The sequence below is a fragment of the Erpetoichthys calabaricus genome, chromosome 14 (genome assembly GCF_900747795.2).
Source record: "Erpetoichthys calabaricus chromosome 14, fErpCal1.3, whole genome shotgun sequence".
Taxonomy (NCBI): Eukaryota; Metazoa; Chordata; class Cladistia; order Polypteriformes; family Polypteridae; genus Erpetoichthys; species Erpetoichthys calabaricus.
Genome location: NC_041407.2, coordinates 49,779,531 through 49,851,619, shown reverse-complemented (window position 1 = coordinate 49,851,619; position 72,089 = coordinate 49,779,531).

Here is a 72,089-nt window from a genome sequence, read left to right as displayed (position 1 = left end):
GCAGATAGTAATGTCGCTTTCTAATCTATTCACTGTAGTATTCTGAGTTTGTCTGTTGGCTTTATATTGCTTGAAAATTTTGTGAAGATCCAAAAAAGAAGTAAGCTGTCACACTTACAAAATGGTTTACTGAAATTTTAATTGTTCACTTGCCCAACAAATGAAATTTTAGAATATTGATCCCTACACAAATGACTGAAGATACATAAAAACAGCAACATTTCTCAAGGGTGAGCTTTGTTACAGGACTGAATGCCTTTTAAAGGAGACACTTGTTATCTGCTTTAAATTGTATTTAAATATATCAGGAATGTTAAGGGTTTATATAAATCTTTAAATAAAAATAATTGCATGGGACAAAATGTAAGCTAAAACATTACCTTCCTGAAATGCTTAGATTACAACCTCGAGCTGTAACAAGGACAAATATATTCTTTATGGTAGGTCCCTGTAGTGTCTGATTAAGAGATGTCATCTTAAATATTACTGACCTTTTAGGATCATTCGGGTGTTGCTCTCATCTTGAACTGTAAGAAGACTCTTCTGTATGGAGTATCATGACAAGGTGACATTTTAAAGAGTATTTTGAGTCTTGACTTTAACAAAAATGACAATATAAAGATAATGTGTGTCCTGTTAAAGGCATTAACTTCCCATTTTATTTATTTTTATTAATACCGCTATGCATTATGTACCTCACGGCATCTGGAACACTTGAGAATCTAATACAAAGCCTAGAAAGGAACTTGAGATCGATGAACTGTTTGTTTCTGGCTTGTTTTCCCATCTCTCCTGGGCACTATCCTGACATTGTAGAGTGAGAATTTTCTTTTTTCTTGATTACATCGTCTGATTAAAGCCAGTGCACAGTGTGTCAACACTAAGCTATTAGTTTCACAGTTATTTCTCTCTGATTAATGTGCTAATTAAATGTCCCTTTCAGTGAGAGTCTGTGTAATTTATGCCCTTGTCAGATGGAGAGATTATCTTTCCATGTTCTCTGTTCAATTTTACACAGGATCACACAGCGTTTGAAGGTTCATACTAAGGTAGCTTATGCTTAACAGTGGAAGTGAAGGCCAACAGGAATAAGTACACTTTTACAAATTATATTTGCTGGGAACAAAACATAAACAACATTTCTGACATCCCCTTTTGCAAACAATTCCTAAAAAGAATATACACAATTATATGCAGTAAATAATTGGTTACATGTGTGTTTCTGTTAATGTGACAGTTCTGGCCCGATAAACGGTCAAGGCCTCAACAGATGTAGGCTTTTTTTGGGATTTAAATTGCAGAAGGCAAATGCATTTCTGTAAGCCTGGACACCCTTGGTGGAAATTCCAAAGGTGTTTCTCAAAGCTAAGCTCTGCAAAAAATTAAAAAGGGTTTTTTCATTAGTAAACACTAGAAATATTATATCATATAAGCTATATGAATGGAATGGATGTATATTAACAAATGAATGTTGACCAGATGAAACATGAAATATCTTGGGTTCATACTGCCTGCAATGAAATAAAAGACAAAGTAAATTTAAGAATCACCCCATTTTTTTATTATTATTATTTTTTTTATTTGCATTTTCCATTACGTCCCAACTTTTTTTTGATTTGGGGTTGTACATGTTTTATTATTATTCACAGTACCCTAACAACAATTAGCTGTTACTTTTTGTATTTGCTGTAGCACTCATTGTTAAATCATGATGTTTCCATATATACTGCTCAAAAAACACTTTTTAATCAGAGTCAGTGAACTTTCTGAGATATTGATCTGGTCAGTTGAGTAGCAGAAGGGGTTGTTAATCAGTTTCATCTGCTTTGGTGTTAATGAAATTAAGAACAGGTGCACTAGAAGGGCAACAATGAGATGACCCCCAGAACAGGAATGGTTTAACAGGTGGAGGCCACTGACATTTTTCCCTCCTCATCTTTTCTGACTATTTTTTCACTAGTTTTGCATTTGGCTACAGTCAGTGTCACTACTGGTAGCATGAGGCGATACCTGGACCCTACAGAGGTTGCACAGGTAGTCCAACTTCTCCAGGATGGCACATCAATATGTGCCATTGTCAGAAGGTTTGTTGTGTCTCCCAGCACAGTCTCAAGGGCATGGAGGAGATTCCAGGAGACAGGCAGTTACTCCAGGAGAGCTGGACAGGGCCGTAGAAGGTTCTTAACCCATCAGGAGAACTGGTATTTGCTCCTTTGAGCAAGAAGGAGCAGGATGAACACTGGTAGAGCCCTACAAAATGACCTCTAGCAGGCCACTGGTGTGAATGTCTCTGACCAAACAATCAGAAACAGACTTCATGAGGGTGGCCTGAGGGCCCAACATCCTCTAGTGGGCCCTGTGCTCAATGCCCAGCACTGTGGAGCTCGATTGGCATTTGCCATAGAATACCAGAATTGGCAGGTCCACCACTGATGCCTTGTGCTTTTCACAGATGAGAGCAGGTTCAGCCTGAACACATGTGACAGATGTTAAAGGGTCTGGAGAAGCTGTGGAGAACATTATGCTGCCTGTTTGGTGGTAGGTCAGTGATGGTCTGGGGAGGTATATCCATGGAGGGACGCACAGACCTCTACAGTCTAGACAACGGCACCTTGACTGCCATTAGGTATCGGGATGAAATCCTTGGATCCATTGTCAGACCCTATGCTGGTGCAGTGGGTCGTGGGTTCCTCCTGGTGCATGACATTGCCCAGCCTCATGTGGCGAGAGTATGCAGGCAGTTCCTGGAGGATGAAGGAATTGATACCATTGACTGGCCCCCATGCTCACTTGACCTAAATCCAATAGAACACCTCTGGGACATTACTGTATGTTTTGGTCCATCCGATGCTGCCAGGTTGCAACTCAGACTGTCAAGGAGCTCAGTGATGCTCTGGTACAGATCTGGGAGAAGATCCCCCAGGACCCCATCCGTTGTCTCATTAGGAGCATGCCCCGACATCATCAGGCATGGATACAAACACGGGGGGCCATACAAACTACTGAGTACGATTTGGAGTTACTGCAATGAAATTTCGGCAAAATGGACTAGCCAGCCACACGATTTTTTCACTTTGATTTTCTTGGTGTCTTTGAATTCAGGCCTCTGTAGGTTGATAATTTTCATTTCCATCAAACAATGTGGCATCCTTTCACTCCTAACGCATTACCCACTCCATATCAGTATACATATCCAGCAGGGTTTTGCCCATTCAGATCTGATGTGTTTTCAAAGTGTTCCTTTACTTTTTTTAGCAGTTTATATTCAGTGAGCAGTCTGTGAGGGTGCTTAGCTGAGTGTGCTTATGCTGCCTGTAATGTTGCAGCCATCAATGTGGCAAATACATGGCAGGGGACTTTGCAGGACACCTTTTACATAAATGAATCATCCAAGTATTCAATTAAAAATTACATTTAAAACAAGCTTATGACTTGTGTTAGCTAAGGGTAACAACTGTAGTTAGTGTAGGGACCTTTGTGCAATTTAGTTTGTCATTTTAGCCATGACAGTCAAAGTCAGTACTTGACAGTTGGTTTTATTTAAATGTTGCTGTGTTTGTTGAATTTAGGGTGCAGCTGAATTTTGGATGGTTAACAGTCTGAGGATTGGGGTTTTGGTTGTGAAGCAGCAGCTATGTCCCCAGATGAAGTTTTTGATTTACCAATTGGGCTGTCTCCTTGCTTTGTTCTGTGGCCATGAGGAATGATAAGAACTGTATATGAAGGATGGGGATTCTATTCAGACATAGCCAAATTTAGGCTCCTATTTAGAATTGCTGGGTTAAAATTCTAGGACAGGTTGAGGAGTTCAGTGATATGGAAAACCTTGGAATAGATCTGCTGCTTCCATTGGATCAAAAAACATTCACAGTTTGGATGCCCCATTGGGCCCATCTGTAGCAGAACCAGGATGTACTGGACAGATTATATTTCACATGGAATTTCCCAAGAGGTGCTGCAGACTGCTTCTGGAGATAAAGGTTTAATCTATTAGGTTTGATGGTTTGCCACTGCAGCCCCCACAAGGATGAATGGATGGAAAGTGAAATGAAATAACTAAAAAAAGTAGTATATCTCTACAACTAAAATGTTACTAAAGAGTGGCTAGATTAATATTTAAGCACAATATTGAAGCGGGATATCTAGGCAAACAAGTTAAAAAACATAAATAAAAAACTTTTAAATGAGCAATTAAATGTAAAGAAACAGTAAGTCCTAACAGAGCAGATGTCCTGCCATTAGGTGATCAGCAGTATTCCTTTACCTATTAATGATGTAGCTTAGATGTGCTTTAGAAATAATAAACATTTACAGTGGTCAAATGACAATGAAAAAAGGGCATAGCAAGCAATGAAGAAACAGCAAATTTAATCTTCAAAACTTGGTAAACACTTGGAATGCCATGCTGGTTTCATTTCTGCAAGATGAAACAGTAGAGGGAAGAAAGGTTAATCTGTCCAGAATGTTAGCACGTCAAAGCTCCACTTTTTACATTTTGATAGCCAGAGATTATAGCTCCTGGGTCTAAAGCTAAGTTATTGATGTGCTGCAATGCCTGCAGGTTTTTGATCTGTCCAATTTCTTAATTAGAAATCAATTCATGTTGTTAAGGGGCCAGTTCAAGTGTCTGTTGCAGCTTCCTATTTAATATGTCAATGTATAAGATTTTCATCCTTTTACATTAACAAGCTACTAATTTACAATAACATACAAATATCAAGGTAGCATAAACTAGAGTTGTTAATTTCATGTCATTTCCACCTGTGTGTACTCACCATAAAATACAGTAGCTATTAGAATAAAATGTTAAAAAAAAAATAATAGCAGAGGAAAACACCCAGGGATTCACAGATATTAATTCACTCCAGTCCAATAAACATTTTGTTAATTTTCTCACACAAAATGCACATTTATGGGAATTTCACAGGGCACTATGAAAAAGGAGACAAGTCAAATTATTAAATGATGTTTTCATTAGCAGCAAGACCTGGCCTCTAATTACAGTGTTTTCCAATTGGTTAAACACTTAGCTTTTAACTTATAAAACTACAAACTCAAACCCCATTAACAATACTTTTCCACGCACACCCAGATCTGTCAAAACTGAATACTGTTGTTAAAATATTGTCTAGAACCCCTAAATTATCATTTGTATCCAAATTATACACACTTTAACAGAGTAAGTAGACTCCTCTGAGCTTTAGTACAATAAATACATGAATTTAAAACACAGCAATTTATATACTGGATATACTGTAAGATATGACAGGAATGTAATAAGAAGTAATATTTAGGTAGACTACTATAAGCATTTTATGTGTACTTTAAGGAAACGTATAAAATAATACAGCACTGTAAAACACAAAAAAATATTTTTTTCTATGTGATTTATGAAATCAATAAACAGTCACAATAAACAGAATTACATTACAACAAAATAATCTACAAGCCACCTGTGAACGGAATAGATCTCATTGAATCAAATCTTCGATTCCACGGGCTATCAGACCAGTCCTTCTCATCAGTGTCACAGGCTACATTACCCTGGTTTAGCAAAAAGAGGAATATTTCTTAAGCACAATGTGTCCCAATCCAAGTTTGACAGAACTCAGTCTTATTTTTATGCAATAACATGCTCTGTCCCAAAAGCTGTTATTTACAGATTGTTTTAATATTCCTGTTCCTCTAAGCTCATGGGACTCAGAGAAGATGAGTAGTTGGGTTTTATTATGAGAATCAAAAATAGCCTGTTGACGAGAGACCCCAAGGTTACTTATAAGAACATTTATAATGATATGATTTTCAACTTGTTCTTAAAAGAGTGATTGTTGAGAAAGTATCTACACATTCAGTTCAAGATTACTTAATAAGAACCTAGTATCACAATTACCTGAAGAATTCAGAAACCCAGACCCTAAGATGTATGTTAAGCATTTCTGAAAATATAATAGTGATTGCAGAAGACGTTCACATGCATATATTAAGGGTTAGGTCCCATTTCCACAGTGTCTAATTGTTAAGATGCATTACCTCCCATCATTATTATATTCTGTTAGGACAGACTGCGTTTCTTGTCACATGCTTATTGTGCCCATTTGAACTAGAAATGGATGATTGAGATGGATTTCAACTCTGAGGGGAGAAATTAAGAAAAGTTAAAAAAAAAAAAAAAGTAAAAAGTCAAAGCAAGAATTGAAACACAAAAAATCCTAGAGTGGCAAACTGTTTCAAAGGGCAGAAAAAAAACTTGAAGTTATAAATATAAATAGGTCAACACCAAAAAATTATTCTGTAAAGATTTTTTGTGTGTGTGCTTTCAAAGAGATTTTGTGATCTAAGTCTTTCCTTTATTACAAACAAAGTTTTTAACTAACCAATCCGCAGTCTGGGCTTATATATCCAAACTCCATTGTAGCGTGTGGCTTGGGCTCTTGCCTGGCTGGGACACCTCCACGCTGGGAGGACTGAGGGAGCAAGCGTGGCGAGAGCGTTACCTCCCCCGGGACGCTAGATGGCAACCCCCCTGGGCTGCAGCGGTGCCTCAAACTCCCGCAGGGCTTCATGGGAGTTGGAGTGTGGTGCAGCCCTGTTGGGATCCGAAGGCGGGAAAGGCTGAGCCCTTATGGGCAGTTCTTCCACCACACCCAGAAGTGCTGCCGGTAATGAGTAATCAAGCACCTGGAGCACGTTATAAAAGGAGCCAGCAGCCACTACTCGGGCAGCCAGAGTCAGGAGGAGGAACAACGAAGCTTGACCCGAGGACTGAAGGAGGAGAAGGAAAAGAGTAAAAGAAGGGATTCATTGTTTGTGCTGTGCTTGTGCTTGGACAGTGTTATACTTGTGAGGAACGGGGAAGGCATTTTCCACAAGGGAGAAAGAAAAAAATAAAACTTGTGTACCGTGAACTTGTGTCCCACGCGTGTCTGTGTCGGGTTCAGCTGGTGCTGCCAGCCTGGTGGGCCACACTATGTTATGCTTTAGAGTTTGTGTGCCTTACATTTCTAGCATTAAGCAGTATCAAAATAACAATAGAATGTAATTACAGCTCACAATGCCTTTGAGGTCAGTCAGATAATGCCCCAACATCACTCAACGCTCACAACGTCCATCATAAAATGCCATTGAGTGGGCAAAATATTTTGTCATCATTTAACTCAGTTGGAATCACCATTAGTTTTGCTGAATCAGCCCACAATATATGCATCATCTTTGACTCTAGCATGTCATTTAAAACGCACATTATAAATTTGTTCATTGGGAAAATAAAGTGTTTTCAAAATATGTGCGGTACTGAGAAATTAATTCATGCTTTATTTTCTAGTAGGATTGACTACTGCAATGTGGTGTTCACTGGATTTCCCAATTGTTCTTTATACAGCTTTCAGTTAATTTAAAATGCTGCTGCAAGAACTATTACAAGAACAATGAAAATATGAATACATAACTCCAGTTCTTAAATCCTTAAACTGGGCTCCCAGTTAAGTTTAGGGCAGATTTCAAAATCCTACTTTTAATAACATATAAACCCTTAAATGACCAAGGTCTGGCTTACTTATCTGAACTTATCTTCACTTACAAACCAGACTTCGCAATAAGATCTCACAATGCCAGTCTGCTCATGATTCCAAGGATTAATGAAATAACAGTGGGAGGTTGTGCTTTTAGTTACAGGGTCCCTAAACTGTGGAATGGTCTGCCTACTACTATAAGAGATGCATCTTCAGTCTCAGCTTTCAAATCCTGGCAGAAGACTCCCTACTTCAGCTTAGCATACCCAAACTAGAGCTGCTGATTAGCTGTGGATATTGCATCTCTGTTGTTAGTCAATGGAACAAAAATATAAGTAATATGATAGTTATAGTTTGTTACTAACACTCACCCATTCTGTTTCTCTTCTCAGTACTCAAATGTGGCACTTGGTGCCACGGCCCACCTGCCAAGTTGTTTGCCTGCCTATGGAAAAATCATCTCTGATAAAGGATCACTGGAATCATCGGATAGAAGGGTCCTTTCATCAGATTGGCTGGCTTAGCACTGACTCAGCTGTGGAATGGCCAGTGGGGGGGAGGCAGCTCATTGGCAGAGGTCTCCAGACTCTGAACAAATCAGAATCCTATTATGTGATACAATCTACTCTTGCATTTTGTTCTGTACTTGTACTTTTGGATTTGTACTATTTTATTCTATTGACGATTACTTGTGTTCTGTTCTGCGTTTTTTTTGGGGGGAGTTTATTCTTGTCTTCTTAGAGAGTCAAAGCTGGGGGACTGTTAAAAAACAAGGTCTGTTAAAGCCCATTGCAGCACTCCTTGTGTAATATTGGGCAATACAAAAATAAATTGTATTGTTTTGTATTGTATTGAATGCCGGGTACACTATGGTTAAGATTAGGGTTTTGGAAAGGTTATCTGACTCAGGGGGCATTGTAGGCATTCCATCCTCTACATTATATTTATTGTGGGATTCAGTCTGACCCATCACCATAGTAACAAAATGTTGAGGACAAAGCTGGAAAATGTCTGAAAACAAAGAAGCAAAAAAAAAAAAAAGTTATGTCTTAAATCCTGATAGAGGCACTTTACTTTGGAAAGTATATTCCCAGTGTAAATGACAAAGTAATTTGGAAGCATGCACATCTTTTTCTGGTATCCAGGAATATTCTTCTGGTCCATAACCCTTTCAAACAATGGACATAAGTACAATGGCAACGAGAATCAATAAACTTGTGTATCTCATATTTCAGTTCACTGTTAACAACAATCTGGGATGGAGTCACAGGGAATGGAGTATCATGTGGAATAGTGTGTGTAATAGTGGTTCCGCAGCTAAGCAGCACAGAGTCCATTTTAAATAAATAAATAACTAAATAACCAGCTTGATCTTCATGGGTGTGTGTGCTCACACAGCTGCAGGAGTTTGGTGAGGTAGCTGAGACACAACACATCTGCATTTGAAGGTTTGCTCTGTCTGGATTGCTCCATTGGCTTTCTGAGCTTCGCAGTTGAGGAGCTGTGCCCATGGAAGCATCAAAGGGGGCGTGGGCATGGCAGAAGAAGAAGCAAAGAAAACAAAAAGAAAGAAAGGAGGTTAAAAGACATGAGAGAGAGAGAGAAAGAAAGAGTGAAAGAAAGGCAGGCAGGCAGGCAGGAGGAGAGTCCTTGGGAAAGTGTGTAAGCCAATGCTTGGGGCTCAAGAGAGTCACTCCTACTGAGTGTTGTTGTGGTGTTGGGATTGACATGTGGCTGGCTTCCACAGGAGTCGGGGAGGCTCAGATGGGGAACCCGAGCCTCGGTAAGAAGAGGTTCAGATGAGGCACTCGAACCAAGAGAAGGATGGCTATATCTGTCAGCAGGCGTCTCCCCTGTTGCAAGATCCTTTTTAGGGTTAGCAGAAGAGACGTGAATTTTAAAAGGATATATGTGTCCTCATCTGCCTGGCTCATCTTGGTTATGGTATCGATGGTGGCGGGTTCAAGAGTCTCTCAAACAAGAGAGGGAGCATAGAGCAACCCGCACCAAATCAATGTGACCTGCCTACACTTAAGTTAAATGAATACCATTCTTTCTCCCAAAGTCTGCAACTGTGTTCTAGAATGTGGTAGTTGTTACCTTTATTACAATATGTCTCAAAGACAAAATGTGTGGCAAATCAGAGATGCAGTGCTAGTGAACCCCACAGAGAAATGTTCAGGAAATGTTTGGGAACTCTGCTGAACTCCCCCCCAAAATGTATTTCAGTCAATGGGGAAGGAGGGACTGAACAAGTTTTGAGTGCAATTTAATGGTGTAATGGTCTTTTAAGTGTCTCTTAGGGTTAGAGAAGTGCCTGACAACTATGCTGGGCATATTATTGTAGACTAAATGTCAGAAATATAAACTCAATCAATTCAGCATGATGCCACTTGGGAGAATGATTAACAACAATGTAGGTGTGCGATACATAACGGTATATTCAATAACTACACCCTACATCTGTGCCACTGACCAATTCTGGGTATTTTTGGGACCCCCAATGTCTATGAATGATACCTTACATCATAACTATTTAATTTTTAAAATTTAAGTAGATTACCATTGTGTTTGTCCCAATTCAGAGTTGTTTTTAATATATGAGCAGATCAAGTGTTGGTAGCTGATAGGAAAGGTATTTTATTCACCTCGTTTGTTTTCATCAGCAGTATAAAAGGACCCCATTCTCAGTGAGAATCACCTTTGTTCTTGTATTTTAGCCCTTTTTGTCTTTGTTGAGGTAGTGCATTTAAATTCTTTGGTACTTTTTACTTTATGGGATAAAATACACCCTGTGTATTACCTTTATGGGATGCCTGTTTGTTTATTGATAGACTTGTTTTTGTGCTTTATTTATTGGTTGCTGTTTTGTGATGACTGGAATTCACATGGGTGGTGCAGTGGTAGCGCTGCTGCCTCGCAGTGAGGAGACCCGGGTTCGCGTCCCGGGTCCTCCCTGCATGGAGTTTGCATGTTCTCCCCGTGTCTGCGCTGCACGTTAGGTGGATTGGTGATTCTAAATTGACCCTAGTGTGTGCTTGGTGTGTGTCCTGCGGTGGGTTGGTACCCTACCCAGGATTGGTCCCTGCCTTATGCCCTGTGATGGCTGGGATTGGCTCCCGCAGACCCCCGTGACCCTGTGTTGGGATATAGCGGGTTGGAGAATGATTGACTGACTGGAATTCACACTATGTGATGTAACACCTCTAATAATTAACATACTTTATGTGTGTACTTTGGTTTATTGTGTTGTTTCGTATTTTTTAGAACCAGTTTCGTAGGTTTACCACTTGTTGTGATTTGCTTTAACAAACATTACTGCATTCCCATTTTGCTTATGTGACATATTTAAATTCCTTAGTGGATGCTGGTTTTGAACTTCTAAAAATGTACAGTTTTTCTTCCAACAAAGCTTAAGTGTCAGGTTTCATTTTCGAGTTTTGAATTTCTTTCCGTCTATAACTTCTGATTCTCATTTTGCCTTTATAATTTGGTAGGTCATTCATATGACTTTATGTGTCTTGCTTTGTTTAACCCTCACCACAATTCTTGTCTTTTCATCTCCTAGTTATTATTTCTTCTTACAAAAATCTTTGGTACCCTGCATGTCATGACAGCACCCATAATAGTATAAAGGGCAGTGTCTCGCATTATATGTCATCCAACTTAGCACATAGGACTTTGCAGTTTAGATTTTTTGTGATGCGCATTGCACTGGGGTGTTTTGAACATTTTACATCTAGCGCCTTTTCTCACTAGTGTGCAGATTAGTGCGTTTAATTAATTGTCTCAGGTATTTGTTCAAGTATTTTAGCTAGCTTTCCTTGCTGAACAAGGAGGTGTATCCAGAGAAGGGTTGGCAAAGTGCAATAATGTCTGTTCTTCTTCATCTACAGTTCCTCGGAAAAGAAGACTTCCTGAAACCTCGCTTACAGTTCCTTCCACGTCATTTCTGGTTCCACCATCGCCCTCATTCCCAGTTCCTATAGAAGATCCCCCCATTAACTGGTCTGCCTGATGTCATTTCCACCCATCGGTTCTGTCTCTTCCTGTCTGAGCCCTAACATAAACACCATGTATCTAAATACCAGCAGTCAATTTTAGGCTCAGTCTTACTCTCTTACTCTCTGTATTTTGCAATTTGTCAGTTTCAGCATCTTGTTTTGTTTTTTTTTTTCCCCCTTTTTGATGACAGTATACAAGGTGCCCCCTCCTTTGTTGTGGTCTTGCCTCTTCATTTACTACATATATATATATATATATATATGTTTCACTTTAGAAAAATTACAAAATGGGAGTCTGTAGAACCCAACACTGTCGATAGTTATGCCCAAGCTGAGCTGACAAATGGGGACAAATCTCAAATGAAGCATGGGGATGGTGGAAAAAGTGCTCAGGTGCTTTTATTAAAAAAGAATACCAAAAACTGTCCACAGTGCAGTGTTCTAAAAAAAAAAGTACATAAATAAATCCATAAAACCTTTCATGGGGAGATAAAAACTGTAGTAAATCCATTAAAATCAGGCTAAACTCCTCCCGATCTCAGCACACCTTCTCTTTCTCCCCAGCTCACCCATTACTCGCTTAGCTGGCAGGGACTCAGCTGCCACGAACTCCTTTCTGCCGACCCTCGTCTTGGCTGCCTCTAAACTCCAGCCAGACATTCCGAGGTAGGTTCTCCTACTGTCTTTTTTCGCGCTCACTCAGTCGCGCGTTGGATGCCTATGGAGGTCATCTGCCTTGCTCGCCCCACTCCACTCACAGCTAACGCTCCTTTGCAGGGCCCCAGCTCATATTGCCTTCTCCTTCCAGGTGGCCATAAGTCCTCGCAAGACTGCGTTTCACCTCCTTCTCTTTCTTTCGATCTTTTGTTTTTTCTTATTTCCTCCCAATTCCCCTGTGCCGGCCTGTACTTATACGGCTCTGTGGACACAGCATCTTAATCACATGCCGCAGGAAGCCGATGAAGCAAGTGAGAACAATCACACCCGCACATGCAGGTGCAACTTGCCCCAATTACCTCATTAACTCCCCACGGTTATGCAATCACACCCACAGAGACTGACATGACTGTCTGGATTTAAAACTGGCATGTGGACCCACTATACCACAAATGTAAATATAACACAGCTGTGTCTTTTTGAACAGACAATAAGAAAAGAAAAAATACCAGCTAATTAAATTAGATCAATTGCATGTAAAATGATCCACTGATTGAGAAACTGATTGGAGCAAAAACCAATAGGCACATGGAGTTCCAGGGACTGAGTCTGAGAACCATTTTTTCATAGAATTGTGAATATTGAATGTGTATTCTTGTAGAATGTACACAAGTGTTGAGGTAAAATGGCTTGAATTTTACAATCCTGCATCACAGTTCAGATGATAGTGATATGCAGGGCATTGCCAGTCACTGCTATAAATTCCTAGTTTTTTAATGTTATCATTGGTAACTTGGCAGTCTCGCTGATGACCTTTCTCCATGCCTGTTTGACAGTTTTGAAAGAATGTCCTGATATTTTCAATGTGCCTCATAAATAATAGTATTTATAACAATATTCCATGAAAATTGTAATTTTTAAGACATTTTTTCTATCTCTCCTGATCATATCACTTCATAAATAAAACCCCTTAGCTCCATTTTTAGCTCCTTGCAGACCATGGTTATCTCTGTTCTAAAGAATCAAAAGAACCAACAGGGAAGTCCTGCAGGAGCAGCTGATTTTATTTATAGCTAATCAGAATAACCTCGGCTGACATCAGATGAAAGCAAATTACCACAGTACATGACTTGGAAAGTGATTGGTTAAATCTAGAAAAAGTTACTGAGCCCATCAAAGGATGTACATGAATATGTAACCATGCCATTGACTGTTTTTACATTTTTAATCATTTTCCCTAAAAAGATCTATGTTTTTCACTTAAATATTATTAAGTACAATAAGTTGTCAAAATGTGAAACTCATACTATGTATACAATTTAATATATCTCTAAATTCTTTGTGGGAATTTTTAGTGAATAAGAACTTTTACAATGCAAATTGCAAGATATTGGCACATCATTTATATATAAGATGAAATCACTTTCACCCCATGTAAACATATTTTCAATCATATAATATGTATCCTTAAGTTATTTCCTACCTGTGTTTTTTGTGTTTTTTTTTGGTTTTTTTTTGAGATGTGTGTGAATATTTGTGTGCATCTTGGAGTTTTTCAAGCAAAAAGTGGGTCTGGCTTGGATGACTGCAAGCTGACAGGATACTGTTTCTTTCTGTATTTTCAGCTCAGACATCATATTTCTTGCATATTTTATGACAGGTTGCAGGCATGCTGCCACGCTTTTACAAAAAAAAAAAAAAACAGTGTGGATCCATACACTATTTTTATTACTGAAATAGTAATGTTTGAACAATTAAACAGAAAGTTGTGTACATTTTAAATGTATATAGAATAAACATAAATATGAACTTATGTAACAAAATGTGTAAATTGTTTAAAGATAAGTTTATTAGATCAACATTTATTGATTAAATTCATTTAACAGGCACATAAAGAAGGTCAATTGAAAAATAGAAAAAATATATACCTCAAATGGCACCCAGTAGCCCTCATAATTTAGTCATTATTAAGCCAAGACAGAGCAGTTCACATTGGTGAGAGGTAAGAGAAAGCTTTGAAAGGTCCAAGAGTAGAGTTTGAGGAAGAGGTAGGATTAATGACAAAAAGGAAGCAAGAAACTGGTTTATCTGTATCCAGAAAGAAAACAAGAGGGCAATGTCAGAAAATAATTTATGGAGGAAAGTGACAGGTAAAACGAGAACACAAATAACAAAGTGAACCAGAAGAGAGACCCATGAGAAAATATCAACTGTTGAGTTTAGTGAATTGGTAGTTAGGGTTTCTAAAACAGAATCTGATATTCTTAAAAATATTTTCCAAACAAAAAAGAGAAGCCAGTTTAGCAAGATCTTAGAACGAGTGTTAGTTTAAAGGAAGATAAGGTAAAAAACAGAGTGAAGGCAGACTTGTTTAAGGGAGCAAAACAAAGAAAAAAGTGCCTGCAAGGAATCCGGTGATATAAAGAGATGCTCTGAACATTGATCAAAGTTGCAAAAAAAAAAAAGGATGAACTAGGAAGACGAAAATGAGAGTAAAGAGACTGGGATGTCATAAGGCCAGTAACTGTCAAACAGATCACCCAAAAGGCTGACTCCTTGGTGCTAAGAAAATTGCATGCCTTGCCACCAATTGATAGGGCAGGGTTGTGAAAGATGGGAGTACTGCTGTGCCATTTAAAGGAAGGGCCTAAAAGTTTCTCGGCACAATGTCTTAAATCAATAGTATAAGACAACACTGTCCCTAAAGAAACCTTGACATTTTGGGCTTTAAGAAGACTGACTGTACATTTTGCATTGACTGAGGTGCACCCAAATTAGATTCCATAAGGAGCCATGAAGGTAGATGAGAAGAAGGACATGGGTAGAACCAGACAAGGTGCAGAGTGAATGCCAAATGATAGAACTAAGGGTCAGGAAGTGGCACTCCAGTGCTCTGCCTGCATCTTATTAAACTGGAATGTTTAAGGGATGGTCTTTTGCCATTCCATAAGAAGTTAGAAAGCAGTGATTTTTCTTCTAACCAGTATCTGGTGGGGGATGGTAGAGTAACATGGAGCTGATGTAGTTAAAACAAAGGACAATATTCATTTTAACCCTTATATACGTGGAACTTTCAATAAACATTATTACATACTTAGGGTATTTAGAGATCAGGGATATATTCATATTTGAATCAAGTCTCAAATTACTGTAAGTGCCCAGACTTTTATTGAAACCTCTTCCCTGATTGGTTTACGTCTTTTTAAACTCATTGTTAATACCTAATTTACTTTTAATTTTTAATATTTACATATTTATATATAATTACACAATCATAGTCTACTATTCAGCAGAATAATTCCCAGACAACAGTTACATTTTGATCATTGCAATGTGGCTTCTGGCACATTCTGCAGCGATCAGCTGCTTTGCAGTCCAGTAATACTAAGCAAATGTGGCACCTTCTGTATTTCTGTATGAAGCTGTTTCAGGTGACATGACCTATGCTGTTTCACTCTGCACAGCTGCCTGTCCCTTTCACTTTCAAACTCATTCTCCTCTGAAATCTGCCACTCTACAATTCCCTGCCCAGAAGCTTCATGATCTGATGGCATCAGAAGTGTTACTCTGCATTGTCTCTGTCTGTTGTTCATCATTTGTCTTAATGCTGCGTACCTCTGAGTCTCACTCTGACTTGTCATATGCTGTAAATAACAGGGACTTTTTGCAGTGCTACCTATATAATAAGCAATGTGCTAGAAATACAGCTTTAATTTAAATTCCTATATAATGAGCAATGGGATAGAACTCTGCCCCTCTACCATTTCCTGCTCACAACATTCCTGATCTGATGTCATTAGAAATATCCTTTTGCATTGTGACTCTCTCTGACTCCTTGCTGTGCATTTCTTATCTCTTACTTCTCAAAACTTGTAAATCCCTACATAAAATGTTCAAGATATAAATGCAGCTGCAATAAAAATAAAGAGATACAAAGAAATCCTGAAAAAAGCATGTTTTGTTCAAATGCTATATTTTAAAAATAGCATTTAAAAAAACTAACACTTTACCACATTCAGGGTCATTAGTGACCCTCTGTATTTTACGTGAATAAATGATCATAATGAAATAATATTAAACTATTTTTGCATATTTTTGGTAGTAATTTTTTGTGGATTAAACGAATGAGGCATACCTGGGGAGCTGCATCCACAATGTATTATATGACCCTGTGGAAGGTGTAAACATGACTTTACAAGTCAATAGTGACCCAAGGTATGTATACAAGGGTTAATGGTTAAGGGTTAAGATATGTAGATATCTTATAAGTGGTTTGAAGATACCTGAACATATGAAAAGAACAATGTGGAGATATCAATAAATCATTATGAAGATATCCAAAAATGATTTGAATATTAATTGAATTTGGTGACATTTCTAAATTATTTAGTTATAAATTATGTACTATATACATTACAATTTTGCTCAGCCTATGTGAGTGTGTGTTAATAAACACTGTTATGGTCTAATTATACCAAATTCTAAATCTTTGCTCTAATGACATTAATGTAGAAAGGATTCATCATAACATGAAATTTATGTGCTAGCACGTTATTTTACATAGACTTGCTACCACATGGTACTTGAGTCAGGATTAGTTTTCACATTGGAAAACTTTATGTGCAAAGTGTACTTTTTGTCATGTTCATGTCATTTACCTCTGGAATTCAAGTGTTCTTCAATGGTCTAGAAATCAAGCTATGATTCCTGGTTTAAAACTGATGCTAACAGGAAACAGCTAACAGGAAGATCCTCTAAACACTGTACTACAGAAATGTGGTTCATAAAATATTTTATAATTTAGAAAACATTATAAAAGTAGCAAGTGAATGTTATTATTACTGACTGTTTTAAGGTGAATGTTCAATCTTATGCTGACTTGCTTACTTTTCAAGAAATCAATACAAAAACCTTTGCTGTTAAAGTTAGGAGCGATTGTACCTGACAGTTCTATTTTCTTATTTGTCAGATTGTCTGTTTTTTAAAAAATAAGACACAAGGGTTGTTTCCTTTTTCATCAGTTAATTTGGAAAAGTGCTTGTGTAAGTGGTTTCAGAGAATAAACAGATGGATTAAGTTTTCAAGGGTGCTGTGTATTATTAAAATTTGTTAGAAAAATATTGCATTATTCTGTCTACTTAAGTATGCATGCATTTATTGCACACAGTGAAACAGTTAACCAGTGTTGTATAATGCTGTTAAAATATTTCAGTTGACACATTTTCTATGTATTGTAACATAAATACTGGATGTGTGCATTCTGGAGTAGGGTGCAGTTACAAATGTTTAAATCAGACTGCCAAATTTAAACATCATTTAAGTTAAAGTGCTTAATATAGCTTGTAAGACATTATATGGAGAGACATGATTGCTTGCACTACAATGATAAACTATGAATTGGCAGTCATCCCAGGAAATTGATGATTGGATGTTACTGCAAGTAAGTATGACTGCTCCATGTAAAATAAAGATAAATCAGTAAATTTTAGCGTTGTACTTTAAGCAGCTTTTGTAGCAGCTCAAATTAAACTTTTCATGGAAAAAACTTTTTCTGTCTTCAAAGAAGGCAGTTACAGAGTCCCAAGGAGAATACAGAACAATTCTTTATTTGTACAGAGTTCTGCACAATTAAATAATTCATCTCCCTTTTTAAAATTTTCTAATTACTATCACCCTATCTAATACATTGCATCATCTGACTCTTAATATAGGTCAAATCCCCTTATAGCGAATATCAAAGTAACAAAATTGTTGGAATAATTAATACTTTTCATTGGCCAGGACAAACATTCATACAACATCATGTTTAATGGATTTAGTTTTACCAAAATGTACATTTCAGTATAACAATGGTTTTTTCAACCAAAAATGGCCACCGAAGATAATGCGATGCAAAAAATACTTAATACCGTGCATATTCTTTCACTGAGTTTCAGGAACATTGCAGAATGCAGTCTCATTCTTGTTAGGCCAAAAGAATGTGACAGTCTTGCAAAATTTCTGATTTTGGGCAGTCCTTGCAAAGCTTGGCATCATAAAGGTGTTGCCAAATTCTGAGTCAGTGCTATACCGAGCGTCTGAACGGGTAGTTGTGTTGTATGCGGATACTGTACTGTTCAAGTTTCATAGTGCTTCTCAAAGTTTTCTTTGTAATGAACAAAAAAAGTGAGAAACTGCATCAGTTTACACTTATAAAAAAAATTACCTTTAACATCTCATTTTCATTCTGTATTCATACCTGTATTTCTCTATAAAAAAAGTTACATCTAATATCTCATTTTCAAAAAAAAGTTCTTTTTGCAGTTTAAGATGTGCCGTTTTATTATATAGGTATTGTCAAGCTTGGGTCATAGAGTTGCACGGGAGACAGGAAGGTGAGTCAAAGTTTCTAAGAAAAATGCAGGTACATTATTACTGTATAAAGAAGGTGGTACATTCTGAAGACTTCATTCAGAATAGGAGCTGTTAATTCAGTACTCAAGCACACAAGATAGGAACTGCGACACAGGCAATTGCCCTGCTTTAGCTAACATCTTCAGATTAGAAGAACACCAGCAGCTCAGAATCACTGCAGTGACATACCAGGGGCCTCATGCATAATGCTGTGCGTAGAATTCACAGTAAAACATGGCATACGGACAAAATCAGAAATGTTCATACGCACAACAAAATCCAGATGCATAAATCTGTGTGTTCGCCAACTTCCACGTTCTTCCGCTACATAAATCTCGGTCAATGTGTAAAGTAATGAATGTGCACGCACCTGTTGCCACTCCCCAACTCCTCCCAGAATTACAACTCTTTGAATATGCAAATCAATATAAATAGCTCTTAAGCTAAGCGTTCTATGAAAAGGCAATGGCAAAAGCACGGGGGAAAATAGTAGAATTTCAGCAAATACCAAGTGGAGGCAAGGAAAAATGCACTATTTGTTGGTTTAAACAGTGGTATAAACAACAAAAAGAAGTTGATTGAGTGACATACAGTGTCGGAGAAACTCGAAAGTTAAAGTTTACAAAGTCACACAGTGCCCGAAATAAAAAAGAAGTTGTCAGATATCAAAGTCGCCGTGAAAAGGCGAGTCGTAGCCCACCGTCTGAGTGTCATATGAAAGCTTATTAGGGTGCAGAGAAAAGAAAAAAAAATAGGGACACAGTGGGAAAAAAGCTCGAAATGTCAACTTTAATCTCGAAATTTCCACTTTAATTATGTAGTTTATTTTGTCATTTAAGTAGAACATCATAAACTTCATCTTAAAATCGTTTAATTTACTAATTTCTCAAATACCATCGTAACTAAAGTAGCACGTTAAATGCTTTGTTTTGTATGTGTTCTTCTATGTGCTCTATGTGTGTGAATCACTACGTGCTTCTTAAATGGGCTTTCTCTTCCTCCGACAGGACACAGGATCCATTACATTCATGATATTACAGCTCTCTGAATAATTTAAATACTGAGATGTATACTTGATATCATTTTCATGATAATAGGAATTAAAGCACGTATTAAACATGGGAACATGGTGGCACAGTGATAGTGATGAGCTGGCACCTTGTCCAGAGATTGTTAATGGCTCCCGCAAGAAGCTTGCTGCTCCTGTGTGCGACCTACAATGAAATAATTTATTGCAGCAGTACTGTCTCTTTCAAATGTACTAACCCCCAATTCCTGTCCTTCCTTTTCTTTCCCCAAGTACCCAATCGCCACACAATCAGCTCTGTAATAGACATTAAGCCATCTGTAAGCTTAGAACTCCCGATTCTTCAAAACTTTTAAGGAACATTGAAATATTTTGGTAGTATATGTTTAATTATTCTATCCATCTAACCTTCCAGTGTCGCGCCAGCCCCAGCAAGAATACAGCGCGAGGCAGGAACAATCACTGAACGGGCGGCAGCTCCTTGCTAACACTGCGACACCATGTCCTCACATGTTTAATTATTAAAAATATAGATTATTTAAATGATGTTAACATTTTATCTGTATAATGTAATAAACATATTTATCTTAAAAATGATATCGTCTTCATATGTAATATATATGCTTTATAAAGTGGCACAAGTTGTGCAATATTACAACTGTATCGCAAGTTTACAGTGAGGTAATTGTACTTATAAGTACCAACAGTTCTACAAGGAGCACTTGATGGACTGATGGATTGCATTTATAGTTCTTGGGATGAAATTGTTTTTGAACCGCATGGTCAGTACAGGAAAGGCTCTGAAGCATTTGCCGTATGAGAGCAGTTCAAATAGGCAGCATGGCTGAGGCAGCGTGTGCTTGATGCTGTATACCGATAATTCTCTTTTTGATCAGCTGCTGTAGAGCTGTGATTTCACACTCGAATACAGTAATTTAAACACTCCGAGTGGTGCAGTGAGAGTAACGGGAGCAGCTGAAAGAAGAAGAAGAAGAAGGTGCAGTTAGAGTAACAACGCTAAAGCAGCTATGGTATTTGGAATAGTTTGGCCATTCCGTGGACCATTATATTGTTTCAGGTTAATTACAATCAGATGCCTTAAACTAATAAACAATATGCGGTTAATTTATGTGTATTTGATAAAGCCACATCAGGGATGTGGATCTAAAAAAGAAAGGGAAACCACACTGGAACAAAAGCACTGCTTTGACGCTGGGTGCTGCCAGTTTGCAAAACTGAGCAGAGAACTTGCGTACAGAAGGGATTGAGCTAGCGTGAAAATGTGCATGGCTTTTCGCCAAGTTTAGTTTTTATACATCATAATGTAAGCATGGAAATTGCTGTACACAACATTTTTGTGCATACACACCATTTATACATGAGGCCCCTGGTCTCTGAGACACCCTCCATGCTCTTGGGATATTTGCATCTGGAGGAATCTACTCAGACTTCCTTGTTGCTGCGACTCTTTCTGTCTTGCTTGTGCTCCTGCCTGTTACACTGTTAAGTACCTCTAATTTTGCCAATGTGTCCTGTCCCCTTAGGTTTGGTTGCCAGGTTATTTTTTTCACTCTGTTTTGACCTCTGCCAGTTCCTGACTACATGTTTTGCTTCATTGTCTCCTAGTGTTTCATGCTCCACACAAATAATCTTTAGAAACTTTAGTGTCACATGATAATGCAAATGTTATACTGCTGGTATCCCTGTGTAGTGTCACTGAAAAACAAAAGGACAAGCAAGATCTACATGGATCACACATTAATATATCAACTTTCTTTGCTATGCCTCACAGCTTCAGAGTCCTGGCTTTAATCTCATTGCATTCTTCTTAGAAATATAGCAGGTTCTGTGACTGATCTACTTGCACAAGAAAATCCATAGAGATTTAGGTAAAATACCACCCCACTCTCCTCCATCACTCTTTCTCTTCCCTCACCATTGCCTTGTCAGTCGACCCTTTGTCCCACTTCATTTTTTGACTTTTAAGTTCAATGGGCACTCTGTGGGTAATTTGAGATCAATCTCTAGACCTAGTTCACGTTCAGGAATGTTCTTTACAAGTTATGGAGCCATCTTACCAGAGCACACTCTAGTGACTCACCACCACCTGGTTGCTGGATGGGCTGGGGGCAGCCGGTCACCATAGGATTCCTGAAGGGCATACTGGGAGTTGGAGTTTGATGCAGCCCTGCTGGGTTCCGTAGGGGTCGCAAGGGGGAGCTGTAGAGATTGCAGAGCTCTGCTATATTGGGTTTCCCTCACACCTGGGAGTAATTACAGTTAACCTTGATGAGCCACTTGGGGTACCCCCAGGTGTAACATGAAAGCAGCCGTCTCACTCCATTCGGAGGGCCTGAGTCTGGAGGTGGAGGATAAAGCTTGCTGGAGGAGGAGTGGAGGCAGACAAGTGACAGGAGTGAGAGAAACAGAGAAAGTGCTTTTCCGCTGTAATTACTTTGCTGGGTGTACTGTGCAGCTGTGCGGAGTGAGGGAAAAGCGCTTTCCCAAGTTGAATAAACATGTTGTGCTGTACTGAACTGATGCCTGGTGTCTGTTATATTTGGGTGTCTGGGGATCTGTGCGCCTTCTGCTGTCCACAATATATATAAATATATACTGTGTATTTTAGTGTAACAAGGTGTTTGTATATCATTTATAACTGTAAATCAAATTGTAATGAATAAATTAATCATGACTTGCATTGAATCAGGCTCTCCTACACACTCCTGTGTATGCTTGTGGATTCCCCTTTTAGAACACAAATCCATACAATGTTATGGTTATATTTTATATTTTGTGCTTTAATGAATAGGTACACTGGAGAATGAAAAATAATTCATGTAAAAGTCATCAGGGGGATACATTATAGTTAAGCAGGGGTTTTGTCACTCCATTGGAAAAGCACAAGACACACTTTTGGGACATTTTACGTTTCCCTGGAGACTGCAGAAACTAGTACCGTATTTTTCGCACCATAAGACGCACTTTTTTTTCCCCAAAAGAAGGTTGGAAATGTCTGTGCGTCTTATGGTGCGAATATTGCGTCACAGACCATGATGTGTAGTACCTGACAAAAGTAGACATCCAGGGGTAGAGGGCGACAAAACTCACTTTTACGTTACAGGCATTCCCTCTGTGCTTGGAGGAATGTTAGACTCATTGACTCGGCATCTAATCCTTGCGTGTGCGTGAGTTGCGAAATGTAAACAAAAGCAAGATGGCATCTACATCTCATGAGGGAGCGAAGCGAGTGCAGAAAAAAAAAAAGCAGAGATTGTTTTGCGCATTATCACTGAGTCGGACTCTGGACTCCACAGATTACCAGCCGCTGGACTACTTCAGGCTGTTCTTTCCTGAAGCTGCCTTTCAGCTACTGTCAAACGAGACAAACAGGTATGCAGAGCAATTTTTTGAATTGAGGGCTGTGCTTGCACCGCATTCTCATTTTTCAAACTGGAAATCCACAACAAAACATGAGATGAAGGGCTTTGTGGTATTACAAATATAGATGGGACTAGACTGGCGATATAAGTTCAAGGAGCATTGGTCCAAACGTGCTTTGTCCCCTGGTGGCTTTGGACAGGTTATGTCGCGTGATGATAGGTACGTGATGCTGCAAAGTGATTGTGAGCAACTGAGCTTAATAAATTCTGACACTAGCGATGAGGAGTTCTTGGGGTTTCCATAAAACTAGAAGAGTGCTTGAAACTTAAAGTCTCTCCTTATTTGTTAATGACAGTGATGATGTTTCTTAATACCGCTGTTGAATTTACATGGTTGAAATATTATTCTGCTATATTTTATTAAACATATTAGTGCACCATTTGGTTCAGAATATTTTTTTTCTTGTTTTCATCCTCTAAACCTAGGTGCGTCTAATGGTCAGGTGCGTCTTATGGTGCAAAAAATACGGTAAGTAAGAAATGTAATAAGCCGGAAGTTCAAATAACAGAGAGATTGATTACACCAAAAACTTACAACACTTGGCTTAGACACTATAGCTTGCAAAACAGTGTGAACATTTCTTGATTTTTTATTTCTCTTTTAAGCCACATTAAATTATTGTGCACAGCCAAATAATTCTAACCTGTAAAAATTCCTTAGCATGTAAAGGATATATTTTGTTAATCAATAAGCTAATAATGTTAGTTAATATAGAATCAATTAATAGCAGTTTGAAATGATAGTTACTTTTAAGTAGAATTATTAAAACAGTTACTATTCCAGTCATGGAAAAGAATAGGTATTTTTAATTTTTAGCAATGGGCCAAAATTTAAACAACATAACTTTGAATGCTGGGGGAAACACAGATAGCTAGATATTTAATATTTTCAGTTAATAAAATGAAGGGTAATTTGTGGAGAGTAATGTTTTCAATCATCATCATATACAGAAAAACTTGTGGATTTAGTCCAATTAATGGAGAAATTAGATATCTCTGAAGAGGAAATAATAAGCTTGATGATTTTCAGCAGGGATTTAGATGGTTCTTGTAAATATAATAATATATCATCTGTGTGCAGGCTGATTTTGTGCTGTGTGCTAGCAATATGGATTCACTTAATATGCATATGTTGTCATATAGCCAAGGCAATAGACTCAATGTAAAGTGCAAATGGAGAAAGTGAAAATAGGCATCTTTAACTGATCCCCTTGCCGAGAAAAAAGACCACCCTGGCCTACCACGAAGCCCCCGCTTAAGAACTGATTTCGGTCATTGATGGACAGGATGTAAATGAAAACTTGTAAGTGACCATTAGGATGGAAGATGTGAAAATTAAGCAATGAGTTTAACACAGGCATAATGCTTTCAGTTAAAACCACAAAAAAAAAAATCCTATTTTATGTGCTGCACTAAAAAATGAACTTTTGACTCCAGCTATTTTATTATCCAGTTATTATGCTCTGAAATAATTAACTAATTATTTTAATATTTTTGTGCTTTTTTAGATAATAGTACATGTGAAACTTACAATAAATTTTTTGTGAGAATACAATTAAATGTAAGGATTTTAATAATGCAAAGAAGTATCTTAATTATATGTGCTATGGGCTATCAAATGTAAAAGGAAACTGTCTAGTTTAAAAGAGTTACCACACCACATCAGAAGGGAAATTGTTGTGCAAGACAACAGTTAATTAGGAAATGAGAGTTTCTAGATGGTTGTGACCAAACTTCCTAAGTAAAAATCCAATACAGTTTGAAAAGAGAGATCACCTTGATGATTGAACTGAAGGTATGGATCAGTGTTATCGCTCCAGAATTATTGTATTTACTTTATTATCTGTATTATAGAAGCCAATAGTTAAAGTAGGCAAAAAGCTAAAGTATTTATATTGGATATCATCTTCAGTTAATCTTGTATGTTTTTATTTTATTTTGTGCTTTGATGAATAAGGTGAAATCTTTTAATATTAATTTGGTCTAGATTATTACATTTTTCTGGTCTTACAGATTGAGGTGGGTGTGAGGGGGCATCAACCTAGGAGTTTCATTGAAGGGTTAAGCATGGTAAGGAATGATAAGTACAGGTCTGCAGGGCAATGGCCTACAGCAGAGGAACCAAACCTGTTAACGCTAGAATCCTTGAAGCCTATGAAAAAACTTGTAATCCCAGACCACCTTAAATTCCTTCTCACCTCTCCATCAGTGTCTTTTGTTTTGTAAATGCATCGATCAGCACAAGCAGCAAGCAGCCTACTATCCCATCATTGACAGAGCTCAACTTGGGCAAAAAGTTCTCCCAGCTCAAGTCTGTTTATTTGTGTGTGAGGTGCCTGGAGTTGCATAGGGTAAATAATATACAGTAATCCCTCCTCCATCGCGGGGGTTGCGTTCCAGAGTCACCCGCGAAATAAGAAAATCCGCGAAGTAGAAACCATATGTTTATATGGTTATTTTTATATTGTCATGCTTGGGTCACAGATTTGCGCAGAAACACAGGAGGTTGTAGAGAGACAGGAACGTTATTCAAACACTGCAAACAAACATTTGTCTCTTTTTCAAAAGTTTAAACTGTGCTCCATGACAAGACAGAGATGACAGTTCTGTCTCACAATTAAAAGAATGCAAACATATCTTCCTCTTCAAAGGTCACATAGATAGAGAAAAGCAAACAAATCAATAGGGCTGTTTGGCTTTTAAGTATGCGAAGCACCGCGGCACAAAGCTGTTGAAGGCGGCAGCTCACACCCCCTCCGTCAGGAGCAGACAAAGAGAGAGAGAGAGAGATAGAGAGAGACAGAGTTTGTTTTTCAATCAAAAATCAATACGTGCCCTTCAAGCTTTTAAGTATGCGAAGCTCCGTGCAGCATGTTGTTTCAGGAAGCAGCTGCACAAAAGATAGCAACGTGAAGATAATCTTTCAGCATTTTTAGACGAGCGTCCGTATCGTCTAGGTGTACGAACAGCCCCCCTGCTCAATCCCCCTACGTCAGGATCAGAGAAAGTCAGCGCAAGAGTGAGAGAAAAGTAAGCTGGGTAGCTTCTCAGCCATCTGCCAATAGCGTCCCTTGTATGAAATCAACTGGGCAAACCAACTGAGGAAGCATGTACCAGAAATTAAAAGACCCATTGTCTGCAGAAATCCGCGAACCAGCAAAAAATCCGCGATATATATTTAAATATGCTTACATATAAAATCCGCGATGGAGTGAAGCCGCAAAAGGCGAAGCGCGATATAGCGAGGGATCACTGCATCATTATTTGGAACACATGAATTTCATGTGTGTTCCATGTCTACAAAGATCTAGGTAAATGTACAGTAGGATGACAGGAGATACGAGAAACACAAGAAATGTTGAACAAATACTTAAAATAGAAGCTTTTTTCATGTTATAGTATTAACAACAAAATTCTGACATGGAGTGTATAATGTGAGAAGACAAGTCCAAATATCAAATAAACACTTTCACAAATGGTGCACGTAAAAGAAAACAAGTGTGCTTTTATTCAAGTATAAAACTGCACTCTATGCAACTGTATTTGATCTTATTCAGGAAAAGATCTGAGTTACCCCACGGGAGAAAGACTTTCCGAGACTAAGATTCTGGACAAAGGCAGAACTGTAACAACAGTTGCTTAAAGTGCAACAAGAGCTTCCACCTGCAGCTAAAATCATTCGCGTACTGAAGTAGCATGTACGTTATTAGCATGCCAGTGTCAATCAAACACAGGAAGCTCTACAGTCTAGTTGTGACTTTATGCTGTAGGAAGATAAGTAAATAAATCAAGGTAACAACATTTGATGTGGCTTTTATATAAGTAACATATACATGTTTTTCATATAAAGACCATTACAAAACATAATCGCAAACAGAACTTTACATAATACCTTGGCAAGCTCTGTAAGCCCTGCTGTTTATTTGAAGGATATGTGTGGGGCAGACTGACTGACAGGATGACTCCTGACCTCTTGCTGCATCCAAACAGTGTCATCTTTCGCCTTTACACCTGGTGTAACTGCATTGTTCTTATGTGTGACTGGACGTTTCTTGCGGGGAGGGCTTCTGTTGTTTTTCTACGATGTAGAACCCTCATTCTCATCTGAGTCCACCTCTGCTGTAGCATACCTTTATTTAAAAACAGCAGTGTCAGATTGGGGCGAGCGTGAACACGACTGAGAGAATAAAACTGAAAAAAAAAAGCTAACTTTTACAAGTACCATAAATTTACACCGACTGTTACAGACTCAAATCAAATGTATGTTTTTATTGTACAATAGTGACAATAAGAGCAGCTCACTACTCAAAATAATAATTCTGGAGAGCACCCGGATTCGATCCCGTGACAACTTGATTATGAGTCAGCAGTTCTTACCACTAGACCACCCAAGCGGACGTATCAGGGTTGTACTCTAACTCAATTTCCTCATTCCTGGTTATATTCTTGAATAAAAACACACTTGTTTTGTTATACTTGTACCTTTTGTGAAAGTGTTTATTTGATATTTGGACTTCAGTCTTCACACATTATACACTCCATGTCAAAATTTTGTCGTTAGTACTATAACATGAAAAAAGTTTAAATTTTAGGTATTTGTTCAACATTTCTTGCGTTTCTCGCATTTCCTGTCATCCTACATTTACCCAGATCGTTGTAGACACGGAATACACATGAAATGCATGTGTTCCAAATAACGATATATTGTTTACCCTATGCAACTCCAGGCAACTCACACACAGATAAACAGACTTGAGCTGGGAGAACGTTTTGCCTGAGTTGAGCTCTGTCGAGGGGATAGCAGGCTGCTTGCTTTTTGATTGACACATTTACACAACAAAAGATGCTGATGAAGAGGTGAGAAGGAACTTAAGGTAGCCTATGATTACGAGTTTTTTCGTAGGCTTCAGGGATTCTAGTGTTAAAGACTCAACACCAGGTGCTAGGACCAGGGACTGCAGGGCAAACCTTAAGGGTTCTAAGGTCACTAATACCTTCATATCCCATTCCTTAGCCTGGGAAAGAGAGGCAGATACATTGGGTATTCTTCCTTCTGGAGTCTTCTCTAGCAATCTATTATGTGAAACTCTGTGATGTTATTCAATTTCTAATGTCTGTGTTCATATCTGAGTTCTATGATACTCTATGATCACTGAATGAATAAGTAGACAAAAAAATCTCTGATACTGTGAATAAGATTCCGGAATTACTTTATCTAACATGTTTTCTGCATATAATGACATAATAACAGTTTTCATACTGTAGGATTTTGAAAAGTAAATTGATTTAAAAAGACTACACATATTATTTGTGGTATATCCACCTTTGATGCACATTCTTTTTGATCATGATGAATATTTGATGAAATTACTGTTTTGATTCTGGTGGATAATGCTTAACAATAACTTCCACATCTGTATTAATAAGTAATAAGTAACAGCAACTGGAAGAAAATAGCTGGGCCTTTGCTGGTTTCATTAGTATGGTGATGATGGCTGTGATCATATGTGGGTGTTTTTCTGAGTGACATCTTATCTCAGCTACCATTATGACAAACAATGATGATTTTTGCCAAAAATGTTCTTAGAATTTGTCTGGAAAGCCATTAGATCCAGGATCCTTATAATTTGGCAGAATATAGACTACTCTGTGCAATTTATCTGAGGATAGTGTTATGTCGAATTCATCTGTTTGCTCAGTTTTTGAAGATCTGCACTGCTGCAAAAAAGAGAAAACATATGTAATGTATTATATTATATACAACATGTCAGTATAAAGTTTGCTGAAATATGTTTTTAATTTTTCATCTATGGCTTCATAAATTACCTGATGAATCTTTAATTAATTCTAGAGAGACTATGAATGATAACATTTTCACTAATTGTTTGGATTGTCCAAGTCAATTCTGCACATATTCCAACATCTGAACCAAGTTAACATTAAGTGATACTCAGCTGGCATTTCAACACTTTCGTTTACCTGGAAAACAGCAACATATAGCATCAGATCAGATGACATAAAATCTGTTTTTGGAATCTGACCCAAGGTACTGTGGTAGCAGGTATGCCTATGGTTTTGGTTATGCAAACATCAAGTTAGTCATGTTTAAGCATTACAGATCCTTAGTAGTAAGACAGCAGCAGTAAGTAGTATTGTTCTGAGTACCAATTTTTTTTAATAGATAGAATAACCTAAACATTTTAGGTTCATATTCATAAACAAACAGCTTTTCATCTCTACAAGTAGAACAATCTTTTTGATCACTTGTAAAAACTCCATCTACATGGCACCAAACTGGGAGTTAATGAGAATACACCCAAACACAATTTTTTCAAAGTATGAGAGAAACCATCCTTGCTATGTATTGATGTCAGTCAAATTACTCACAGTGTATGGAAATTCTGAGCCACAAAGGCCAATTTCAATTGCTAAAGTCTAGTATGTCTGGACGTACCCCACCCAAGCCCGTCACTAAACTGTCATCTTCCCCAACTCCTGCACTTATTTTGCCAAAGGTGAGCATGTATGTATACACCACACACTGTTTTTGGGCTCAGCCTGACCAAGCCTGGTGTTCTGTGCAACTGGTGTTTACTCCCAGGCCTTTGCTACAACAGTAGGTCCCAGTATCCCTATTTCTGGTAGGTTAGACTTCATTTATTGAAAACCATTATGGAGGTCTTTTTTATTATCCTATTAGAATAATTAGCTATAAATAACCCAACAAGAATTAAAGGGTTTCTGATAACAAAGCACTGGGAATATTTGAATCGCAACAAACCAGCTAATGATTTATTGAATTACACTGCTAGAGAAGAAAATAAAGTTCTGTCTTTGTTTGATGTGTAGACCAAAATAAGAAAATGAAACTTGTCATATTTTACTGTATTTCACTATAAAGTACTTGTTTCTATTTTCAGATTCAGTATATCTCACACTGTCATCTTGACTTCCTTTCTTTTGTCTTCCCTTTCACTTTTGTCACGCTCTGAACAATCCAGGTCTCCACTCTGTGTGATGCACGGACTAGCAGGCATTAGCTTGGTTACCATCCAGGCCTTCTCTCCTAACATCAGTAATATAGAAAAGAAAAAATGGATATATGCATATCTGATACAAGTGCAACTGCAAAAAACTATGTATATTAAATAAAATTTAAACTAAACTTATGAAGGTGAAATTCCAATGATATAATGTACAGATAAGACAATATTTAAAGTATGCATGATTCTAATCACCTCAATGAGAAGAAGATAGCGTGTATATTAATTATAAGATAAGCATTTCTCAATTAACAGATATGTACTGCCCAATGGATTATAGAAAATCTTTCTTTTTTCAAAACAGGAATCAATACCCAATAAAAGGTGCAAAAGAAAAAAAATTTACGGAATGTTTAACAAACTTATCAATCATGATGTGCTGCAGATATCTTAAATTGTCTTTCAATAATCAAATAAGAAGACAGGCATTGATAAGAACAGAATAGCATCTCCATTAAGTAGAAGAGGATTTGGTGTAAGTTGTCAAATAAATAAGAAGGTCGATCATATACTATATACTACAGAGTTAATTAATGATACAGAACATTGTGAACCCCAGACATTTTGTCTGTTTGTGCATCCATATTTTGAACCCACTTTCCCTTTTACAGAATCTCCCTGAGCTAGGAGGAAACAGAAGAATGTGATGAAATCTTGGTGGACACAAGAAGAAGGTCTAGGAATTGATTAAAATACCACTAAACAGTCATCTGCATGATTTCAAATATTTACCACAAGCATATATCAGTCTGCATGAACAGTGTCAGGAACAATTTGTTCAAATTTCACACAGTGTACACTGTAAGGGCTATTTTTCATGTGTTTTGATGGTCGTTAAGCAAAATACAGCCACATTTATAAAGGCTTGTTTTATGGTAAATTTTAATATTTTTTTTATTGAAAAGGGTTATTAAAACTACAGTTTAAATGTTGCACTTAGTCCATTATGTTCTGCAATTCTTTTACAGTATAGACTGAGTGAAGTGTATTTTAAAGAAATATTTGCACTTAGCTGAGTTATACACTAATCTACTCTAATCACAGGTACTGCTATATTTCTTTCATTAAAATATCCATTTGCTTTCGATTTTATTTAAAACAATGACTAAGATTATAAACAGATCATTTGTCGAGAGTAATGTTGCAGATTACACAGCATTGTGTGGGCAGTAAGAATACGTGGACAAGCAAAAAGAAATTAGCATAAAGAAAATTGTAAAGAATCCTTATAACCAATTTAGAGGACTATAATATTTAAAGCAGACAGATTACTTGACAGTGCATATTATTACCTAAAAATGCATCTTACACTTCAACTGAATGTTTTCCTCCTAAACACTTGTACAGTATTTCTAACTACCTTTAGTACAGTAAAAACCATCAATATTATATAATCTATATATAATCTAATGACAATTTTTGTACCTCACATAGAGATACTGTAGTTCTTCCCTTTTGCCTAATTCTACAAGATAAACACCGGCTCCATTTGATTGCAAATCAAATTAAGTGGGATAGAAAATGGAGAGATGGAGAGAGTTTCTGAATTATTACCATTATAGATAGACTAGTCACACTGTGGTCAAGAGGTCAGTGCTGCTGCCTTCTAGCTTCACAGATATACAGTGGGTTTAAATCCAACCTCCGTCACTGTCTCCATGATGTATGTTTGGGTTTTCCCTGGATACACCTGTTTATTTCCATATTCAAAATATGTGTGTGATAGTTTGATGACTGACTTTAAACAGCCCTGATATGAACAAGTGTTTGTGTGTGTGTGCGTGTGTGTGTGAGTGTGTCCCCTTCCGGGTCTATGGTTTTTTCCCTGTGCCACACCAGAATAAGTTAAGAGGACACAGAAAGAAAATAGGTTATAATAAATGAAGAACAAGATTCAAAAGGAAACCAGTTGTAGTTATAGCAAGACTATTGGCATATTTAATACTTAAAAATTAGTCATCCATGTGAATGAGACAGATCGTGAACATTTTATTGGCACTGGAAAGCCTATGCAAATGTGTCCTCAAAGTCCTGTAACACTTTTAATCCTGTCTGGACATTTTTCAAAGATCTTTCTGCTTGAAGTCAATAAATTACAAGATGTTAAAAATATTGCTGCGAAAGGTATATGCCTGACAAAGCATTAAGAACACTTTACCCTTTAACTGCCTTAACTACACTGGCTATTTCTACAATATTACATTATATTCAAACCTCTCCTGATTTACAAAGCTATTCATTTCAGATTACTTGTGATCTTTACTTGCCTTATACCAATCAACTAGAAAACAGATCCTTTTAGGCTGGCTTTCTTCCCTTTCTAAAGACTCATTTAATCTAATCTCTGTTTAATGCCCATTTAGCTTTGTAGCTCCTACTCTTTGAAATTCTAAACCTGTTTGGTTAAGATCTCTGTTACAATGTTTAGTCATATGTCTAAATGTTTTTCTTTGTTTACTGGCTCTAACTATAACTGTATTTTCTAATTTAAATCTTCTGTAACACCTACACTAATCCTGATTCTATTCTTTTGTCATCTCATACACTCACTCTTTTACTATGGACATTTACATTTTTTCATATAATTTTCTGAAATGTTCAAAAATATGTTTTCTGAACCTTGAAAGTATGAAACGTATTCTTGTTTGCTTGTAAAATTCCTTGCGAAGGTGTAATTAATGAAGTGTGCTATCTATACTAATAAAAGGCAAAGCCCTCACTGACTCACTGACTGACTGACTGATTCACTCATCACTAATTCTCCAACTTCCCGTGTAGGTAGAAGGCTGAAATTTGGCAGGCTCATTCCTTACAGCTTACTTACAAAAGTTAGGCAGGTTTCATTTCGAAATTCTACGCGTAATGGTCATAACTGGAACCTGTTTTTTGTCCATATACTCTAATGGAGGAGGCGGAGTCACGTATCACGTCATCACGTATTACGCCTCCTACGTAATCACGTGAAGTGAAAACAAGGAAGAGATTTACAGCACGAGTCAAACGCGGGAACGAAGGTAAATGACGTTAATTGTTGAGTGTCTTTTACTACTGTGTAAGCATACATATTAACAGATGTGCAATTAAACGTATGCATTTACGGGGTGATTTCTCAGGCTTAAAAGCTCGCCTTTTATCAAACGCGGGAACAAAGGTAAATAACGTTGTTGAGTGTCTTTTAATACTGCGTAAGCATACATATTAACACAAGTGCAATTAAACGTGTGCATTTACAGGGTGATTTCTCAGGCTTAAAAGCTTGCCTTTTATTAAAAAGGTAAATGCTGTTTTCATTCTGAAGGGCACAAATCACGTTACATTTCATGCTCAAGAGTAAGCTCAGCACACAGCTTGGTCATATTACAACTGGAAGGGTGAACTGACAATATGGTATACAAAGAGATCCTTAAGAAATAATTATTGATTCATTTTCCCTCAGTTTAAAAAGGTTTACTTTTCTTCTTAATAAAAATTTTAAAGCAGTACTTCGCCGCTGCCAAGCGCGGGTATTTTGATATATATCAAAATATATCGCGTCATCACGCCTCCCATGTAAGCACGTGAACTGACCCGCTGCCGTTTGCAATGCCATATTCGCGAGATACAAGTTTAATGACAAGACACGAGGTATAAACGACAGTTTGGATCACTTTGTGACAGAGTTAAAATTGCTGTGGCCAGAAACTTTTAACTGCCGGATCTTAGCTAACATTAAATAAACCCATGGACATCGCAACATCACACAAGACAGCGGCTCACGTGAAGTGACTGAACGCAGCAGGAGTGATCACTTCAATGAATCAAGCCTATTCAAAAAACACATTTCACAATTGATAAGGTACAAAAACAACAGATAGATAGATAGATACTTTATTAATCCCAATGGGAAATTCACAATATGAAACCGATTGTGGATTTCCGTACAGCCACTGAAACTTTGTGACGGCACGAGACTTCAGGTCACGTGCCTGCAAAAGAACCTCATTCAGGCAACTATTTTTACTGGCGGTGGCTCAGGGGAGAGAGTTTTTATTCCTCGCATCCCCGTTATACCCTCTGATCTCCAATTTCAATTCAAACGCCTCCAATTTACACTAAGGCTCTGCTTAGCAATGACAATTAATAAGTCTCCGTTGTTGAGTGTCTTTTAATACCGTGTAAGCATAGATATTAACACATGTGCAATTAAACGTGTGCATTTACGGGGTGATTTCTCAGGCTTAAAAGCTCGCCTTTTATTAAAAAGGTGAATGCAAACTGTTTTCATTCTGAAGGGCACAAACCACGTTAGATTTCATGCTCAAGAGTAAGCTCAGCACACATCTTGGTCATATTAGAACCGGAAGGGGCCGGAACTGACAACATGGTATACAAAGAGATCCTTAAGAAATAATTATTGATTCATTTTCCCTCAGTTTAAAAAGGTTTACTTTTCTTCTTAATAAAAATTTTAAAGCAGTACTTCGCCGCTGCCAAGCGCAGGTATTTTGATATATATCAAAATATATTGCGTCATCACGCCTCCCATGTAAGTACGTGAACTGACCCGCTGCCGTTTGCAATGCCATATTCGCAAGATACAAGTTTAATGAGAAGACACTAGGTATAAACGACAGTTTGGATCACTTTGTGACAGAGTTAAAATTGCTGCAGCGAGAAACTTTTAACTGCCGGGTCTTAGCTAACATTAAATAAACCCATGGACATCGCAACATCACACAAGAGATCGGCTCACGTGAAGTGACTCAACGCAGCAGGAGTGATCACTTCGATGAATCAAACCTGTTCAAAAAACACATTTCACAATTGATAAGGTACGAAAACAATATGAAACCGATTGTGGATTTCCGTACAGCCACTGAAACTTTGTGACGGCACGAGACTTCAGGTCACGTGTCTGCAAAAGAACCTCATTCAGGCAACTATTTTTACTGGTCGTGGCTCAGGGGAGAGAGTTTTTATTCCTCGCATCCCCGTTATACCCTCTGATCTCCCATTTCAATTCAAACGCCTCCAATTTCCTGTAAGGCTCTGCTTCGCAATGACAATTAATAAGTCTCAGGGACAGACCCTACCAAAGGTTGGCATTGATTTGAGGCAAGATTGCTTATCACATGGCCAACTATACGTTGCATGCTCAAGAGTAAGCTCAGCACACAGCTTGGCCATATTACAACCAGAGGGCCGAACTGACAACGTGGTATACAAAGAGATCCTTAACAAATAATTATTGGTATATTTTCACTCAGTTTAAAAAGGTTTACTTTTCTTCGTAATAAAAATTTTAAAACAGTACTTCGCCGCTGCGAAGCGCGGGTATTTTGATAGTATATATATATATATGACAGCAACACTCATAACAATGACAACACAATTACATTGACAATCATGTTACGTTATTTTTAAAATGTTTTCTTTTTCATAACCTCTTTAACACACTACTTCTCCGCTGCGAAGCACGGGTATTTTGCTATAAAGAATATAGCGGACAATGGTTTAAAGGAGTACATATTTAAAATTGGTGGTAAGAGTAAATTGTTTGGCAAATAAAGCTCTTCATAAAGAGTTAATGAACACATCGAAGAACTGTTCGTCTCATCCATTGTGAGAAATGGATGTCTAGGATGGAACTCTAATGACAGCGATGTTATTTTGCCTTTTTTGAGGTATCCTGTATTTAATCAACCTGAGAGGTTTTAATTACGTATATGTGCATTAAATCATGAGCACAAGATCAAAGGTTCAGAAAGATAAGGAAAAGGCAACTAAAGCTTCATCAAAGCGTAATCCAGTCTTAAGTTTACAATACGGCCTGCCAGAGACTTATTTGGAAGAGACTGGCGAAGGAATGGATCTACTTGGACCTCACACTGCAGCATCGGCTCCAGTCGAGAGCGAAAGTGGAAACAAAAATATGAGTGAGGTGGACAATGAGAATTCACAGATCTCAGGTGGGTTAAGGGAACTGAGCTTTACCTCTCTGTCTCCACTGTCAATTACTACTAATTCCCACAGTGAATCAACAGTATCAAGTCCAACCGGAATCATGGCTCCGCCTTTGTAGGGTATCTGTACTAATAAAAGGCAAAGCCCTCACTCACTGACTCACTCATCACTAATTCTCCAACTTCCCGTGTACGTAGAAGGCTAAAATTTGGCAGGCTTATTGCTTACAGCTTAGTTACAAAAGTTAAGCAGGTTTTATTTTACACGTTTGGAGAACCGCCAATGCCTCTTAAACATCTTAGATTCACAGGTGACGATTTGAGTAGTAGACACTTTGATGTTTATGAATGTTTCAACTCTCAAAAGCTGGATGCGAAGTTATCGATGAAACCGGTTGTATGCTTACAACGCTTGACAGATGCTGAATATCACTTCAACACAACAAGTCCTGCAAATAATTATTTGTATATTTTCCCTCAGCTTAAAAATTTTTACTTTTCTTCTTAATAACAATTTTAAGGCAGTACTTCGCCGCTGCGAAGCGCGGGTATTTTGCTAGTATAAAATAAAGATCATAATTGATAATGCCAAATGTCACATACAGTATAATGTTTGTTTCAGAGAATGTATTAACTATTAAATTCAACATTGTGCATCATAGACTGGCTGGGAAAATGTCAGTCTGTTGTGTTATGTGTGGATTATGCATGGGAACGTGAACTACAGTAGTGGTATGTAGTGATGAGTGACACTGTGAGTTTGGCAAAATCACACAAATGTTTGGGAACTTCACCAAACTCTGCAAAAACCTTTGAAGTTATTACAGTAGGAGGAATTGAACTAGTTTTGAGTGGCTTATAATAGTGGTGTTTTAATTGTCTCTGAGGGCTAGGTAATGATCCGCCAACTATACCGGGCTGATTATTGTGACCACAAATGTGATCTAAGCTGTGAGGCAATAGTGCTAGCCAATGTGCCATAGTACCTCAAACAGCAAAAGATGTAGATGGAATGAATACCACAAAAAAATACAATACATAGCCACAAACTAGCAAAATAAAACCCCAAAAAAACTCAGAGTTCCAATCTTGGAGCAACATTAGCCGTGGGACTGGCTCATTCCATTGGTTGAAGTCATGGGACCAGGTTTACCTGGAGCATCTTTTGCTATCAATCTCTGCAGATGCTTTGCATATTTTTTTCCAAGAAGAAGATAGAAATGTCTTGTAAACAGTAATACATCATTCATTATTAATAATTTCATAGGGTCACATGTGTTTACTTTTTCAAGGGGGAGGGGAGGGATTCTATAAAGCTTGTTTTGGATCATAGCTCCAACACATGGCTAATTATGCATGCAAGTTGGCCTTGTGGCACTGTGCTGCCAGACCAAAGACATCAGTGTTATGTATATGTAGTCTTACTATGGTCAGCTAATGCACCCGTGACATGAAAATACAGTCGACCCTCGTTTATCGCGGTTAATCAGTTCCAGACTCTACCGCAATAAATGAATTTCCGCGAAGAAGGATTCTTTATTTATAAATCGAATATTTTCACAGTTAGAGCATAGAAAACCTGTTTACAACCTTCTAAATACGTTTTTTAACATTATTAGAGCCCTCTAGACATGAAATAACACCCTTGTAGAGACAGGGACTTTTAAACAGTGGAAACAAACATTTGTCTCTTTTTCAAAAGTTTAATCTGTGCTCCATGACAAGACAGAGATGACAGTTCAGTCTCACAATTAAAAGAATGCAAACATATCTTCCTCTTCAAAGGAGTGCGCGTCAGAGCAGAGAATGTCAGAGAGAGAGAGAGAGAGAGAGACAGAGACAGAGAGAGAAAAGCAAACAATCAAAAATCAATAGGTGCTGTTTGGCTTTTAAGTATGCGAAGCACTGCCCGACAAAGCAGCCGTAAGGAAGGGAGCAATGTGAAGGTTGTCTTTCAGCATTTTTTAGAGGAGCGTCTGTATCCTTTAGGCCAGTGTGCGAACAGCCCCTCTGCTCACACCCTCTCCGTCAGGAGCAGAGAATGTCAAAGAACGTCTGAGAGAGAGAGAGAGAGAGAGAGAGAGAGAAAAGCAAACAATCAAAAATCAATAGGTGCTATTCGGGCTTTTAAGTATGCGAAGCATCGAGTGGGAAGCATATCATATATCATTGAGGAGTTTTATTTAATACATAATACTTGCTCTGATTGGGTAGCTTCTCAGCCATCCGCCAATAGCGTCCCTTGTATGAAATCAACTGGGTAAACCAACTGAGGAAGCATGTACCATAAATTAAAAGACTCATTGTCCGCAGAAATCCGCAAACTAGCGAAAAATCCATGATATATATTTAGATATATATAAAATCCGCGATAGAGTGAAGCCGCGAAAGTTGAAGCGCGATATAGCGAGGGATCACTGTACTGCAATTTTATTTGTAAATGTATGCAGGGTGGAAGGCTCAAATACTGCTCAGGTTGTGATATCACACATGCTGTGATTCTTCCATTTTAAGAAAAATGGTTTAATTAAGATTTTTTTTTTTTTTACACTGAAGAATCTTAAATTTTGTGGACTGCAGGGGCATCTCAGACCCCAAACCATAGTGCACCTGCTCAGGATATAAGTTCTAGTCCAAGTACCTCCTTTTTGTTAAGTTCAGTACCTTTGCATAGGTCAGTGTACTCCAAAAATGTTGTCTGTATGCCAAACAGCAATATGCAATTACTCTGTTGTGTAATGACGACAAAGCATGGCAATAAATGTGTGAGGCCATAAAAAACAGCCACAAAGCAGACCAGAACTCTTACTAAAATGTGCAAAAGATGTTCACCCTAAGTCAGCCAGTCCACACTAACCTCAGGCCTAAAATGGGGAACTGGCTTTAAAAGTTCTGAAAGAAAAAAATGTCCCAAAGTATAACAAAAATGCCCTATTAGGGATAGAGTTCTGTAAATCTCTGAGTTATGAAATAAAAGATAAATGATGAATCCTAAATAACCTCTTCTTCCAGAAAAGGTAAAAAAGATGTACTGTATATACTTACGTATAAGTTGGGTCTTGAAACCCGTAAAATCGATCATAAAATCAGACCCAGACTTAAACGGCGTTCAAAAATGCGACACTTACATTTTTTTTTTTTACATCTTCTTGCTTCCTCCAATCTCGTACCAGTTTCTCAGACATCAAATTTTGTTGCAGCAGCGCAGTTACCAATTTCTTTTGCCACTTCAACGACTTTTAATTTAAAACCAGCTTCATATTTTCTTCTGATTGAATAGATAAGGGATGCTCTTACAATAAAGGTTTATGACGGTGTGAGATACAAAAACCACATAACAGTGCAAATTTCGTTTTGGAATAGTTTGGGTATTACTGCATGATCACGTAAGCACAATACATAGAAAATTCTATGGTTACTCTCTCAGGTGGGCGTTAGCATATCAATTTCTTGGATCAATAGTGTGAGTTTTCCGCATTTGACTTATACGACCGACATTATAAAATACCGGAAATTATACAGTAAAATCAAGCCCCGACTTATCCATAGGAGAACTGAAACGCGAGTATATATGGTACCTAATAAGGCAATCCAAAAGTAAACTAATCTTAATACATACTTTAGTACACAGGAATCTCAAAACAGAAGCAATAAATTCAAAAACCATAAGGAAATAAGAAATTCAATATTCAAAATAACACCTACACACAATCAATGATCTGCTGCCGGTTTCCTTTCTCTGACCATATATAAAGGCAGAGGTAGGACCTAGCAGCAGTGACGTCAGGGTGACTCTGCCTTTTGGGGCTCCACCCACAAAATATGGGAAATAGAGTCATGTTTAAAGACACAACACATAATTATTAAATAATAAAGCAACATAACAGAAAAATAAAACACAAAAAACAATGAATTCTAAAGTAACAAAAACCGCAATAAAACAGAAAATAAATACAAGTCAGGGAGAAAAAGAAAAAAAACTTTGGTTGTAGCAGTTTTCTTCCCCTCCCTCTCCTCCTCTCCACATGAACTTTGTTCTTCCTCCTTCTCGCCCACTTCTGACTCACCTGAAAGTACTTTTAATGCCACAATATCACGTCCAGGTCATGTGAAATCTCAACAGTACAGGGGAGTCTCCTTCCGGCTGCTTCCCCTGGTAGAACCCAAGGACCCCAACAGGGCTTTCAGTTGGAACTACACATGGGAGCCCTTGCAGACAGATTCCGGCACCCTGCATGCTGGGGAACACATGTCCCCAAGAGACAGTGTCACTCTGTCTTTCCTTTACTTTTTTCTCCCAACCTGGAAAGAGAACACCAGCCATTTTGTTTTGGGATTTCCATCTGTTATAATATCCTTCTGGCCAGGTAAGGAATTACCAAGCATCCCAGCTGGGACACCCAACCAACAATGGTGTACATCAAAAAATGTACTTAAATTTGACACGACTTTCTCATACTGAACTATCCTGTACTATACTGACCCTTGAACACATAAATATATCAAATTATTCTGTCATATTTATTACAGGAAAAGTCTATGCAAAGCAAACACCTTGTTACCCTACACCTGAAAGTTAGATACAGAATATATAATTTAATTAGTGATGATTTGGCGCCTTAATAAAACGCCTTAACTACTGATATTCAGCACTGGAGTGCATATTGTTTTTATTGTATAATTGGCTGACACATTTAACAAAGGCAACTTACAGGATCAAGATACTTTACATTTATTTGTACAGTGACTTGCTCATACAAGTGGAGGTGGTTTAAGGTCCAAGTGCCTTAGTCACTACACCACAGAGCCTTTTAGTTACATGAAACCCAAACTTTGGAAAAATCTGTAGGCAAATACGTAAAAGTAGGGCTGGACAGGAACAGCCATCTCTTGTAACGGCCGATGATATCATTATTCAAAACAGAAATTACCCTTGCTTTAAAATTAATTACAGTGACTGTATGATTTATTTCCAAATGATAGAACTTAATATTACAGCACTATGTGTCTCTCAGAGTTTTTTAATGTTGTGATTCACACAAGAATTTGTTCACAAGACTATTTTAAGAAGGAAGTCAGGACAAATAAGCCTAACTGAAATGACTTCACATACCGTAACCAATATTATTACACTTTAAGTTCAAACACAATTCAGGCACACGGACGCTGAACTTGAGATAATGTGCTTCAAGCTGGCATTGATGTTCTTTCCTCGATTCGAGGCGACACTCTAGTCAGTGTATTAAGACTGCTGATTAAATCCATTAGGTGAGATTCATCATTTGCCTTGTTCCCATGGAGACGCCTGCATTTAAGCAATAGAATCAAAAATATAATGATAATAATATAAGGCAGCAACAGCTAACTGACAATTCTTTATTCTGTGCTTGAATTTGTACCTTTTTTGTCCTAAAAGGGAAAATAAAAATATCTATTAAGATCCCCAAAAAGGATTTTAAAGCATGATATAATCTCATAAAATTAAGGCTGTTATTACATCTTTATGCAATTCAGCATTTAAACAGAACAATTTATTACATATCTGATTTGTTTCACAATATGTGTTAATGAGTCCTGGTCAGTAGATTTCTGCAACATGTCCAGGATTTCATTTCTTAAACTAAGTTCTTTTTGGATTGCCAGTTAGATGATTTTCTGTGGGAAAAACATGAGTTCATATTATATCTTCATTACTACCTAAAGCTTTAGACATCTGGACAGATCATTGAGCTTATTTTCATTCATCTCACATTCTGCCAGAAAAACCAAGAGGTTAATTTTACCTGTAGATCCTGGAGGCATTTCTGTTAATACTATAAGAGCTAACTAATGTTTGAGTTAATGCCTAAATAGTAAAATGTTTGACAAGAACCACTGCAATATTTAAACACTCTAAGTACCTCTATTTGACCTCAACTTCACAAGTCTAGAGTTTTAGGATTTTTTTTTACTTCCAAAATTTTCTTTTATCTTTATTGGGCTGATATGCCAATGTTTAATGTATTCAAACTATACACATTCCTTTACGGAGTTCACTTTGTTGTGGTGTATGAATAGTTATTTTGATTATTTTCACTTTTTATCGATTTTTTTTTAATTGGACTGATCTGAAACAAATTTACTTTTACAAGATAGATATATGACCAAGATGACTTATAAGATGAAAATATCGTGAAATTGTTTAAATGATTTTTTTTAGAATTGGAGTACATGTGGGCTACGTGACTTCCTCACAGTGATGCAGTCAGTCAATGAAAGATGGGGACTGAAATATCAACCTTCTAGTTTACAGTCCACTGCCAACAAGAGCCACCACAACAGCTTTAGTATGCCTGGTATGAATACTAGAGGTGTCAGGAGTAGTGTTTAGTTTTTTGATGATTACAAATGTAGCTTCTCACACCTCTTCAAAATAACACACAGGACAGAATTTCAGGGGACTGAGATGGGCATAGCATACATTCTCATCCTCTTTACACCTTTCAGAGACCACTAGTACTTATAGAAGTGCCTACTAACACTGGCAGATTTCACTCCTATCAATGCATATATACTTAGTCATAGGATAAATTAATCACTTAGAAATGTTTCATCTTTAACAGAATTTGTCTTGCCCTGCATGGAAATTTGTTACCTAAAAAATGGTGTGAAAATAAAATGTTATCCTTTTTTTTTAGAATTATCAAATAGTGTCTTATCTGACGATTTGAATTGCTATGTATGCTTCTAATTTTGTTCATTGCCTCACTCCCCTTGACAAAAAGTGCAATTCTAAGAGTAAAAAATGTTTATGCATCACAACCAGACCCCAGGATCTTTCTCAGTGAAGTTTTTGATGACATAATCATCACGAAAGTCATGAAATCCTTGCTGTTTTGTTAGACTGATCTTTGCTCTTAAATGATTCAAAGCACCTTGTCTGTTTTTCCTTGCATCCTGAGTCAGTAAATATAAGGAATTTATACTGTCGTCCATTTATAACCATTACTGGTGACGTCTTTCTCTTTGACTACCATGCTAACATCACCCTAGCTACTGCTTCTTATGAAAGGTCATTGTGTTGAGCAGCTTCCTTAATGAAATTCTGGCTTCTTAATGGACTCCAGCAACCTGTTCTTTCTCATAGTCATTAAGTTTTCTTTTTTGGTTATAGGAAGCCAACAGAATGGGCATCATAATTCAATTATCATTATACATGACCTTAAGTTGTCTGGTATGGTCATCCGAGGGAATGACAGACTTGACAAAAATAAATTTTGGGGTACCAACCTGGCCATCCTTGTTGATATTAAAGGAAAACAAAAACAAATGCTCAATTGGCATCAAAACAGAACAAAATAGTTGCCTTCAGTCAATCTAAACCTGGCAAAATCTTGGAGTTTCTTTAAGTAATAGAAGCTCTCTGGTCACTTGTTTGTGAAGTGACACCTCCTTCCAGGCAGTTGTGCTCTTATGGGCCAGGGATTGGAAGGGGAGGAGTCAGTTGTCCTCACTGGGCAGTTTCTCTCTACTGTCGATAAAAAGAAGACAACACAGTTAGTAAAAGCGCACCCTCTTGGTCCAGGGTGGAACTTTATACCAAGAAGGAAACATATGCATGACAATAGAAATAAAGTTCAAGTTCTAAAGTTCTAAAAAGTTCAAAAAGAATTAGGGGGTGTTAATGTTTCGATCCTCTCAATAATGACAACTGTTTAGAAGGATATGCTTTAAAAAAAAATCATATGCCTAATTTACTGAAATGTGTCCATTAGTTCGTCAATTAACTAAATATCTGACCTATTAAAACCTTTCATGAAAAAAAGTTAAATATAAAGGAGAAGTTTGATTATACTATTTTGCAATACCCCTTGCTATAATATAATTATGTATTAGTATAAAACTGAAAGAAACTAAAAATGAAAATCCAAAATTTAAATGAATTTGAACAACTACAGCAACATATCAAGATTTATTTGAATACGAATATCAGCTGATTGAAGAGATTACTAGATATTACTGCTTGAAGTTAATCAACAAATGAATCATTCTTTTTAAAACGTCATGATTAAAGAAATTTGGAAAAGAATGCTAAATTTGACAGGGTAGGGCATGGCGTTGTGTCAATTCAGTTGTCTTCTTTTTCACTTATGTACCAACAACTGTAAAAAAAAGTGTGAAGAAAAATGCAGTTCCTGTGCATATCATTTATTTTTATTTCTCTGTGATGCTATTTCTTCTGATCTGCTCATTCAGCTGAAGTTTATTAAGCTGTCTTTTTTTAAATTTTATGATGATAGTTTTAACCAGGAAAACTGAAACTGCATCATTGTAATTTATAGACAGATGTTCCATGGATCTGTAATTTTATATTCATATTACAAAATAATTTCTGTTATATTGAATTCATTGACACTTTTATCTGACCTGTCCCATTATGCACTAAACTGACATGAGATTACACATTTACTGCTCTGGCCTCACTCTCTCTCACACACTCATTCCCTAATTCACTCACTCTTGATGTCCAGGTGAGTGTCTTGGTTACTGTCGTAAATTTTCATATAGTCCTGCATTTATTTTTGCTTCTTATTTTTGTGAATCTATGCTTGACTTCAAAATCTATTCAGTTTGGACAGTTTGCTGTAAGCTTGAATGCTTCCCATTGCTTGATGTGGTACTTGCTATAAAGGAACACTGTGTCTTCTGCCTGATTATATATGTTTGGAGATATCACTTGAAAAGAGATAGACTGAATAAACCTGTACTGTTATTTCCCACATTGTGATATGTGCTCATCAATTTATGTCAAAGAAAATAAACCCTGATTCTGTTTGCTTACATTTCAAATAACCTCTCAGCCCTAGTTTTACGAACAAAAAGCACTGTGTCATCTTTGATGCTGCTTGCTGTGAATTCTTTGTAATTTGAATTATGTTCTTCTTCACCTGCTTTAAGTTGTGGAATATATCAACAATTTCTACTCCATGAATCTTTATTGAACAGGTCGTAGACTAGAACCATGTGTCATAACAGGACAAGCAATGATCATACAGTTACAGATATGATCAGACAAGCTTAAAATTTTCCTTTTATGTTGTAAACTAATTTGACAGTTTACAGTGAACTATAAAATGCTTAGAGTCATGTTTGATACTTCTGCTATGCTCCCTGCAGTGAAGCCAAGAAAATGCAACACAACATTGACAAAACATTTTCCCTGTTTAGGCACTGTTGGTTGTTTTTCAAACATAGTGCAATGTTGGTCTCATTGGGTTGGATTATACCTGTATATGTATGATACATGCTTGTCTTATTATTTCAGTTTTTGTTGGATCATTTTACTATTTTTATAAACAGTGTCATTGTGAGAAATCGTATCCCGCTGACTCTACAAATCAGCTTGATGTCTGGCTTGACAAAAGAAAAGCTACATGTAGTGCTATAAATGAAGATCATTGGATCATACGAGTGGTTTTCATAATGGCATGTGAGTTTAAAGGTTCTAAACCAGGCATTGTGAAGAGGTAAGGAAAAAAAAATCCTGAGCACAGCAACCTTAAACAAACATACAAATTAAGAAAAAGATGAAGCAGATTGTATGGACAGAATACTTTGTGAAAATCAATTGTGAGATTAAACTCTAGCTTGAAGAAAACATATTGTGAGTACAAAATAGCAAATAATCATATCCCTTTAAATTAAGAATGGAAATGTCATCACTCTCCATGCTAGTGTTTAGATTTGGCTGTGCCATGCTGACACTTCGGTACGCGAGCAATGGTACTGAGAATGCAGTCAGACTTCTTTTTTTGGGCACATACACCATCAGCATAGCACTGCCAGATCTATACACTAGTGTGGAGAGTTGCTTGCATACTGAAGTGTCTATAGCTGCAGGTGGAAGCTGTAACTGATCTTTGTAACTGATCATTTCCTAAATAAGGAGTGGCATTGCACGTGTACTTTGTCAGCATGACTATGTCGATCAAACACAGGAAGCTCTGCAGTCTACTTGTGACTTTACGCTGTAGGAAGATAAGTAAATAAATATGAGTAAACAACATTCAATGTGGTGTTTATTTAAGTAACATATAAATGTTATATAAACATATAAAATACAAAACATAATCACCAATGGGACTTTGCACAATACCTTGGCAAGTTCAGTATGCCCTGCTGCTTTGTTGAAGGACATGCATGTAGCAGATTGTCCTGCAGCATGACGCCCAACCTCTTGCTGCATCCAAACGGTGCTATCTTTTGCCTTTATGTCTGGTGCAGGCTGCATTGTTCTTACAGTATGTGTGAGTGGGCTCTTCTTGCGGGAAAGTATTCTGTTCTCTTTCTCCGATGTAGAATCCTCATCCTCATCTGAGTTCACCTCTGTTATAGCACATCTTTATTTGAAAACAGCAGTGTCAGATCGGGAGGAGAGTGAACATGACTGAGAGAATAAAACTGAAAAATAAAAAAAAAACGCTAACCTTTACAAGTACTGTAAATTTACACCAGCTGTTACAGACTCAAATCAAAGGTATGTTTTAATTGTTTAATAGTAACAATAAGAGCAGCTCACTACTCAAAACAGTAAATCTAGGAAGTGCCCTGAATCAAACCCATAACCTTTTGATTATGAGACAGCAGTTCTTACCTCTGCACCAGCCAAGCGGTCGTGTCAGCATCGTACCCTAACCCGATTTCTTTTTCAGTTATATTCTTGAATAAAGGCGCACTTATTTTGTTATACTTGTACCTTTTGTGAAAGTGTTTATTTGAAATTTGGACTTCACACATTATACACTTTATGTCAAAATTTTGTCATTAGTACTATACCCTGTAAAGAGTTTCTGTTTTAGCTATGCGCTCAACATTTCTAGCCTCGCATTTCCTCTCATCCTACATTTACCCAGATCATTGTAGACGGTAATGGAGATGTGCAAAGGAATTTAAGGTGGCCCGGGATTATGACTTTTTTTATAGGCTTCAGGGATGTTGGTGTTAAACCTGAACTAGAAGTGTATTTAATGAGACAAAATTACAATGGAGTGATTATGGAAGAATTGTGTTTTTCAACAGTTGCATCTACTGAGTAATGCTGTGAGTTTTATGATGAGACAGCTCATACTTTTACTTTCTGTACAGGAGTTGGTATCAGCTTTTTTCCTGTAGTTGCATTTTTGCAATGTTGTGTATCATTCTCACACCAAGTTAATTCAATTTAGGGATGCAGGGTGCCAAAACATGGGTTAGTAGTCCATCTCAGTGCCCAAACATGCACACACCCACAATCCCATTGGACCAATTTACATATTCTAATTAACCTAACACACTCATTGTTGAAGTTTTGCACCTAGACAAAGAAACCAATGCAGAAATGGGAATACACTGTAAATGCCACAACACAAAGTAAATTATTCTGTCACAAATCTCAGTTATTTGTGGAGCACTTTGAGTCTCAGGTGAAGCATCCATCCAGTTATACTTTTGATTATGAACCAGTTATACTTTTGATTATTTGTTACATTAAAGAATCATAGGAAAGTAAAGTCCATCCTGGCAGAATAAAGCAGGAAATAATGCAAGATCAGCTGAGAATCCCCAATTACCCTGCCCTACATGTTATTGGATTGAGTAAAAATATGAAATGTGCTAAAGTTAGATGATGTGACATCTATCATATATAAAGCTAAGAGGCAGATTTATTAACCACATTGTCACCATGTATGCCACTGGGGAATTGTGCCTTATTGTGATTTTGTGTTTCAATTGACACAAAACAGTGTATAAGGCATTTATGAAATGGATTGTGTCCATGTCCATATGTATACATAACATGAAAATTCAAAACATATTTCCTAACAAAAATGAACATGAGCTTAAGGAACAAAAACTGTCCAAGCTTGCTGTCATGTTCACAAATCATTTTCTGAGTACCTTCTGTAGCCTAACAGTCCAGCTTCTTTGCAAAGTTACACTTAGCATTGCAAATGACCTGCTTGTCCATTGGCGGGGGACATACTTAGTATTTATGAAGGCAAATTCATTCTGCTTTGATAGACTGCAAATATAACGTGTCAAGGACATGGGAAAAGCAGGTAATTTGATAAACGTTTTCTTTTATTTGATTTTGTTAGTAGATGATCCTGGGCAAACGCATGTAAGGCTCTGACTTGTTTGATACCATCATTCTTTACCTGCAATGAAAGGGTGAAAAAAAAACATGATATATATTACTCTAGAAGTTAACAGATTCTGCAAGCAAGAAATATTTCAGTGTAATCAGATAAGAAAAATAAATGTATGACTCTAAACCAATTTATGGCTCTTTTCAGATTTATTATTTTTTGTCTTTTTAATCCCAGTGGAAAGGAGCCATATAAGATGATCTTTTATGTCTTCTACTTTTGAAAATTAACCACAGAGGAACAGAGCCAAAGAATAGCTTAACATTTATTAAAAATACAATATCTTTGTCACTCTTTGTCTGCAACTATTTTCATCATTAGCAGAATAAGCTGAGCGATGGGTCACATTTACTGCTTCCCTTGCAGATCATCTTAGCTGTTGACGCTTAAACACATATTTGAAATGGGAAAGGGCAATGCATTGTCAGGATAATTATAGCAGATTATTTAGTACAGAGTACTAGAGGACCGGCATTTTAATTATTCCATTGCATCTTGCTTCAACATTGTAGTAATAGCTATATTATATTTTTATATAATTTTCAATTTTAAATTGCATTTTACAATTTGAATGTCCTTTCTTAAAGAACATATAGTTGAAATAAACAGTGTGATTACAGTAATCACATAGCAGACATTCAAAAACCATCAAGTGAGTCTGGAGCACTTACATCACAAAATGAACTGCTGAAATGTTGTGAATAACACTACCTTCTTTATGCGTATATTGTGATTTTAAGTCAGGGAAAGTGAGCAATCAATCATTCTGATGTATGCAGCAACTGACACTGGTAAGTATACAGTTTTCATAAAATTTCCAATTTTGTGACAAATTCACTTAATTTAGTTGCAGAGATGCTCACTGTATTGTGATCTTTAGATAATTACTGAAAGTTGTATTTCCCCTTTTTTAACTTTTTCATAAGAGTATTAATTCTTGTCAGCAGGATGCATAATTTGGATTTATTAATTTTGAAATGTATGGCTAAAGGCTGCCTTGAAAATATATTCTTATATTGCTTTGCTTTTATAAAAAAGGTACTCTCTTTAAACTGCTGTTTTCATTTCACATCATGCAACCATCATTTCAGCCTGGGTGGTTTGTGGCTTAGAGCTTCTGAAAGTGTATGGTAACACGGCATTTTGTGGAGCAGCACAGTGCCGTGGTTAGTGCTATCATGTTGTAGTTCCAGTGTCTTGCACTTGAATCCTAAGTGTGTCTGCTGTCTGTGTGAAGTCTGCATGTTCTTTTTGTGTCTCTTTTGAGTTTTTCTGAAGGCACTTTGTTTTTTTTCCCACATCCTACAGACGTTTCATTAATTGGTAATAGTAAATTAGCTTAGTGAGATTAGGCTTTCCAATGGCCAGGTGCCCTATCTAAGATACTGCAACTGGTGATGCTGAATTAGGACTTCAACCCTTTATTGGGTTAAGCTTTTTGAAAATGTTACATTTCACATATATAAATAAATGTAAAACATTTTTATATGACAACCTACATATACTGCATATACAGTATATAGTTTATTTCTTGTATAGCCCATAAATCAGAAAAGGAATGCTTCAATCAGCTTTAACATTCTGTATTTTTTAACAACCCCCCAGCCTTGAGTCTCTTAAGAAAAAAAATGGAAAAATCTTCGATAAAGGCAGTTTAGAGAGAGACAAACTCCCTTCCAGAAAGGTTGGACATGCAATGGGAGTCAAAAAATGGGGTAAATGCAATACACAAAACAGAACACAAGTACTGTAATCCTCTTCACAGAACTAGATGTTCTATCCATCACTGCCACCTCAGAAATACAACACAGTAGTACAAAGTACTTTGTTCTTGCATAGCACTCCTCACCAAGTGCAGGCGCAGAGCGCAGTGACAACTTTCAAGGCAAAATGCAAGACTAGATTATACCACTCACTAAATACAGAACTATCACATATATGGATACAGATTTGTTAATAAGTAGAAACTATTGAACATAAATGAAAACAACAATATCTGTCCATCAGCTAATTAAAGAACCACAACCAGATTGTAGAAAAGGAGCCAGTCAAGCCAGACACAGTCAGTCAAAGTCCTGGAGACCTCAGTCAAATAGCCACCTCCCCTCTACTGACCGTATTACAGCTGAGTCAGTTCTGGATTGGCCAGTTTCATGAAAGGATTCTTCTACCCAAATATTCCAGTGCTCCTTTATCTGAGATGACTTTTCCATGGCAGGCAACCAACTTGGCAGTACAGAAGTGGCACTTAGTGCCACATATGAGTACTGAGAAGAGAAACAGAAAGGGGAGGGTTAGTAACAGTTTATAAAGAATGTACAGTGATCCCTCCTCGATCGCGAGGGTTGCGTTCCAGAACCCCCCGCGAAAGGTGAAAATCCGCCATGTAGAAACCATATGTTTATATGGTTATTTTTATATTGTCATGTTTGGGTCACAGATTTGCACAGAAACACAGGAAGTTATAGAGAGACAGGAACTTTATTCAAACACTGCAAACAAACATTTGTCTCTTTTTCAAAAGTTAAAACATGCTCCGTGACAAGACAGAGATGATAGTTCCGTCTCACAATTAAAAGAATGCAAACATATCTTCCTCTTCAAAGGAGTGCGCATCAGGAGCAGAGAATGTCAGAGAGAGAGAGAGAGAAAATCAAACAATCAAAAACCGATTGGTGATGTTCGAGCTTTGAAGTATGCGAAGCACCGTGCGGGAAGCATGTCGCTTGAGAAAGCAACCACAAGTAAGCCCAGCAAGGAAGGGAGCAATGTGAAGGTAGTCTTTTTTGAGGAGCGGCCGTATCCTCTAGGGGTGCGAACAGCCCCCGTGCTCACAATATATTTGAGGAGCTTTATTTAATACATAATACGTGCTCTGATTGGGTAGCTTCTCAGCCATCTGCCAGTAGCATCCCTTGTATGAAATCAACTGGGCAAACCAACTGAGGAAGCATGTACCAGAATTTAAAAGACCCATTGTCCACTGAAACCCATGAACCAGCGAAAAATCCGCGATATATATTTAAATATACTTACATATAAAATCCGCCATAGAGTGAAGCCACGAAAGTCGAAGTGCGATATAGCAAGGGATTACTGTATTACTAATATTTTAGTACTATTGACTAACAACAGAAATGCAGTATACACAGCTAATCAGCAGCTCTAGTCAGGGTAAGCTAAACTGAATTAGTGTGTTTTCAGCCTGGATTTAAAAGGTGAGACTGAAGGGGAATCTCTTATATTAACAGGCAGACCAGTCCACAGTTTAGGGGCCTTGTAACTAAAAGCTTGACCTCCCACTGTTATTTTATTAATCCTTGGAATCATCAACAGACTGGCATCTTGAGATCTTAATGTGCGTTCTGTTTTGTAAGTAATGGTATAAAGATCTATAAAAATAAATAAATGGGTAATATGGTTGCACAATGTGTAATGCTGCTATATAGATCACCCATTCTGGCTTAAAGTCTCACATAGTTATTTTCTGTGTGGAGGTTGCATGTTCACCCAGGTATTTCTATATTTTTCTCTTACATCCCTAAACACACAAATGTTAGGTGAGCTAGCAAGTCTAAATTGGCTCCAGTGTGTGTTAATGTGTGTGTACAGGAGTTGGCCTTCCAATGGATTGTCTATCCATCCAGAGCTGTTTCCTGCCTTGTGCTCAGTACTGCCAGGATCGGCTCTGCCTCCCTGTGACCCTGAATTGGACTAAGAATGTTTTAGCAGTGTTAAATTTTGTCTACTGTTGCCTCACATTGCCAACACTTCCAGGTTGATTCCCTTAACCTTTACTGTCAGTTAGAAAAAAATGTGTTCTGTCTTTGGTTTTCTCCTGATACACTGTTTTGCTCCCACATCTTAAACACACATATGCTGAATTGACTGGTGACTACATTTGCTCATAAATGATCCCTACAACAAACTGATATCCCTGCTTCTGATTTTCCCATCATACCTGCAAATTGAATAAATGAGTGCAAAAAATGGACAGATGACATGAGACTTTCATTTCAATAGGGCACAAATATGATGCACCATACTTATAAATCTCTCACCTGCCTATATATGTAAGAGCAGGTAAGACATTTGGGGTACCACTCCATTCAAAGCATCAGATCACTGTATATCTAACTTGGTGTTATTCAGCTCTTTTGGTTTTCCCAGGGTTAACTTTAAAACCACAGCTTTCTACCACCCAGCTCTGTTACATACGAGAGATGGACTGGAAGTAGAAATGGAGAGGATGAAGAGAGCAGTTTCAAGGAAAAAGATAGAGTAGCCAGAGGCATCAGGTCCAGCAATGCTCACCAAGTGGAGTAAGGTGATCATTTTGCTTTGTCTTTGTCACACACATGCGCATGGGAGGCAGCTAAAGGGCTTGAGTAAGGGCAGTTCCGAGACCTACTGGGATGTGGCAGAGTGCACGGACTCTTTTTCTCTCTTGCCTGCAGACCATTCACGAGAGATCCCACCTGGTCCTCTTGACGTCACTTCCGGGACCGAGCCAATGGAAGGAGACCTTGCCGGCTCCGGCCCCTGAGATGTCACTTCCGGGCATGCACCAATGACAGAAGACCTTCATGAGCCTGACCCCTTTGACTTCAGTTCCTGTCTTCCCCTTTAAAAGTCTCCACTTTTTTCCTGTTCCTTCAGTTCTGTGTTGGACTCGGTTTTGTGCACATCAGTGCTATTTCTATTGAAAGCAACTTTGCAGCCAGGAAACCAAATTATATGGGTGGCTGCCCCAAACCTTTTTTCACGACTCTTATGTCTGGTTTTTGTGACAGTCTTATTCTGTTTCTTTAACATCCCTACATAGCTTCTCATATTACACCAACTATTTTAAGTGATTCCGGGTTGGCTTTGCATCTATTTTGTCTGTGCACCTATTTATTATTTGAAATTTTCTTGCCAGGAATATACTGCATATCCGCTTGCCTCTAGAAATAAAAAAACCCTTGCAATATACTGTAATTTATGCTATAATTGCAATATCCATGTGGACTGCAAAAAGCAATTTGTTGTATTATTTGTTTGTGTGGAGTGTTTTGACATCTTGCCTTGGTTTGTTTCAGGATTTGCTACAGTAAGAGAGGTTACAAAGTAGGAATTGTTGATCTGTGCCTTACCAGCTAACTTTTATGAAATTGAAACTGCAGCAATTTCCAGATAATTCTTGCTATAATTAATGTTTGCTTATTACCATTTGGTATCATTTGTGAGTGATAAGATCTAAGTAAGGTGAATGAGTCATGCAGGCTCTTTATCAATATGCTGTAGTTAAACAAAAGACAATTCCTCAGACAAATCTCTGTTTAATCTACACCATTAATGGTCAAATGTGGGTACTGAATGAAAGAGAGGTGTTGAATAATCAAATTGAGGTTACTCTGAGGGATTAGTGAGCTTCCAGTCTGAAGACATAATGGTATGGAGCCCATACTACAGGAAAAGAAAAGAAGTTTCTAAAGAGAAAGCCTATTGTGAGCTGGGCCTGGCAGACACACATGTATTCTCTGGGATGGAGGTGAGGGCTCAACCAGGCTCTGACATTGAATGCAAGGTAAAGTATTCAGAAATTATAGTCATTAAGCACATCAACTACTCATAGAAGAGCTGCCTAGCAGAACTGCCGGTGCACTGTGCACATGTTAAAGAAAAACAGGCAGGTCTAGCAGGCTGGCCACAAAGAAATCTTCTTATGTAGGAGCATCTAGGATATGCATATTGTCATAGTTAACCTCTAAACCAAAGCATTTTTATTACAATCTTTTAAAACTGTGTATCTTCCATTTCAGAGGATTTTTTCCCAGAGAGCAATCAGATCTGCATTAACTCCACTTTTACTACACTCAAAGTCAAATGGTGACAATGAACCTTGTGGTGGTGCTTTTGAGTGTGAGAATGCCATGATCATTAGCTTTGTGTTCTGTGATAGTAAACACCACCTGGACCTCAAGCTCATACATCTCCTGCTGTTTGAACTAGTCAACAGGGTTGCTTACACTGTGTGGAACATGACCTGGACACAGACAGGCAGACACGTTAAAGTCACCCCACACACATTTATTTACATTCTGCATATTTACAAATACGGTGGCGCAGTGGTAGCGCTGCTGCCTCGCAGTAAGGAGACCCGGGTTTACTTCCCGGGTCCTCCCTGCGTGGAGTTTGCATGTTCTCCCCATGTCTGTCTGGGTTTCCTCCGGGTGCTCCGGTTTCCTCCCACAGTCCAAAGACATGCAGGTTAGGTGCATTGGCGATTCTAAATTGGCTGTAGTGTGTGCTTGGTGTGTGGGTGTGTGTGTGTCCTGCGGTGGGTTGGAGCCCTGCCCGGGATTGGTTCCCTGCCTTGCGCCCTGTGTTGGCTGGGATTGGCTCCAGCAGACCCCCGTGACCCTGTGTTCAGATTCAGTGGGTTGGAAAATGGATGGATGGATGGATGGATGGATGGATATTTACAAATAAGTGCTCACAAGCCCAAAGTCCCCAAAAGTCCTGGCGAACAACACACGATGCCTTCTCTTCTTCTTGCCGCCTCTTTGCCTCCTCCCAGACCTCGTCTGTCTTCCACCCGACTCAAGTCCTGAATGAAGGGAGGTGGCCCCTTTTATAATCACCTGGATGTGCTCCAGGTGCTTCCCGGCAATCTTCCACCGGCACTCCCCAGTGTGGCAGAAGTGCCGGCTGCGTACTTGGAAGCACTCCTGGTGTCCCTGATCCTCTTCCCCCCAGCACTTTCAGGTGTGGTGGAAGTGCTGAGGTCCAGGGCTCCCAAGGCATTCGGGCGCCCCCTGGCGGTCCCCATAGCCGCCAGGGCAGTCGCCCTCACGTGGTCTGGGGAAGGCGTAAGCCCTCTTCTGGTCCTGTAGGGTGTCCGGGTCGCCCCCTCAGCTACCTGCGACAACATGTCTTCAACACTTTCATTATTTTGATACTTTTTAAAATATTTATTTGCATAGTTAATGTTATTGTGTTTAGATTGCTGCTCTTGAGATACCTTATTGTTAGAAATGAGTACCGTATATACTCATGTATAAGTCGGGTCTTGAAACCCGAAAAATCGATCATAAAATCAGACCCCAACTTATACATCCATTCAAAAATGCAACCCTTACATTTTTTTTTTACATCTTCTTGCCTCCTCCAATCTTGCCTCAGTTTCTCAGACTCATTGAATTTTGTTCCAGCTGCGCAATTACCAATTTCTAATTCAACGATGTTTAATTTAAAACCAGATTCATGTTTTCTTCTGATCGAACGCTCCATCATAGATAAGGGATGCTCTTACGATAAAGGTGTATGAAGGTGTGAGATACAAAAAACACAAAACAGTGCAAACGTCGCTTCGGAATAGTTCGGGTATTACTGTGTAGTCACATAGGCACAATAGAGAGAGAGAGAGGGAGGTTAGGAGCATGCGCTGATACAGAGCATTGCTGCACCCACATAGAAAAAAAGGCAGTGTGCTCCGTGGTTACTCTCTCAGGTGGGCGTTAACGTATCTCTTGACCAATAGCGTGAGTTTTCCACATTTGACTTATAAGACCGACATTATAAAATACCAGAAATTATATGGTGAAATCAAGTCCTGACTTATCCTTGGGAGAATTTATCTGCAAGTATATACGATATATTTCTTTGGGAAAAGGAAATATGAGTGTGCACCAAAATGATTAAATACAAAATGTGTGCTCATGATAATTTTCCCAATTTGCTTCTTGTCATTCTGGGGTTGCAAGAAAGAGAACGAGTATGTAGTGATGGCCATTTCCTAGATAGAAAAAAAGAAACAAGCATGAACCAATGAGGCACAATTTACAAATCAATTATAGCAAATGCAGGCAATTACTATTTGTACATGTGGCAACTTATTGTGTTACTTGCCTTTTTTTAAGCTTTCTACAGTTTTATTTGAGAGTTTTTCTTTTATTTTTTACTACATTGTTTCTGACACTTATATTTATATATATGATGTGCTTCATTGCTGACTGAAGTGTCTAAGTTGCATTGAACACTGTGAATAAGTGCTAGCACTCTCATTTTTTTTTTTGCCCAAGACCCTTGTGAAAGCGATGTACATAAAAAGTGAATATTGCACAAAACAAAACAAAAAATTGGTGTGCAGAATTTGACAACATGGGAAGCAACCTGTCAGTGACTACAATGTCACCATGGCCTTGCTGAGGCTCTTTCAAGTTGAAATTAGTTCCACATACACAGCAGCAACCAGCTGAAGTGTCAGATTTCACTTTTGGTTTTAGAAGCCTTTGTCAAAAATATAATGAGAACAAGACATCAACAGCCTGGTTCTGCAACTTCCCTGTTGCCTTTGGAAAAATCTAATGATTGCTTTAGTCTGTATTACAAGGGCTTGGAGTTTGGAGCCAAATCTGAACCACAGGTAAGGTCAAGGATTTCTGCTTCACAAAAAAGTAAATCACTTGTTCGTCAAGCTTATGAAGGGTTTAAAGTATCAAGTTATTTGTATAAATATATTGAAATCATAACACAGTTCATTGATATGAGATTGTTGAATGCTTGGAGCTGAAAGGATAGAAGAATTGCAACCTTGTCTGCCATATATGACTGTGGCCCAACCATAGTTTACCGTGATATGTGTGTTTATGTATGTAAATGCTGTACAATTTTGTACTTTGTCATATTTCATTTATAAATCTGTATAAGCATTCTGATCCCATATATAATAAGGAACACTATATGAGAACAAGCAGAAATGAACTGAGCAATTTTTTTCTTCCTTTGCTACTCCCCTTTTGCTACTCTTTTTAACATTTTGTGCTATTTTTAGGAATACATGCAACTGTTTTTATATTTTATTCTTCCTTTATACTTTGCAGTTGGGTTAAAGTGACTAACCTGCAGTCACATGGATCTGTTTAATAAAAAAAAGTTATTGAATGAAAGTTGTTTGGTTATTTTATTCTCTTGGCTGTGGGCATTACAATTGTGGGGGTCTTCTTACCTAATCAAATATACGAGCATCAAACATTCTCTTTTAATGTCTCTGCGCCTGCACTTGGTGATGAGAGCTGTTTAAGAACAAAGGTTGTACTATTTGTATTGTACTTCTCTCAATTAGCTGATAGTGTTATTTTTCATTTATGTTAATTTGTTTTTACTTTGTTTTTGGTGTACTTTAACAAACCTGTCTCCTTATATGTGAAAGTTCTGTATTTAGTGAGTGGTATAATCTATTCTTCCATTTTGCCTTGAGAGTTGTTGTGGAACTTTGTGTCTGCACTTGGTTAGGAGAGTCGTGCAAGAACAAAGTAGTTTGTACTATTGTATTGTATTATTGAGGTGGCAATGATAGATTGGCCATCTACTTCTGTGAAGAGGATTACTTGTGTTCTATTTTGTTTTTTGTGTTTAGCTGATTTTTGAACCCAGCCACAGGGGATGCACAAACCAGTGTGTTTCTTCGTGCCCGGATAAATGGGGAGGGTTACGTCAGGAAGGGCATCCGGTGTAAAATTTTGCCAAATCAATATGCGGACAACAATACAAATTTCAATACCAGATCAGTCGAGCCCCAGGTTAACAACGACCGCCACCAGTACTGTTAGCCAACAGGGTGCTGGTGGAAATTAGGCTACTGTTGGCCAAAGAAGAAGAAGAATAGGAAGGAGAAGAAGAGGGGGGAGATGTATCTGGAGGCAGGAGGAGAGGAGGAAGGTAAAGAGAGTGGAACTGAGGGTAGGAACTTTGAATAGTGGCAGTATGACTGGTAAGGGGAGAGAGTTAGCAGATATGATGGAGAGAAGGAAGGTTGATATATTGTATGTGCAAGAGACTAAATGGAAGGGGAGTAAGGCCAGGTGGATCGGAGGTGGATTCAAATTGTTCTATCATGGTGTGGATAGGAGGAGAAATGCAGTAGGGGTTATTCTGAAGGAACAGTATGTCAAGAGTGTTTTGGAGATGAAAAGCGTGTCAGACAGAGTAATGATTATGAAGCTGGAAATTGGAGGTGTGATGATGAATTTTGTTAGTGCATATGCCCTGCAAGCTGGGTGTGCAATGGATGAGGAAGAAGATTTTTGGAGTGAATTAGATGAAATGATGAACAGACTTCCAATACAACTCGGAGTCCTGCCATGTGCAAAAGTTCGCTGATGACACTGCTATCGTGGGCTGTATCAGGAATGGGCTGGAGGAGGAGTATAGGGACCTAATCAATGACTTTGTTAAATGGTCCGTCTCAAACCACCTACACCTGAACACCAGCAAAACCAAGGAGCTGGTGGTGGATTTTAGGAGGCCCAGACCCCTCATAGACCCAGTGATCATCAAAGGTGACTGTGTGCAGATGGTGCAGACCTATAAATATCTGGGAGTGCAGCTGGATGATAAATTAGACTGGACTGCCAATACTGATGCGCTGTGCAAGAAAGGACAAAGCCGGTTATACTTCCTTAGAAGGCTGGCTTCCTTCAACATCTACAATAAGATGCTGCAGATGTTCTATCAAACAGTTGTGTCGAGTGCCCTCTTCTACGCACCTGTATTATTATCATTCTTTAATTTAATATTATTTATTGTATCAGTATGCTGCTGCTGAAGAATGTGAATTTCCCATTGGGATTAATAAAGTATCTATCTATCTATCTATCTATCTAACAGTGTACCCAAAGGACAGAAAGTGGTGATTGGAATGGATTTCAATGGATATGTTGGTGAAGGGAACAGAGTAGATGAGGAGGTGATGGGTAGGTATGGTGTCAAGGAGAGGAATGAAGATGGTCAGAGGATAGTGGATTTTGTCAAAAGGATGGACATGGCTGTGGTGAATATGTATTTTAAGAAGAGGGAAGAACATAGGGTTATGTACAAGAGTGGAGGAAGATGCACACAGGTAGATTACATCCTATGCAGAAGAGTCAATATGAAGAAGATTGAAGACTGCAAAGTGGTGGCAGGGGAAAGTGAAGTTAAGCAGCATAGGATGGTGGTCTGTATGATGACGTTGGAAAACAAGAAGAGGAAGAGAGTGAGGGCAGAGCCAAGGATCAAATGGTGGAAGTTGAAAAAGGAAGACTGCAAGGTTGAGTTTAGGGAGAAGGTGAGACAGGCACTGGGTGGTAGTGAAGAATTACCAGACAGTTGGGAAACTACAGCAGATGCAGTAAGGGTGACAGGAAGAAGGGGAAAAGGAAACCTGGTGGTAGAATGGGGAAGTACAGGAGAGTATACAGAGGAAGAGGATGGCAAAGAAGAAGTGGAATAGTCAGAGAGATGCAGAAAGTAGACAAGAGTACAAGGAGATAAGGTGCAAGTTGAAGAGAGAGGTGGTGAAGGCTAAAGGAAAGGCGTATGATGTGTTGTATGAGAGGCTGGACACTAAGGTGGGAGAAAAGGACCAGTACCGATTGGCTAGACATAGGGACCGAGCTGAGAAAGATATGCAGCAGGTTAGGGTAATAAAGGATAAAGATGGAAACATACTCACAAGCGAGGAGAGTGCGTATTACTGAGCAGATGGAAAGAGTACTTTGAGAGGTTGATGAGTGAAGAGAATGAGAGAGAGAAAAGGTTGGATGATGTGGAGATAGTGAATCAGGCAGTGCAACTGATTAGCAAGGATGAAGTAAGAACAGCTATGAAGAGGATGAAAAATGGAAGGGCCGTTGGTCCAGATGACATACCTGTGGAAGCATGGAGGTGTTAAGGAGAGATGGCAGTGGAGTTTTTAACCAGGTTTTTTTAATGGAATCTTGGAAAGTAAGAGGATGCCTGAGGAGTGGAGAAGAAGTGTACTGGTGCCGATGTTTAAGAATAAGGGGGATGTGCAGGACTGTAGTAACTACAGGGGGATAAAATTGATGAGCCACAGCATGAAGTTATGGGAAAGAGTAGTGGAAGCTAGGTTAAGAAGTGAGATGATGATTAGTGAGCAGCACTATGGTTTCATGCCAAGAAAGAGCACCACAGATGTGATGATTGCTCTGAGGGTGTTGATGGAGAAGTATAGAGAAACCCAGAAGGAGTTGCATTGCATCTTTGTGGACCTGGAGAAAGCATACAGTACGTATGACAGGGTGCCTCGAGAGGAGTTGTTGTATTGTATGAGGAAGTTGGGAGTGGCAGATAAGTATATAATAGTTGTACAGGATATGTACGAGGCAAGTGTGACCATGGTGAGGTCTGCGGTAGGAGTGATGTTCAAGGTGGAGGTGGGATTACATTGGGGATTGGCTCTGAGCCCTTTCTTATTTGCAATGGTGACAGGTTGACAGACAAGATTAGACAGGAGTGGACTCCTGTTTTGCTGATGAGATTGTGATCTGTAGCGATAATAGGGAGCAGGTTGAGGAGACCCTGGAGAGGTGGTGATATGCTCTAGAGAGAGAGAGGAATGAAGGTCAGTAGGAACAAGACAGACTACATGTGTGTAAATGAGAGGGAGGTCAGTGGAATGGTGAGGATGAAAGGAGTAGAGTTTGTGAGGGTGGATGAGTTTAAATACTTGGGATCAACAGTACAGAATAATGGGGATTGTGTAAGAGAGGTGAAAAAGAGAGTGCAGGCAGCGTGGAATGCATGGAGAAGAGTGTCAGGAGTGATTTGTGACAGACGGATATCAGCAAAGTGAAAGGGAAGGTCTACAGGACGGTAGTGAGACCAGCTATGTTATATGGGTTGGAGACGGTGGCACTGACCAGAAAGCAGGAGACAGAGTTGGAGGTGGCAGAGTTAAAGATGCTAAGATTTGCACTGTGTGTGACGAGGATGGATAGGATTAGAAATGAGTACATTAGAGGGTCAGCTCATGTTGGACGGGTGGGAGACAATGTCCGAGAGGCGAGATTGCGTTGGTTTGGACATGTGCAGAGGAGAGATGCTGAGTATATTGGGAGAAGGATGCTAAGAGTAGAGCTGCCAGGAAAGAGAAAAAGAGGAAGACCTAAGAGATGGTTTATGGATGTGGTGACAGAGGACATGCAGGTGATGGGTGTAACAGAACAAGATGCAGAGGACAGAAAGATATGGAAGAAGATGATCTGCTGTGGCGACCCCTCACGGGAACAGCCGAAAGAAGAAGAAGAAGTGTTTAGCCCACTTTTGACACCCATTGCACACACAACGTACCCGGAAGGGAGTCTCTCTCTGAATTGCATTTCCCAAGATTTCTTCCTACTGTATTGTTCCCTACATTTTTTGGTAGTTTGTTGTTATCTTCTTAGGGAGTCAAGGCTATTGGGCTGTCAAAAACAGGCTCTGTTAAAAGTTCTTTGAGGTATTGCCTATGTGATTTTGGGCTATACAAGAAATAAATGGTTGTTGTTGTGTACTTAATGCATAATGGTGTCTTGTTAATGCTCTCTCAAATGTTGTTTTTATTAGCAAGCAGCTTTAAATTGAAAACCTCTAATTCTGAAAGTACTGACACTGTCTTCGTACCATTAATGTTATTATTATAAACTTGCACCGTTTTTTTCTATTCAATGGAGCAAGCCCCACCCCACCTAAAAATTCACACTTTACTTTTGAAAAAATACTGTTTGTTTACTATTCGTGTGTATTTTGTAGAATTATCAACCAGTTTTAATTTGGAAATCAAATGTAATATTTTCTGTTGTATGCTTGCTCATTGTTATTGGAAAAGTTTCCTTTTTTGGTTCATTTGGTTCAACAAAGTGCTTGAAGTCACTGTAGTGAATTTAACTGTTAGGAACATGGCTAGTCAAATAGAATGGTTTAGAATGCTGATTTGCTACATTGTTAGTAATCTATAATTCTTTTAAAAAAAATAATAAATATGCACACTGTTATAACAATACAAACCCTGCTGTTAATGTAGATTCAAAGTAAGTCTGTTTCTTAAATACTGAATGGCAGGATGGACAAAACTGGCATCAGTTAATCCCCCATTGCTTATCAGGATGTTCCACAAGCCTCTATGGCCTTCTCTTCCTTTGAGCTATTACATGGTACAGTAGATAACCCTGAGGAACATTAGAAATTCTAAAAGAAGGTTGGGAAGAAGAGGTAGTCCCTTCCACTAATATTCTGAAGTATATCCCTCAGTTAAATCACAAAAAATTCAGCCCATCTTAAAAGAAAACATTGAACATGCACAATCAGTACAGGCTTGGTGTTATGTTCGTGATATGATGCTCCATGAATTCTGTCCCAGAGACTGTGTCATGGTCCTCATTCTCACTTCCCATTCCAAATTATTGGCCTATTGGCAAGGTCCAAATGAAATTAAGGAGAAGAAGGGTTTGGTCCACTAATTGATGAAGCAACCAAATAAATGGCTGACCAAGCAGGTACAGTGGAACCTCGATTCACGAACGTCTCGGTACACGTACAAATCGGTTTACGACCAAAAACTTTGCCAAACTTTTGCCTCAGTTCACGACCACACACCTCGGTATACGAACAAGCCAGTTTCCCTTTCGGTTTGTACATGTTTAGTCTCTCCCTGTGCATTTCCTGTGCAGCGAGCAAGAGAGAGAAAGCGAGAGCGCGCGACACACACACACAGGCAGCGCGAGAGAGAGAGAGAGACGCACGCACACATACAGGCAGCGCGAGAGAGTGAGAGATGCGCACACACACAGGCAGCATGAGAGAGAGAGAGAGAGCTGGATGCATAAGGTAAGAAGGCAGTTAAAGAATGCACTGGGCTTGATTTTGTTTTCACTTCTGTTTACAGCGATTGGTTCGTAGCGTGCATTGTTGCAATGTTACTTTTCTTGGTGGTTTATTAAATTACGGATTTTTTCAAATGTTCATTTTTTTCCCTGTGCTTAAAACTCATTAAAAAAAAAAGTGTTTTTAGCCAGCGGTTGGTAGCGCTATAGTGCAAACTATTGCAGTGTTAGTTTTCTCTGTTGTTCAAGGTTTTCTCAGTGTTATTCAATGTTTTTACATTTAGTTTACTATTATGCTGTGCATTCTATGGTTTAATTAACTATATTTGTGCTTAAAAACTTAAAAAAAATATATATTTACATACAGTTCATATGGTTCTGGAACGGATTAAATGTATTTACATACAATCCTATGGGGGAAATTGCTTCGGTTCACGACCAAATTGGTTTACGACCAGAGTTTTGGAACGAATTACAGTCGTGAACCGAGGTTCCACTGTATATCACATTTGTTGAAGCTCTGGAAGAAAAGGGATCCCAGTCATCCTCGCTCCTTCTTCACTCAAAATAACTTTAATTTCAGAGCAAATCTGACACTCAGACAGTGACAGCTGGAAGCAGCCATCTTGTCAGGTTATCTTAATAATACCTGAGTTTTCTTTATCTTTTATCTTCCAGGCCGATGCTTTGGTCTGGGTGCTGTATTGAGCCAAATTGTCGAAGGTGTTGAACATCCAATAATGTACTTGATATGGAAACTACTGGATCGGGAAAATAGTTATGAGGCAGTGGAAAGAGAAGCCCTTACGATCAAATGGGCTATTAACCGGCTGAGGTATTACCTCTTGGGACACAAGTTCACTCTGATGACGAACCATGCGTCTTTACAATGGATGGTGTTGCACAAAGAGTCAAATCCCTATGTTACCAGATGGTTCTTGGACCTTCAACCTTACTGGTTCAAAGTCCTAATTGTCAAGGTACTGTCCATGCAAATGCCGATGCTTTGTCTCACGTTTATGATCTCACAGCTTATGTCGCACAGTCTGATAGATCTGGGATAAGGGGGGGGGGGGGGGGGGGGGGGGGTGAAACATGTATCACATGGGAAACAACTTGAAGGCTTAAGTGTTGTAGAAGGGAACAGCCCGGACACAGACAGGCAGACACGTTGCAGTCCATCCCCACACGTTTATTTACACTCTTATTATTTACAAGTCACTAAGTGCACCGCCACCAACAAACCCCAACAGTCTCCCAAAGTCCTGGCTTCTCCTCTAAGCCGTCTCTTCACTGCGCACACACTCAGGGCCTCTCCTTGCCGCCTCCTCAGACCTCGTCCACCTCCTCACCCGACTCCAGCCTTGATTGTCGGGAGGCGGACCCTTTTATAGGCAGCTGATTGAGGGCCGCACCCGGCCACCTGCCACAGTGTTAATAATTCTACACCGAGACTAGAGGTTGTGCTGTGTAATAATGACTTCTCTTCTTTCTCCTCTGCAGGAAGGAAAATGGACGTTTCATCTCTAATGTCACTTCCAGTGTCTGTCCTTCTGGGGCCTCATGCATAATGCCGTGCATAGAATTCACACTAAAACATGGTGTATGGACAAAAGCAGAAATGTGCATACGCACAAAAAAATCCAGATGCATAAATCTGTGTTTGCTAACTTCCACGGTCTTCTGCTCCATAAATCCCAGCCAGCGTGAAAAGTGACGCACATGCATACGCCTGCTGCCACTCCTGAACTCCTCCCAGAATTACGCCTCTTTGAATATGCAAATCAATATAAATAGCCCTTAACACTAGAATTATCAGAGCCTACGAAAAAACTCATAGATCCGGTCCACCTTAAATCCCGTCGCACCTCTCCGTCTGTAAATGTGCCGATAAAGACAAGCAGCAAGCAGCCTGCTATTCCATCCCCTCACCGCTGCAGAACGTGCACAAAGTTCCCCCATCTCATGCCTTGATTATCTGGGAGTGAAGTGCTGGAGTTTTAGAGTGAAAATAATAGATCGTTATTTGGAACACATGCATTTCAGGTGTGTTCCGTTTCTACAATAATCTGTGTAAACACATTGTTAAAACAGAAACATTTTTCATATTTTAGTAGTAAATGACAAAATGTTGGCATTAAACTACATAATGTGTGAAGCCTGAAGTCCAAAGATCAAATAAACACTTTCACAAAAGGTTCAAGGAGGATACAACAGCTTTCGTGACGTAGCAGTAAGATTTGCTGCAGAGGAAAAAATAGTACAGAGAGGTCAGTTCAGTGATATATGGAATCATCAAATTCAAATGTTAACAGTTCACACACACGCAACGACCATCCTTCCTACATTTACGATGTGTGTACCTGTTGCAATGCACACACTTCTCTCTATGCTTTGGTTCCTATTAAATTGAAAGGGCACCTGACGCTGACTCAGTTTACTTTCCTGTTGAAAGCGGCTGTCTGGAACAGAAGCTTGTCGATGTTGCATCCTCCTCCGATGCTGCCGTCAGTTTGTATGCACCGTTTATACATGAGGCCCCAGGTCACACCTCTTCCTCCCAGAATGCCTGAAATCTGGAGAAGCCGCCATCTTGAACAGTCTACCTAAGATTACAGTCCGGATAACTCATTTCTTTTACACACATTTAAAAAAAAATTTTGATTATAATTATACAGGGTTGATCGCATTACATTATAATATAAATACAGTATATATACATACTGTGTATACAGTATATTTAGATAGATCTATGAATGTTTGCCTATATATTAGTGCATAGTCTATGGGAGGTTCTTACAACCCCCACAAGTTGAATTGAATTGATATATTCTATTTCTAGCCTCTCAGACTGTAGATTAGCCTCAGTTAGTGACCTGCCTTGCTGTGTGTAAGGCATGGAGGGCACACAGTTTTAAATCGTGTCTTACGTGCTCAATAGTATGAAAGTTAATATACACTATTGAATGTGCAATGCCATATATGTAGAGCATAGTGAAGACGAAGTAAAGCATCTTTTAGTATAGAAACAACTGAGGTTTAACAAGAAAAGCTAAGGTTATAGAAGAAACATTTTTTCTTTTTTTTGCCATTTATTCTATGTGCGTAACAACCTTTTTTCTTTATTCTTGTGTGGACTATTTTCTTTGTATTTTCATTAAATCTTTTAAATGAACTTTCGGAGTGAGAGATTTTTTTTGGCACACGTTTTACCCATGCTTAATCCTGCCTTACTGATCCGCAGCTACAACCTATTTATTGGATAAGTTAGGTATTTTTTAAGTTGAAATGTTTTCTTCACTATCACTATATTAATTTGTCAGATGAAATCTAAAGTGAAGCATTTTCCATGAATTTTAAAAATTACTCACCTATTCTTGCATTTTAAATGAAGCTGAAGAGGCATGAGTTCAAACATAAAAACAAAACCTTTAAAGCTTAACTATGTCCACTTTAAAGGTTTCGACTTAAGAAAATGCTGCTGAAGCACGCTTGTGATAACAAAGTTGGGAGTAATAAATTTTATCACAGATTCTTGGCACTGTTTCCTTAAAGTAAGTATATGTTTTCTGGTCACTTATCTGCTTACAGCAGCCATTGTGAAAAGAGTTTTGACATTTTCCACAGGTGCATCACCAATTGCCACTTGACCCATGCCTCACTATAAGCTCCAAGCTGCATACGTTTCTTCTCTCTTTTCTCCAGTTCTACTTAATGATCTTCTACCACTGCTTGTAACAAATGATGTTCTACACAAAATATGCCAAAATGTGCCAAGTTTCTAACAAAGCAACAAAGCAGTGAATATGCCATGAAATCATTTGATTTGAGTATGCATCCAATGTCAAACATTTACCAGCCTCAGCACATATGTACTAAAATAATTGTTTTTCTTCATGTCATGTGTACTCAAATCATTTATTTTTATACACAGTGCAGGTGCACATCCTAAATCCTTCCAGGTACGGAGGGGGCATATGCTGATCATAATTCAACACAGATCTCATCTACAGTAAATATAATCCAAAACAATACTTCACACCTTAAAGCTCACCAAAAAAAACCTGCCACATGAACCTGACAATGGATATGAACATGTAAATAAGGCTATCCATACAGCAATCTAAATAAGCATTCTGCAGCTTTGCAAACTAAACAAACTAGGTATCATGTTATAACTGTCTATAATAAAGCAAAAAAAAACTAAACAGAACTACACAGATGTAATGCAACGATGTCAAGTTATTGTTAGACTTGTACACCTGTTCAGAGTGCAGCTCATATTGATAAGGAAGAATGATTTAATCACAATTTTTAACACTGAAGAATGTATATGGAAGCACTGTACTGTATGTCACACATTCACTTTGGTCAAGTCTATTATGTAGACAAGGACAGGAAAATGCACCAGGATTGTGACGTAGTCATGAAGTATTAGATTGAAGAAGTAAAACACATAGAAATACAAACGTCGACCAATTGACAATTGAAGTGCTTTACCCTTGTATACATGGAATTTCAGAACACATTATTGCACAACTCGGGTCTTTAGTGATATGCCATATAAATAACCACAATTAACCATAATTGTGCAAACTTTTATTGACAACCTTTTTCTTGAACAAAATACTTCTTTTTAAACTTATTTTAAATTTTTTGAAATATTTCCCACAAAACTTAAATAATAACAAATTACAGCCATATTGTGCTACTCAGCACAATAACCACAGACTATAGTTACAGTTTGTGATCATTGCAACATGGCTCCAGGCACACTCTAAAATGATCAACTGTTTTGCAGTCCAGTGATATTCCTTCAACTCCCTCCTCCTCATCTAAACTCTGCCCCTCTTCAATTCCCTACCCAGAACACTTATGATCTGATAGCATCAGAAGTTTCACTGTGCCCTATCTCCATTGTTCATCTATCTCCCTGCTTTGTGCCTCTGAGTCTCTCTGACTCGTAATCTGCTATTAATGGCTGGGGATCTGTCGAGGGCTTGCTGAGCTAGCATGCATCACATCATTTGTTTTCTTATCTCTTTAATTTTGTAAATACCTAAATAATAAGCAACCAGATAGAAATGAAGCTGTAATGAGTAGACTAATACAAGGAAATCTGAAAAAATATGTTTGCTGTTTACAAATGCAGAACTTAAAATGTGCATAAAAAATACTGACACTTTACTACATTTGGGGTCAGTAGTGACTTTATATGTTGTAGGTGAATAAATGATTATAGTAAAATAGTACTTTGGCATATTTTTTGTCGTAAATTGTTCCAGATGAAATACCTGGGTAACTGCATCCACACTGTAACATATGACTTCATGAGAGCTGTAGACATTACAAGGTATGTATACAAAGGTTAAAGGAATAATTTCAGAAGTGGATAATGACTCAGCAAATTATATTTTCCTACAGTAGGTGCAACCATTCAACAGCAGTAAATTTGTAAGTCATAAGTTCTTCATGGAATCATTAAGGAAATGACTAAGGTAGGAAGTGAACCACTTGCACAAGAACTCCACAGCATATTAACAATTATGGTATAAGGGATGCATCCAAGCACAAGCACCTCATATTTTCTGTGCAGCACTTGTTTTAATTTTCTGCCTCTTGCACTTGGGGGCCACCAGAGTTAATACCATATATATGTAAGAACTTTACACCCCATTTCAAATAATCCTACACCTAAGATTTCTATTTGCTTATTTTGTTAAGAAATGTCCTATATATTTACAAGTGCTATCTCTGTGTACATTTGTATTTTGGATATTTGGATCTAACAGACTCTCACATACCTAAACTGTATTAGCAGCTCAGTAAGATATGCATGCATCATTATAGAGTTCATGCTTCTATAATCTTTTACTATCACTTGTGAATTTTGCTAAGGTGTGGCTTTGCTGGGGTGTCCAATAGGATGGCCTCAGACATAATATAGGAATGATGCATAGAGTAAACGCCTTTGCGTTTGATTCAGCATAGCAAATAAAAAAAAGTCTGCTCTCCCTCACACAGTGCTGTTGAGCCCCAGTCCAGCAACAAGCTGTAAATGAAAATGGACGAATAGATCAATAATGAAAGTGAAATGTATTTAACAGAATACTAGAATGATTTGCTTCCCTTCAAACTTGATTAAGAAGTGCAAAAATCAAGTAAATTAACAGTTTTTAAGATCATTACATTGTACTCTGGATTTAACTGTTAAGCACAAGCTAAATAAACAATTAGTCATGACAAAGGCAGTAATTTTGCCTCAAAGGATTTTTCATGTATTTATCATTGGCAGTGTTTGATCTTAAATTTTTATTCTTCCGATTGAAAAATGTCTTGTTTAAACATCACTGTTCACTTTTGATCTGCCATAGCCTGTTAGGCAGATAATTTAATTATGTACAGAAAAACATGCAACAACTAAGCAAAGCAGGTGGGGATTAATCAATACAGTACAGTATTGCAATATATTTTATGTGATATATAATCTATACAGTGAGGATAAGTTTTGGAATTTTTTTATTTTTGAGATTTTTGTGTCATTCCATACATAGGTGTAGGAATCTATGAGGCAGTGTTAATGTTTATATGTGCATCATTTGTAAGAATGTAGGAAAAGCAAAATGCATTTCTTCTAAATTCCAAGAAATGGTATTGTTATGTCTTTCCCTTGGCTCAAGGATGTTTTTTTTGTTTATTTAATTTTTATGCTGTTTTTCCAAATATTTTTGATATCAAGTTATTGTGTTCTATCTAGATGTAATTTGTTTAATAAGGTGTTATTTATTTATTAATTATTTTTCAGTGTTATATCATCATAAGATTATATGTATTTATTTTCTGTTTTTAGAATATTGCAACACAAAATGGAAAAACAGGATGAAAAAATAAGAAAAAACCCAAGCCAGGGGCGAGATTTATAAATTTTGCATATGCAGAAAAAGATTCCCGATATGTTCGTATACCACTTTACACGTAAAAGACGAGATTTATAAAAGAAAACTTGACGGGAAAACTTGCGTATGATTACAGCAACTCTGACCCCTCCATTGACAGCCTTTCAGAGAAACTGGAAAATGACTACACCCTTGATCAAGTAGGGAAATGCATCCATACCGCCTAAATAGCAACTCACATATGTAATAATTCATTTCACTGAGCTATTATTATAATATGAAAAATATATTAAGCCTCAAAAATAATGAAAATGTCATATAGACTATTTTAATTGACTTTTACACAGCCAATCTTGTGAACTTGGACTGAAGAACTTTTTTGGTTTATATCAACTACCTGTTGTCAAATCAATGCAATCTCTTGCTGTCAGTAACTGTGTACAGAAAGGTATAAACATCATGCCCTGTAACCTATTCATAATCTAATGGTTTTGACAGAACACGGCTTGTTTGGTGTTGATTGAAGTCTATGCAAATAGTCATATACAAAGGGAACAAGTCCATGATTATGACTGGCTTATGAGCTGATTTAGGTTTCCAAGAGCCATTCTTTTGATATTATGTGCTGATTTTGCCCCAGACTACCCTGTTCATAGTCTCTTACGCGCTCAGTTGTGGAGTGTACCATGGAACTCCTCAGATGTAAGTGGTGGTGTCTGTATGCACCGCAGCAAACCTGCTCTACCAGCTAATAAAGGTATGCAGCATCACGATTACAGGTGCTGTGCTCCATAATGTGGCACAGCATAATAATCTTCAACCCCCTGACCTCGTTGATATGGAGCCTGATGACGCCACTCTCTACCCACATACTGACAACTGTATATACTCTGTTAGTGTGGTTATTGCACTGTAAGGCAAGAGTTCTTAAACTTTTTAATCTAAGGACTCAAATAAGACAATATCATAATGGAACCCAAGAAGAGGATTATTACCATAATGACCACAGAGTCATAAATAGACAAATAACGACTATATAATAATAATAATAATAATAATAATAATAATAATAATAAACAGTAAATGTTTTTATTTCCTTTCAAACATATTTCTCAAATCAATATTACTAAAAGAGAAAAGTGGGAAGTAAATGTATTGTTAATGAAACCGTAATTATCATTCTAAACAGGGAATAGATTTCTGAGGTACATCACTGCCAGCGAAGCTGCTTAGTATAAGCTTCAGTAGAGCTGAGAGAAATAAATTATTGGGGTGCAAATCTGATGAATTTTTAATATAAATGTAAATTGTCACTTAACTTAGTCACTTGATTCATTGCATCAGATTAGGGATGAAGTTGTCAAGAATCTATCAATTAATTAATGTGGCTTATTTACCTTGTCTTAAATAACATTTTTTTAAAATAGCTCAGCCATTAAACAGAACATAACGATATTTCAACAAAACAAGTGTGCTTTTACTGAATAATTTATGTGAATTTAAAAAATCACACATAAAAGCACACTTTTTTCATTATACCTTATCTTTATTTGAAAACTAACATTGTCAGATCAGGGAGAATGTGAACATAACTGAGTGAATAAAATTGAATTTAAAAAAAAACGCTAACTTTTACAAGTACCAAAACTTTACACAGGCTGTTAAGACTCTAACTTATATGCAATTTTTTAATTTGGTTTTTATTCAGTTTAAATCTTGAATAAAAGCATCTTCTTTTGTTGATTTGTTAGAGACTGAAATGAAATGTATATTTTTATTATATAATAATAACAATAAAAAAGCTCACCAAGGAGGACCCCAGATCGAACCAGCAAAGTCTTGACTAGGAAAAAGCAGTTCTTACGCCTGCACCAGGGAAGCAGATATCTGTAAGACCACTGCATTTCCACTGTGAAAGACACAAACACACACATGCATATAAACGTCTTTACTTTGTATCAATTCATATTTGGGTTTTAATTTTCACTCATTGATAGCAAAATTTGTCTGGTTTTATTCTTGAATACAAGCACACTCTGCCTTTTGAGAAAGTTTTATTTCGTATTTGGATGTCAGTGTTCACAAATTACGCACTTCACGTCAACATTTTATCATTATTATTTTAACATATGAAAAAAGAAATGACAAGAAATGTCATTCTACATTTACACAGATTGTTGTAGACATGGCACACACGTGAAATGTATGTATTTCAAATAACAATATATTATTTTCCTATACAATTCCAGACACATTACTCCCAGATAAACAGACTTCAGCTGTGAGAATTTTGTGTCTGATTCAGCTGCCTCGGTGGGTGACGGGATAGCAAGCCCCCTGCCCGGGGCCGACTGACACATTTGCAAAACAAAGGCACTA